The sequence below is a fragment of the Balaenoptera musculus genome, chromosome 1 (genome assembly GCF_009873245.2).
Source record: "Balaenoptera musculus isolate JJ_BM4_2016_0621 chromosome 1, mBalMus1.pri.v3, whole genome shotgun sequence".
Taxonomy (NCBI): Eukaryota; Metazoa; Chordata; class Mammalia; order Artiodactyla; family Balaenopteridae; genus Balaenoptera; species Balaenoptera musculus.
Genome location: NC_045785.1, coordinates 136,107,606 through 136,179,225, shown reverse-complemented (window position 1 = coordinate 136,179,225; position 71,620 = coordinate 136,107,606). Strand labels below are relative to the sequence as shown.

General features: G+C 46.6%; 2 protein-coding genes and 1 long non-coding RNA gene across 3 annotated transcripts; 1 reads left to right on the top strand and 2 right to left on the bottom strand.

Annotated features, from left to right (window-relative positions):
• Positions 1–26,397: 26,397 nt before the first annotated feature.
• IER5 (immediate early response 5) lies at positions 26,398–28,591 on the bottom strand. Its single transcript, XM_036827327.1, has one exon. The coding sequence runs from the start codon at positions 28,337–28,339 to the stop codon at positions 27,359–27,361; it is 981 nt and encodes a 326-aa protein (XP_036683222.1). The 5' UTR covers positions 28,340–28,591; the 3' UTR covers positions 26,398–27,358.
• Positions 28,592–36,596: 8,005 nt separating this feature from the next.
• LOC118885014 lies at positions 36,597–50,648 on the top strand. The gene is made up of 4 exons (XR_005017424.1): positions 36,597–36,677; positions 40,737–40,857; positions 48,180–48,236; positions 49,863–50,648. It is a non-coding gene; the product is annotated as an uncharacterized LOC118885014 (long non-coding RNA).
• Positions 50,649–57,778: 7,130 nt separating this feature from the next.
• LOC118885009 (major histocompatibility complex class I-related gene protein) lies at positions 57,779–70,197 on the bottom strand. Its single transcript, XM_036833270.1, is given in 3 exon segments — positions 57,779–58,393; positions 59,077–59,341; positions 70,057–70,197. Coding segments are annotated over 3 exon segments (648 nt in total). The 5' UTR covers positions 70,112–70,197; the 3' UTR covers positions 57,779–58,065.
• Positions 70,198–71,620: the final 1,423 nt, after the last annotated feature.

Here is a 71,620-nt window from a genome sequence, read left to right as displayed (position 1 = left end):
CCCTGGGAAGACAAACAGGTTTTTATTACCTCCACCTTAGGACAAAGCCCCAACCTCTCGCTGCTGTAGGAGGTTTCATTCCCAGGAAGAAAAAATCACCTCTAGTTGCAGTCTGCATGTGGCACCTCCCTGGCTAGACAGTGAGCTCCTGGAGGGGAAGGAACTGGCTCCCTCAGGTCCCCATTTCCTCCTGGTACTCAGCACCATTCCCATCTGAGCACATGGTCAAGGAAGGTTTGTTGAATTTTCATTCCTTTGTGATTTGTTTCTGCTTCTGAGCCAGGGGCTCCCTCCAGGTAAGCAGAGTTAAACGCACTCCACAGAATTCAACAGGAAAATGTCATGCACTCTGGGTCAAAGTTACGGGGGTTGGGAGCCAATAGTCCCTGCTGCTTCTTCCCCTCCTTCCCCGCTCTGCACCTGTCTCAGCCTATGATGCTGAGGGTCTCGGAGGTAGATTCCTAAGTCATGCCAAAGACAATGCATTAGGTCCTTTAACATAGAAAATTCAGTTTGCTGGCCACCAAATTACATCACCTTTAGCAAGAAATTAAGGCAATTCCAAGAGCTTTCTCCTCCCCTATGATCTCAAACTCTGGTCTATGGAGGGAATTCCCTGGCAGTCCAGTGATTAAGACTCCGTGCTTCCACTGCAAGGGGCACGGGTTCGATCCCAGGTCAGGGAACTAAGATCCCACATGCTGTGAGGCATGGACAAACAAACAAACAAACAAACAACTGGTCTATGGAGCACTGGAATGGAGCAAAAGACGCTAGGGCCTGCTACCTAACACACCCATGGGGACTTTGCCACTAAAACAAGCCAACTTACACGAACCCACCTTCCTCCCCATCTTTATCTTCTCTTCTGCTGGGTCACCTCTTAGACCCCTCTGGCCAGCCAGTACCAGGCAGCCACCGCAGAGCTGCTTCTCATCCCAACTAGCTACAGCGGTAGCACACGTGAACTCAGCCCCATGCCCTGCACAGCAGCTATGGCATTTCAGCAGAAGGGTGGCTCCCCGACCAGCCTCCTTTCCCCCATGTTACCCCTGGGCTGGCTGGGTCTCTTATTCATTGACAGCCTCTGACGTCCTCCCCCCTGGCCAGGTGAGCAGTCAGTCATCCAAGGTCTCCACTTGGAGAACAACTGATTTAGATTTCAGAGATTTGGGAGGCCTGGGGAGACTTTCCTAAATGAGATCCCCCCTGTTCCAACACAGACTCCCAGCTGCCTAGCAACTGTAGGAAGAGATCTGGGAAATCCGGAGCTTCCTCCACAGCCCCCTATGCTGTGATGAGCTTGGTGTGGCCGCATAGGAGGAAATGCGCTGCAGCTGATAATTATCAGGGGTGACAATCATAATCCCAGACCTGCTATTACTGTGTTTACTGAGGAGCAATTGCCACAGAAGCTCACACCACTGGCCTTTCCCAGGCCCTCACCCTTCCCGCCTAGTGCTGACTAAGGGAGTAGAAATAGCCTCAGGCTCTTCCCAGGAGTAGAAGCTATAGCCTGAGAGAGCCCCAGGGCGCTCTGACACCAGCCCTGCCCCTTATGCTGCTCCCCAAAGTTCTGAGTGGCCCCCAGAGAAGAAGGAGGAAAGTTGGAAGTGAGGCTCAGGGCACACCCCCTTGGCCTGGGTCGGGGCAGGGAACATCCATGGCCAAGAGAACCAGAGGTGATGTTTGGGATGCAGGGGCGCTGGTCTTGCTAAGGGGTTGCTGGGCTCTCTTTTTCTTTCCTGAAGCCAGTGGCCTGCTCTCTGCCCTCTTTTCTGAGTGGCCCGCTCAAGGCCAGGCTAAAGATGAGGAACAGTTGTAGAGTTGTAGAGTTGAGGATGTTAAGCCACACCCCCTACCCCCCACCCTTCTCCCTTCTGGTCTCCATGTGTCAACTTTGTCAACTGTGGTTGGGAAGAGTAAAAGAAAATTCCATCCCATGTCAGGAAGCCTTGTTCATGAGTTGCTGACTTAGGCTTCATGGGTGAAAAGAAAATACCCAGGCTTTCACCAAATTGTCTCTCTGAGAATGACATGTCATCCTTCCAGAAAGCTTTCCACTCTGCCTTCCTCCATGCCCTGGGTCCAAAATCCTGGCTCTAGCAATGACATCCTGATGTGGCCCACCTCTTTTCTTTGGTTTTTCTCCCTCCATGAGGCAAAGGCCAGAACCTCATGGCGCCCACCTGGGAATCCAGACCATGGGGACTAACTACTCAAAGTCATGGACTCATAGACTGTTAAATTTTGGCATGACAATAGATATAAGCTAATCCAATATCCCCATTTTACAGATGGGGAAACTGAGGCCCAGAGAGAGAAAGTGACTGACCCACAATCACACAGCTGGTTAATGGCAAAATTGAAACTGGAGCCCAAGCTTCCTGACAATTATTCTTTCCAGCATACCAAACTACCCCTTGATTCTGCTTGTACTTTGGGTTCAGATCACAGAAATAGAGATTTTTTTAAACCTAGCATTGTGTGATTTGATACTAAACACTCTGAACTTTTTCCAAAAAAAATTTTACAAAGGTCTTTCTTAGCCTTTCCTCAAGGCATTGTTTTCAGGTAAATGAAAGTTGACAATATTACTCTTATTGTCTAGGTTGGGAAACTGAGGCCAGAAAGAGTTACGCTAAGTTACAACAAAGATGTATCTAAAGTGGGAAGAAGGGTTCATGTTTCCTGACTCTTCATCCAGTGCTCCTTCCACTATACTCTCCGCCTCCATATATCAGGCATTGCCACCCAACTCACCAAACTTGCCAAACGCTACTATCACAGGTGCCCCTTCCAGAGACAGTCAGAACCGCCACAGTATTTTAATTCTGAGCTCACATGCTGCCTCACTCAAGTCACTGTCCCCCAAACGTCATCCTCGAGGAGAAGCCACCTCCCCTTGCTCCTTTCACGGCCCCTCTCCCAGCTTCCTCAGGCCCTCGGGGGAAGAGCGTGTCTCCTTCTCTCTTGGTTCCCACTCCCAGCGGGAGAGACGTCAGGGAGAAGTGCTTGCTCAGCATCCCTGCATGCCTCTGGGGTTGTTGTCAGTGGGTGGGGGCCTCCAGCACTTTCTGAGAGCTGTAGGGTGTTCACCAGGAAGCCTGGCTTGTGAGAGCAGTTGGCAGCTGCTGCCTTGGCCTCCCGGCTCTGGACAAGGGTTTCTCTGCTCGGACTATTGCAGACATTGTGATCACCACTGTGATCAGTGGTTCTCAAACTTCAGAATCGCTTGGGGGGGGGGGGCGATAAATTCAGATTGCTGAGCCCCATCCCGAGAGTTCCTTATTCAGCAGGTCTGTGGTGAGCCTGGGAATTTGCATTTCAAGTTCCCAAGCAAGGCCAATGCTGTCGGTCCACACTTTGAGAACCCCCGTGAAAAAGGCCACGACCCACACGATCTGATCAGCTACGAGGGTCTGGAGTATGGAGAGGACTGGAGAACACGGAAAGGAGGGTTGGGGCTGGGAAGGAGTTAGACTGAAGACCAGCTACCTACATTGGAAGTTTGCACATACAAGTGGTGTACACAGGTGTGACGATTTAGATGCTCATGCCAGGATTAGTGTAGCAGTTCCGGAATCGGGAGCCTAGGGGTGAAAGGCCCTGGCAGCTTAGTTGCCAGTTCTCTCTCTGTTACCACTCTCCCTCTCCTCTCCATTCTCAGTGGCTTCCCTCCAGAGGAAGTTCCCTGAGCTTTGGCTCCCTGGTGACTCATAGGCTGGGGGGGGGGTGAGGGGGGGTGGCGAAAGGGGGAGGGGGGAGGCAGAGGAAGCTGAGCCACTGGTCTCTCCGGGCACAGGCTGCGCGCAGTAAGCAGCTCAGAGGGCAGGACTCGCTGGCCAGCTGGGAGTGGGCTCCAAATGTCCGGGACAGGCAGGAGGCAGGGGCAGGGCAGCCCCAGTCACCCCTGTCTTCTGCTCGCAACTGGCCCTCCCCGTCCTGGGCTCCTCCAGGGGGCCCGGCCAGAGCCGCATGTGTGCCAGATTTCCGGAAGAGCGGGAATCCAGTCCCCTGGGAGGCGGTGGGGGGTGGCTCTGGGGGAAGGGGCCCCCTCTGTGGTGGGGTGACATCCAGACACTCACCCTGGCCCAGCCTCCCTCCCGCATGGTCCCTTAGGGCCAGGAGGCCTGGGAGGAGGGAGACAATCTCTCTGCACATCAGTGCGCATGGCTGCTCGCGGAGCACAAGAGCGCCAGGGAGGGTGGGAAGCAGAGGTCTTGTGGCTCAAAGAAGTAACGACTAAATGCCAAGAAGGCTGACCCAGCCCTCCCGAGTCATTTCCCAAAGAGCTTCCCAGTAGCCAATGGGCTTAATGTGCCCAGGACCTGCCTCACCTGTAGGCCAAAGGGGCATATAGTGTATAATTTAAGGGGAAGCCAAGCAGATTTCCTGTCTCCCAAACTGACTCCCATCACCTATGGTAGGGCCAGAAATGAGTTTTCATTGCTTTGGGACTCAAGCTCTTTTGGAGGGAAAACATGGGATGGGGGGCAGAGAGGAAGGATGAAAAACACCGGGATTCTTCTCTGCAGCAGAAGGACGTCATCCGGGAGAGGGCGAGGGGGTCGATAGGAAGGCAAATGGGGAACAGAAAGAGAACTTGAAAGTCACTACCCCGCACATGGGGCCTCCGCTTGTGCCAGAGGAGCATCTCAGACGCACCACCTCTGGCCCTGTGAGCAACACGCTGGGCCCCTCCCTGCCTCCACACCCTGGCCTCTTCCCACTTCGCACCTGTCAGGAATGTTGCAGGACTCCATTGACCAATGTTTACAGAATGCTCCAGAGAAGAATGATCCCGTTGCCAAATGCCTGAGTCATCCGGTCTCATCACCCTTTGCTCCCACTGGAGCAGGGATCACGCTTAGCCACATTTCTTCACAAAGAGGCCTTTTTACAAACACAGGCAGGAGGACAAGAAAGGGACCTGTAGTGAGTGCCTAATATATGCAGGGACTGAAGCAGACACTCTCGCATATGTTATCCAATATTACAAACATTGGGTGACATCACAACACCCATTTTTCAGCTGAGGCAACAGAAGCAGAGAGGTTAAGTGGTTTGACCCAAAGACAAAGTTAGTAAGTAGCAGAGCCAGGAGCGGAACCTGTCTTCACCTGGGTCCCCCAAGAGCAGAGCCTGATTATACGTGACTAGTATATTTGAGAACGTGATCCAAGGAGGCAGAAACAGGGCATGAGAGAGCACCAATACAGACCATACACTATGAAGCCGTCCATAAGGGTCAACTGGTTGACCAGTCCTATGGGACCATCTAAGGACACTTTGAAATGTATCTCAAAATCATCCACCAGTGTAGAGAACAGACTTATGGTTGCCAGGGGGGAAAGGGGGGAGGGATAAATTGGGAGACTGGGATTGATATATACACACTACTATACATAAACTAGATAACTAATAAGGACCTACTGTATACCATAGGGAACTCTACTCAGTGCTCTGTAATGACCTATATGGGAAAAGAATCTAAAAAAGAGTGAATATATATATATCTGTATAACTGATTCACTTTGCTGTACACCTGAAACTAACACAACATTGTAAATCAGCTATAGTCCAACAAAAATTGTTAAAAAAAAATCATCCACCAGAAGAAAGGGGGAACGCATTTATCCATTGGCTATGGTTCCCCATTGGCCAAGAGTTGTCCCACAGAGGATTAACTCCTCTGTATTTCTGAGCTGCATATGCACAAGGCTAGGAATTCTGCACAGAACTGGCCACAGCAGCAAAGGCTGGAATAAGGTCCCAGGCACTGAAGGCTTGAAGTGGTGCCTAAGGGCAGTGCTCTGGTCCACCGCACATCCCCCCACACCATCCTAGATACACTGAGTAACTTACACGCGATCTCCAGGGCACTCAGGGGAAGAGCCAAAATGGGAATCACAGTCCCTGACTCCCATCCATTCATTCAGCAAATATTTATCTCAGGCATACTGTGTGCTGGACACAGGGGCTTAACAGTGAACAAGGAAAGCAAGATCCTTGCTCTTAGGGAGCTTAAATTCTAGTGGGGGAAGGGAGGGGGCACAGGGGACACAGGCAATTAGCCACTGAACAAATACACAAGTGCTGATTGTATATCAGGCACTGTGCTGAGCACTGGGAAACCCCAGAAGAAATTGTTTTCTTGTCACTGAGACACAGGAGCAAAGCACCACAATCTCATATGGTAACTGCTGTGATTAGGCTTAGGGTTACGCACACCCTCTGGAGCACACAGAAGGGGCATCTTACTCCAGACTGAGGAGGGGTGGGGGGCATCAGGAAAGGCTCTCCGGAAAAAGATGAGATGCAAGTTCTTTGGAAGGCCAGGCATCTCTGGAGTTGGGGAAGGGAAGGGTGTGCTCCAGGGGGAGGGAACAGCATGGGCAAAGACAGAGAGGAATGAGAGGATGCCATGCTCTGCAAATAATTCAGTGTGACTAGACGGTGCTATATATGCAGGATAGTGTCAAAAGATGAGGCAGAAAAGATAGGCAGGGGGTGAACCACAAAGACCTGAGTACCTAATCCTGAAGCATTTGGATTTAATTCTGAAAGTGAAGGCAAACTTCTTTTAGTCCTCTAAGCCCAATTAGCTCTCGAACATCTCAGCCAAAAAGGGAGATAAAACCAGTCAACACAGAAATAGACCCCAGTGACCTTGGAGCACCTGAGGGTGGCTGATCTGCATTGCCTGGGTTACATGTCAACAACTCAGCTCTCAACACTTGAAGAGTGTTTGTGGCGTAAGTGCACCTTGAGTGCACCAGCCTCAAGGTCAGTTCCCCTGGGGCTGAAGAGTCCATCCTCTACCCCATCTCTTTCAGCTGCCAACTCAGCCTCTCCCCTCTTCAGCCTTGCCCATTGCAGGCAGAAATCCAAGGGCTGCCGTCCAGAGGTCTGTGACATTGAGGACTTTGAGCTCAGGCGTGGTGCCTCTGGCCCTCCTTTGGTTTGCATGAAATACTTACCAGGGCTTTCCAGCAGAACCCCACCACCAAAGGCTAAAACCAGAAAAGCAACCAGCATCTGGCTGCCTCCTTTGCAGAGGCCCATCACATCCATCATCTGGGCAGGAGAAGAGCTTCCTGAAGCCCACAACGGCATCCAGCAATCTCCCTGCAGAGTCCTTGTCAAACTGAGCCCCTGGTTTCCGTTCATTCTTCAAAGCAAAGAACACTGCGATGATCTGCATGCAGACAAGAGCAAAACTCCCAGCAGCAGCCTTCCTGTTCTCAAATTCAGAGCAGAATGAAATTCCATGCCAGCATCCTCCTACCCAGAGAGGTTCTGAGATGACCTAGGCCACAGTCGAGGGTCCACCTAGAGTTCAGAGGTGGTTGAACACCTTGAGCCTGCAGCCAGGACCTGGGGTCAGCTTCAGAGTCCTTCCGCTCACAGGGATGGAGTGAAGACCTCAAAAACAGCTCCTAACCGTAGCACTGGTATTTGGGATTTTTTTTTTCTCCCTTGACTTGTCCCTACCCCCGGCAAAATTCCCTGGTCCTAGATCCCATTCCTCCAAGTTCCTGGTCCGTGCTGGGTGGCCCTCCTGTGCTTGCCAGTCTGCTCCTTACAGCAGATGGTGATCCAGGGCGACATCATTCCCACAGAGGCAGCACTGGCATTTCAGTGAGAACTGAAGCTTGTGCTTCAAAGTAGACCAATATTCCAACAGAAGCTGCAGGCTAGTAGGAGTCGTGGTTAAGGGCATGAGGCTGCCCCTCTTCCCCCCGGAAAGGCCCTTGTAATCACACACCCAGGTGCTTCTGGAGCTGTAAGACATGACCCCCTAAAGGACATTCTGGGCATAAGATTCTGAGAGTATCCAGGGCAGTGGTGGAGGGAGGCTACTTAGGACACACACAAATGTAAACCAACAAAGCAGAGGTTTCCATCCGCAAGGATGCCAAGGACTCTAATTAAACTGACTCCCAGTTGCTCCCCTGAATAGAGAAGCAAATCAGAATCTTTGCGAGGGACGCTTCCCTTTCCCCAGACATCCACCATCCTGCAGTGATCCCCTCCACCGCCACCCCACCACTCTCCCTGGCTTACAGGTGCCCGGACTCTTCCTGAGGAGGCTGCCTAGGGAGAGGGAGGATGGGGTGCTGAGCACCGGCCAGGGAAGGAGTTCTTGGGGCTTAGCAGGACTCCTCTTGCCAAAGAAGGGAAAAGAAAGATGGACCCCAGAGCTGATTCCAAGCTGCCCAAGTGCTGGGATATCATCATCTTTCTCAGCAGCCATAGCAAGCCCCCACCTGCTCCATCCCCAGGCTCCTGGTAGGAGCCAACAAAACAGATGTCTTCATAAATCCAGGCCCTCTCACTGACACATCTCATCTTTTAAAAAGACCGAGAGAGATGAAAGTTCCCAGTCTCTTCTTGGATCTCAGTGACAGATTTTTCTGATTCACCTCATTACCTCCTCCTACGGGGGCCCATTCGTTTCCACCTCATTTTCCTCCCAGTTCTCATGCCTGTCCCCATCCCAGCATATCCTGACTGGGGGGCAGGGGGTGTTGTCTATCTTCACCCAGCTTTCACCCTTCCAGACATGGCCTCACTCCCTTGGCACTTCTCTCTGGATTAAGACGGGTTCTCTTTTCTGCCCCTCCCCTCCAGATCAAAAGCCCTGGAAATCTTTCAATCCAGCATCTCAGGAAGAAACAAATCACAAGGCAATGGTGTAAGAGGATGCTGTCCTCTGGGCTTTGATTAAGAAATAATGAGGGGGGCTTCCCTGGTGGCGCAGTGGTTGAGAATCTGCCTGCCAATGCAGGGGACACGGGTTCGAGCCCTGGTCTGGGAAGATCCCACATGCCACGGAGCAACTGGGCCCGTGAGCCACAACTACTGAGCCTGCGTGTCTGGAGCCTATGCTCCGCAACAAGAGAGGCCGTGATAGTGAGAGGCCTGCGCACCGCGATGAAGAGTGGCCCCCGCTTGCCGCAACTAGAGGAAGCCCTCGCACAGAAACGAAGACCCAACACAGCCAAAAATAAATTAATTAATTAAAAAAAAAAAAAAAAGAAGTAATGGGGGACAGGACCTCTCACTCTGGCCTGGAACCCTTCCTGCCTCAGTTTGCTCTGAGTGTTAGTGGCCTTTGCAAAGATCTTAAACCCCACCATTCACATCTCTGAATCTCCCACGGCATCTAGCAGAGCAGCAGCACAAAGTACACACTCAATAAATAATCGATGAATGGAATCCCTATAAAGTTCGAGTCATTCATTGAACGCTGCCTAGGATCATTAATATATTTCAAAATGGCAGGCTCTTGGAGTTAGAAGGGACCCATAGGGGTCATCCATTCACCCTCCACCCAGCACAGGAATATGTACTGCAGGATTTCTGACAGGTGGACATCTAGCCTAGACTCCTTGACCATCTCCATGACCATGAATACCTAAGGCAGCCCAGCCCCTGTCATAGTTGAGATCTCTAGTTATGAGAAAAATCTTTTCTACTATTTACTAGAAATCTCCCCTCCCCACTGCTGAGTCCCACACCCCTCCACACATGAACTGTTTGCAGAGCTTGTGTTTTCTGCAAGAGTGTAAGTTCCCGGAGGGAGTGCCCAGGGCAGATTGGCTTGCAGATTGGCTTGCTAATTGAAGGCGGTAGCGAACTCTCTCTAGAGCACTGGGTAAGTAAGACAGAAGAAAAGGAAGCCAAGACCCATGGCTCTGCCCATACATGTCCCAACTCCATATAGCCAGGCCGCCACCCTTCTTCATAGTTTCCTCCACCAAGGAGACAGCAACTTAAAACCAGAAGAAACACAAAAGGATCCTAGGTTGTTAGGCTCTGTTCCTGACCCTCAGCCCCATCCCAGGACATCGAAATGTTATTGATAACACTTTCCTCTCAGAAGGATATGCTTAACAGAGAGAGCAAGGATGGGCTTTCTCAGACTGAGAAAAACAAAACCTACTCTCTCTGCCTTCTGCTGAGTGTTCAGGACACTGTTAACTAATCCAGAAGATGGGAAGAAAACAGCAGGATAACTTTGGATTAGGTTTCAGACAAGCTCTTCCAAAACACAAATCAATTGTTTTCACTCTGAGGCTTTCAAAGAACAAGATGCCTGTAGAGCCAAAAAACTGGCTGGCAGTTTTCTAGGCATCTGGATGTTAAGTGAATGGAGATGCAAAGATGATACACTATGCAAATAATAGTCACATGACAAACCTCTTTTAGTTTATAACTGTTTCTGGACCACAGGCCTAAAATGGACCAAGGCTCTTCCTTACCTGCCTTCCTGGGGCCTGCAATTTGGGCCTTGGCCAGATAAAGAGAGGAGGGGATATTAGGGAGCAATACTGATGAATATTTATGCCCTGAAAGGCTGAGTTATAAAGTTAGTGGGTGAAAGGGACCAAGTAAGGGTAATAATAATGGTTGAGATGAGGTAGAGTTAAGTGGCAGACCTTTATAAACTATAAAGCCCCAGGTATAGTAAACGTGAAGTATTACAGACTATAAGAGCAGATTCACAGGTAGAAGGTCCTCAGAAAATGTTAGATACATTTTTCTCACCTGAGGCATAGTTCTACCCTGGGGCTTTTTATGGGACAAAAAGCAAAATAAAAGCTGACTTTGTTGGACAGAAAGAAACAAAAGAGATGGATACACAAAAAATGTAAGTGCTTAGAATCTGCAGCATACATTGAACTCTGCCCACCTCCCTTTAATATGTTCCCCAAAGCTTCTGATGGTCCCCTTCGGGTTCAGGCAGGCAGTCCCAGCTAGGGTTCTGGGAGATGGCAGCAGAACCTTGATTCTGGGATGACCTTGGGCTTGACTTTGCAGAGCTAAAAAGGAAAGGAGTTAAAACAATGCAAAGCCCTCCCACCGGATTCCACCTTCTTCTGTTGGCCACTTCCTTCCTTCCCTCCTTTTTCCTTCCCTTCCTGCAGGAGCTACTCTGCCCCACCTTCCTTCCTGGGGAGGAGGACCTGCCCTTTCCTCTTCTAGGGCTGGTGCCAAAAGGATGAACAATGCTATGTTGAGGGGGGCAGGGGCGTGGACGGGGTGAAGGGAGTCTAGAGGTGGGAAGAGGCAGTTGATGTATGACCTGAAGCAAAGAGTGACCAAGCCAGAGACGTTTACTCCTCAAGTTGCATTTCAAGGGTCTTTGGCCAGTTCCCAGAAGTTTCCTTTACTTAAGCTTACAGTCAAAGAGACGGGTAATTGTGGCGCAGCAGCAGAACTCCCACACTCCCACCAGAGCGTCACCCATGGTACCCAAGTAATGCGATTTCAGGTCGCAGAAAAAAGGGTGGTGTCAGCGAGATACAAAGGGGGCTCAATCTAGGTAGCCATCTGCAATCTCCCTTCTGCTGTCCACAGTCCTCTGAGAGAAAAAGGCAGAAAGGAAACTGGGAAAGAAGCAGAGATGTCAAGAGGGTTTCTGGAAGTCTTGAAAAGGCTGAAGACAGAAAGTAGGTTGTGTTAGGTAGAGGAGCCAGCGGACAACAGAAAAGGTAAGACAGAGCAGTCGCCCTCATAACAAAAGCATTGAGTTAGCAAAGGAGATGACAGAGTGCGGGAGGGGCAAGGTCAAATGGAGTCTTTTTTAAGGCAAAGCTCTGGAGTGAGGGCCAAACTTGAGCTGGCGAGCACAAAAGAGAAGGCACTCCAGGAGGCAGCTGTGAGGGGTGCGACGAGTGAGGGATGAAGACGAGAGTGGCAGGAAATCAAAGGGTCCGTCGAGTGAAGGGGGGCACCAAGGAAATTCTCCCGGGAGGGTCCCGCTTTGTCTGGCAAGGGCGGCGGCGGGGTCAGCACGTGCAGCCGGGAAGCGCCGGGGCCGGGATCCCCGCCGAGGAGCGCCGGGGAGGAGGCGCGACGCGCGAGGGGCGGGCCCCGCGCTACAGAAGGGGCGCATTGTCAAGTCCCAGGCTGCAGCAGATTGCCGCTGTCCTGCAATACCCTCGCACCCTGGCACCGCGCCACTGGCACCACCCGCGGGTTGGAAATAGCTGCGCCGTTCCCATGGCGACCAGGCAGCGACTCCCGCCCCCGCCGCCCGCCGCCCGCCCCAGGCCCTCCCCGCCCCGCCCTGCCCCGCCCGCTGCGCAGGTCCGCCGGCCAGTGCCAGGCAGACTCCCTCCCACCTGGGCGCGCCCCCCCCGTAACCTTGGCAACAGCGGGCCGCGGCGCACGGTGGGAGGGAACGGGGGAGGGAGAGGAGGGGAGGGAGAGGAAGGAGGCGGGCGCAGCTCCGAACGCCGCTCGGCCGGCCCCCTCCCTCCGGCCTGCGGCGCCGCGCGCTAGGCCCGGGCTCCCGCAGACGCCCGGCCAAGCCCAGGCCCGGCCAGCTCGCGGGCGGGGCCGCCGAGGGGCCCGGCCTCAGGCGCCACGGGAGGCGGCGCAGGAAATCTCCTCTCCCCGCCGCCTGCCCTCCCGGAAAGGCGGGAGCAGGGGAGGAAGCTCCGTGGCGGCTGAGCCTGCGGGAGCACCCGCGCCGACACGCGTTTTCTCCTCGGAGCCTCCTCCGGCCCCGCCTGACCTCCCGCCCCTCGAAATCCTCCCCGAATCTCCCCACCCTTCCTCCGGCGATGGTGGAGGCCTTGCGGAGGGTCTCCGGCCTGCGCAGCCCTCGTGGAAGGGGGGCCGGAAAAATAAAGCTCTCTCCCGCCCGACGGCGGGGGCCGGGAAGTGTGGGCCGAGGGGCACTGGGCTGGAGGGGGAATCGCCCTCGGCGCCGGGGTCGTGCGTTCCAGGGAGCCCTGCACTGCACCCTGTGAAAAGTCCTTGTAGCTCCTCGGTGGGATTGATGCCCCCACACCTCCCCTCCAGAGGAAGATTTCCACCCTGCGTTACCCTCGCGCTTTGGTTTGCTGGTGTGGTGTGCAGGGAGTGTTGCGGATCTCCAAAAGAGTGTCTCAGCTTCCAGGGTGATTGGGTCAGAACTGAGACTTTGACCGACCAAATGGGGGGAGGGAGGCGTGGAGGAAAGAAAGGGGCAGACCAGAGAGTTTCACTTCCACCATCCCTCTTCAGGGGCAGAGTCTACCCCTGACTTCTTGGAAGGTGAGTTCCTGCAGGGCAGAGCCCCTGGCACATAAAAGGTTCTGAACTAAATTAACGTTTATGAAGGGATATGATTAAAACCAGATATAGTAGTGCCTCCGTCATTCAGTTGTCCCGGGTGGGCAGGGCATCCCAAGGAAATACACTTAAGAAAGTGTTCAGGGTCCCTTGAAATTTGGCCCCAAATCAAAGGAACCTAATAAAATAATTAATACTCTGCATTTGTAAAGTCCTTTCCTCTAAGAATGTTACCTCATTCCAAACATATTTTTTACTTCAAGTTGGATAAAATTCCAAAGCGGAAGAAAGGATTCATATGGGGCAAATAAGTTTCCAGCTATCCATGGTCAGAGTGGAGGAGCATAAAAAGTTAGCTTCGCTGATTCTTAAAGCCCTGTGTTTTCTTTGAAGTGGTATAGTGGGGTTACCTTGGTATGATCAAAAGAGTTAGGGGATGTACAGTCAGAGGACCTAAGCATGAAACTTGCTGGGCCATTTAGGCCTAAATTTCCTCGTCTGAGAAATGATTAGTGTGACGATGAGATAATATGACGTATTCTTCGTAAGCCATAGGATATGCCACATAAATGCTTCAGTTACTGGGACTGGTATACAAGTCACAATTCATATACTGTAGCTGCAAAATACTTTCCCAAGACCTTACTGGGTATTTCTCCAGATATACTAGTAAGACACAGACAACCTCTTTCTAGTCACCTCTGAATCGGGGAAGAAATTCAGTTGTTTTTCCAGGGCCACTCCTATATCTTTGGCTCCGTTTGGCATCAAAACGCCCGATGACTCCCTTTTTACATCTTAGCCTATAAGATAGCTTCAACTACTACACACTCCAAGTGTAGGCACCAAAACCCCAGCCCAGAAGACAAAGGAGTTATAAAAGAATAAATGTTGACCCAGGACCAGAAAGACAATCTGTTGTCCAGAGAACAAGACAAGAGGGTGCATGGACTCAGAGAGGTGCCAGATGTGCAAGCTGGGGGGGAGGGGGATGGGGGCAGGACTGAAGGGCTCTATGTGCTGTTGAATCTCCTTTAATATTACTATGGACTGAATAGCGCTCCCAGCCCCTGCATTCATATGTTGAAGCCCTAACTCCCAATGTGCATCTGGAGATAGGGTCTTTAGGAGGTAATTCAAATTGAGTTCATAAGGATTGTAGCCTTATAAGAAGAAGGAAAAGAGAGATCTCCCCATCACCATCACCAGAGTGTGTATATAATGAGAAGGCAGCCGTCTGCAAGCCAGGAAGAGAGCCCTCACTGGAATCCAACCATGCTGGCACACTAATCTCAGACTTCCATCCTCCAAAACTATGAGAAAATAAATTTCTGTTGTTTAAGCCACCCAGTCGGTAGCATTTTGTTATGGCAGCATGAGCAGACTAAGACAAATATGTCTTTGCTTGGAGCTGAACACCCTTCCTACCACCTCTGCCACCTGGCATTTTGTTCAGCACTTCCACAGTTGTCTCATTTTTAATTCCTAACTGTGTGAGTTGGAATTGGCAGGATTTATTTTTAAATGAAAGAGCTAAAACTCAGAATGATTAAGTGACTTGCTGAAAGTCACACAGATTGTGAATGGGCTAAACCAACACTTGAGTCTCCCCAGACAACATCTAGTCAACTAACGCTAAGTACTTACCATGTGCTAGGTTCTGATCTGGATTATGGGACTAGAAAGATGAATGTGATTTAGAGATGGGAAGGGCACAGTCTGGTCAGGAAGAGAAACATGTAAACAAATCATTACAGCAAGGAAAAGTGTCTACAAGGATAATTGGCCCAGCAGGTTTTTGAGGAAAGCGTTGCAGGCAGAGGAATCCTGGGAAAACATGGCTTTTTGGGGAGCCACAAGTACAGCTTAGAGCAGAGTATAATGGAGGGAAGGAAGAGGCAGAGATGCTCCACAGGCCATTGAAGATACTGTTCCTCTTCTTCCTGCCCAAGTACTCTGATTGCCTCCCCAGGGCCCTGGCCAAAAGAGAGAACTGAACTTGAACAGAGATCAAGGCAGTCCTTAGGGACCTAATATCCCTAAGGAGATGCAGCAGTAAACTCTTCAATTAGGTTCACATTGAGATTCTATAGTAAATTATCTTTGTTTGATTGTTTGAGTTGGGGGGTGTCTCCTAAGGGTTAGTTTATTACAGCCCTAACCATTTGTAAATAAGTGATAATGTGCTTTAATTAAGAGAAGATATGAATTGCATAGCTATGCCTTTTTTTTTTTTTTTTTTTTTTATTTATTTATGGCTGTGTTGAGTCTCCGCCTCCGTGCGAGGGCTCCCTCCAGCTGTGGCAAGCGGGGGCCACTCCTCATCGCGGCGTGCGGACCTCTCTTGTTGCGGAGCACAGGCTCCAGACGCGCAGGCTCAGCAATTGTGGCTCACAGGCCCAGCCGCTCCGCGGCACGCGGGATCCTCCCAGACCAGGGCTCGAACCCGTGTCCCCTGCACTGGCAGGCAGACTCCCAACCACTGCGCCACCAGGGAAGCCCCATACCTATGCCTTTTACTAGCAAGTGTCAATGTTTATATAGAATGGCTGGTTTCCAGAGGCACAGAGTCTTACTTAAACTAATACAGGATCATCCCTCACAATAGAAATGCAGAAAAGGACCGTAGTTAATGAAGGGACTAACATCTGTCTGCTCTGTTTTGGGAGCATTAGTCCAAGTTCTTACCAGTTGGATATGAGGATTCACTTACCTTCTACTGTTTTCTTTACAAGTTGCATACTTGTGTTTATCACAAGTATGACTTGTGATATCTGACTTTCAGGGACTTATTAAATCGCAGCACTCAAAGGCCCTCTCTGGGGGAGAGACTGTAGGTTGGGGAAGAAATGAACCCAGAAGGGCTATATGCACTCCCAGCCCCTCTCCCAGAACTGGTTCCGCAGGTCTGCCCACCTCCCCAGGGTGCTCATTCTGCACACCAGGCCAACAGCCAATTTAAGGGCTGGTTCTGGGATTTCAACATCTCTCTGCCTGGGACGAAATGAAGACTATCACCTCTGCCTCACTGGAGATCTCATTAGAACTTGAACTCTGGTCTTTGTTCTTTCCCAGCGGGTTAAGTACAGTGGAGAAGGTGAGGGGAGAAGGGGGGTCGGCAAAACCACAACTCCCAGAGCATCAAGGGTCGGACGGGCCTCTGAGATCTGGATGTGAGTAAACAAGCAATTACCTACAAGACAGCCTGGTAACCAGAGAAGCGGCCGAAATGATTTGATTCTATTCACTCTGTGAGAGGATGTCTGCCTTCCCTCAAGCACCCGACCCCTCCCCAGCTTCTCAAGGCTAATTTCACCACCCTCTGCCTACTTTCCAAGTGATATTCCACCCTCAGTGGAAGCAAGGTCCCAGGGCTCAGGGCTCAGAGACAGAGGGCTCAGTTCTGGCTACATTCTTCTTGGTTTGGCCATTGTCAACATCACTGCTCTTTGTCTATATTGGGAAAAGGGGAAAGAATCAGAGGGTGCTGCTACCCTCCCTGCTCCAATACCCCTACAGCCTTCAAACCCTTTGGGGGAAGAGAATTTAGGAAGAAAGAGGTGACTCAGAATTTTCTTCTCAGAAACAGGAGTGGGAGCCCAGCTGGGCTGCAGGAAGTGTGGGGTCTGAGTGAAAGAAACCTCACATTCCTTTCTCTGTTTGGCTGTGAGCTTCCCCCTGCCTACTGCTGCTGGGCTAGTCCCCCTTTTTTTTTTTTTTTCCCACTTTCTCTGGTTCAGCTGATATCAATTCAGATCCTGGTACTGAAAGGCCTCTACATAGATAAGATTAAGGTCCCGCACTTACCTTCAAAGAATTTACAATCCTGTGGGGAAGGGAGAAGGAATGAATTTCAGGATGTTAAAAAAAAAACATGTACCTAAATAACAATACAAGGCAACGTATAATATGTGCCTAGGAGAAGGACCACTGCAGCTAATAGTCCCGTCATTTCTCACCTGAATTATTGAACGGCCCTGTAACTGGCCCTGCCTCACCCTGCCTCCAGGCTTTCCTCTTCTTCCACTCCCCATCTTGTCTCCACACTATAGCCTGGTGATGGAGCTAAACGCAAATCCGATTGGGTCCCACCCCTACTTAGAAGCCCTTCTTGTTGGCTCCCCCACGTCTTCCAAGATGAAACCAAAGCTCCTAACATGGCACCCTAGCCTTTTGTAGTCTGACCTCTTCTAATCCACGAAGCCATTCCCACTCCACACTCACGCTCCAACAGGAATGAAGCATTTGTGATGTGCAGATACTACCGTCTCTCTGGCCTCAGGGCCTTTGCACAGGCAGCTCTATCTGCCTGGAGTGCTTTTCCTCTTACTGGCCACTTGGCTAACTCCAATTTGCCTTTGGGGACTCAGCACAGAAATAACTTCCTCCTCCCAGGAACCTTTCCCTGATACTGAGTTAAGCACCCCTCATCAATATCCCCTTATCACCACAGTATGAAGTCTGAATTATAATGAGTTTTCCATCCCTCTCCCCTGTAAACATCAAGTTCCTTACTCATCTTTGTACCTAGAGCCCGGCACAGAGTAGACACTAAATGACAGTTGGATGAAAGGCTGCCCAGCAGGCAGAGGAGCTCATAGAGAATACGGGAAGTCATTAGAGGCTTTTGAGTCAGAGGCTGATAATACCCAAAAACTATATTGTAAGCTGAGTAATCCATTAGTTATTCAGTAATGCTGGGGGGAGGGAGGTTGAGGGAAAGGGGAGAACGACTGAAGTACTAAGGGCTGGAAGTCGAGAATGACGAAGGCTACAGTGGGGACTGGAAAGGGGATGGAAATGAGCTTCACGGTGGAGGTAGGGCTAGAAGCTTGAGCAAGACGTTTGGATGTGTTTAAGAGGGGGAGGCGGGATGAGGTGAGGCCAAGGTCTGCAGCCCTGGTGCCGGAGAAGGAACTCGAATAGAGGAAGCAGACCAGGAAGCAGACCAAAGTCATGAGAAGGCACTGGATGCAGGTAGCAGTGGGAAGAGGGCTTCGCGGGAATCTGATAGAGGAGATGACCTGTTTGTTTTTAGAAATAGCTTCAGCTAATTAGGACAGAAAGCAAACCGACTGGAGGACTTTTGAGCTCTGCGTTGCTTTTGTCTCTTGGTGGTCTAGGCATGGAAAGCCTAACAAGCTAGGGCCTTATCTTGTCCTTTTTTATTTATTTATTTATTTTGGCCATGCTGCGCAGCTTGTGGGATCTTAGTTCCCTAACCTGGGATTGAACCCTGGGCCCTCAGCAGTGATAGCACGGAGTCCTAACCACTGGACCGCCAGGGAATTACATTTTATTTTTTTCTTTTTGTCCTTTCAAAAATTGTGATGAAGGCTCAGGAATGGTGCTGCTCGGTAAATCTCTCCTCCAGCTTCAGCACAAAATGATCCCACACCAAGTAGAGCTATTTAATTCTTTTGCATTTCCCCCATGTTCCAGAGGACTTTGCTGGGGGATAATGCTGTTTCTCCATCTGGAGGGCACTATATCAAATACACAGCAGTTCTCAGTTCATTACCTTTTTTCTCCTTCTCACATTCTTCCTGTTTTCTGACTCTGAGTTTATTTTAGTCTTGTGTTTCTCTTGAAATCATCACAGACATCTGTCGCTCCTGCCTTCACCATCCGTCCACCCCTCTCTCCTCTCCCACTCCTACCCTCGTCTCCTTAACCTCTCATCAGTTGCTTTAAGAGACCTAAAACTGCTCAGCTTCCCTCCCTCTTCTCAGCATCCAGGGCCTCTTTGTTGGGCATGTTTCAACCTGTTCTCAGTCTCAGACTAATCCTCCATAACACGGAGAATGACAGATGAGGTCAGACTTGCTTGGGAGGGAAGGAAAGGCGAATTTCTTACCCAGGAAACCATGCTCATTCATAACTGGCTTTCCAAATGAGAACAGACTACGTGTGTGTGTGTGTGTGTGTGTGTGTGTGTGCGCGCGTGTTTTCTGCTGACAAAACCCCCAATCCTGCTTTCCTCAGAGCACATGCCTGCATTCTGATGTTTTAAACTCCAAAAATATAAAGAGGACGAAGCATTAGAAATATACATCTTTAGATTAGTAGCTGGCAGGTGCTAGGGTTTGGGGGAGCGATCCTTTATCCTCCGGGATCCTCTTGCACTTTGTTACCTTGCCATCTGGTAGGCTGGGGTTGAAGCTGCAAGAGTCTTCTTGGGCTGAGAGTGAGGAAGAAAATGCAGGCGACTGATACTAACAAGGTCCCTGGAGTGATTTATTAGCATCTCCAGTCTCCTTTTATTTGACAGGAGAAGGAAACGAAAGTTGTTTATTCCTTCTGATGAGACACTTACTTAGTGGTTTATATATTCAAACCCCATTCACTTCAACAGGCCCTTTCAGTTGACGCAACATCCTCTCTAGCTATCATCCTGGTGCTCTTCTGCCTCTTACGCCAAATTTCTTGGGGAGGAAGCTACAGCCGGAGCCTCCACATCCTTCTTTCCACTCCCTTTATGATCCAGTTTTCTCTCCCATCTTCTACCTGAACCTCTCTCAAAATTCACCAATGACCATGTCGAGTTCAATGTTCCTGTTTTCCGTAACTTTTATGTTGCCCATCTCCCTGTGTAGAAGCCTGATTCCCACCTTTCCACAAACTGTGATCCTGCTGACAGAGCCTTCTTCCTACTCCAGCCCCTAACTTCATGCTTCCCCTTCACTAGGTCCTTAGCGTCTGCCCTTCTCTCTTGCCTGCAGAGTTTCTTTATGCTGTCAGCTTTAAGGATCATCCCTAAACTCGGCCATGCTCCCCCTGGAGAGCAGCATATGAAAAGGTGCAGAAGTCTGCAGCCAGTCCCACGTGGCAGGAGGCAGTGTATGAGGAAAGGAATGGCCAGAGGGAGCCAGGCTTGAGTGGCCTCAAGGTGAGAAGCTCACACTAGACACCACCTCACCCCCTGCCACCACCACCCCCATCAGTGGAAATAACTGCTTTTTACTTAATGTGCATGCAGATCACCTGGGGATCTTGTTAAATGCAGATTCACTAGGTCTGGGGTGGGGCCTGAGATTTTGCATTTCTGGTAGACTCCCAAATGACCCATGCTGCTGGTCCAAGGACCATACTTTGAGGAGCAAGGGGCTAGATCAGACTTACCTATGGTCAGATTTTCTCGTGGGGGGGGGGGTCTGTGTTGTTTTTGCCTCTCATCTGGAATGTAACCCAACTTGAGGGCCAGGATCCTGTTGTTTGCATCTTTGTATTCCCTACACGAGTTCCTTCTGAGTTCCTTCTGGGTGTTCCTGTAAATACTTAATTGATGGAACCCAGGGCTGAGTTGTTTATATCTTCGGGCTTTGCTTTACAAACACTAACTTATCTTCAAATCACAATCGTGAGGCAAGTGGCTACTTTTTTTTTTTTTTTTTTACTACGGATAGAAACCAAGAAAGATGAATGACTCTCCAAGTAGTGAGTCACATTTTCAGATTCTGGCCTACAAGTCCCTGGCTCAGAGAGATCTCAGTCCAGGGTGAATTCCAACACTGCCTCTGCCTGGCTTCTCACCTGCCCAGGCAAGATGCCCCACTCACTCTCTGGACCTTGTTTCCTCTTTCCTGACTGATCCGTAGGAAACCCTCCCCTCTCTGTCTCCCCCCTCTCATAGAGGAGCTCAGGAGCCTTAAGGAGTGGCAAACTCCACGTTAGGAGGCCAGACACCTCATGCTGAGGTGACTAAAAGGTTGAGAAGCAGACAGCTGCGCCGGCCTACGCTCCCGAATCGTCCACACACTGCATCTTTACAGCTGCTCTCAGCAGTGCAGACTAGGAGCGCCTTTCAAAAGACATTTTGAAGAGGGAGTGAGTGACGTGTGGGGAGAAAACCACAGAAATCACAGAGTAATAACGACCTCAGCCTAGCGTCCCATGTAGTCTAAGTTCAGCTTCTGAAACTGAATCTTTGGGTTCAGGGATTTCTCCCATGGCCATAAAAATAAAAGCAACTCCAGTCTCTAAAGTAGGTCACGCAGTTAGAGAGAGAGAGAAGGCTCGTGCTGGTAAATGCAGATGTCAAGGTACTTTCACCCTTTTCCAAACCAAAAATAAAAACTTGGAAATTGTCTGAAGAAAACAGGAGGTTGTGGTGCAGCTTGAGAAAAGCCAGGGGGAAGAAAGTGGGAGGGGCGCTCCTGCCCTGGATTCCCTCAGCCCAAGGCCGACCTACTGCGGCAGAACGTGACTCCACGGCGATCCCCGCCCCGCCCCCCGGCCCATGACTGTTCCCACCCCACCGTCCCTCTTCACGATCTCCAGCTCACTTGCTGCCCATCACCTCTGTTGCATGATTCCAGTGGGTTATAACTACTCCCCACTCCCACTTCTGTTAACTGACTGTAAAAAGTTTCTATTGATCAATCAAAGCCTAGAGAGGAAAGACAAAGCAAAGAAGCACTTTGGGACTTCTCCATCACAGGAGGCCTGGGGATCCATTTTCTGTTCTAGAAAGCAGCACTGGGAGTTCCGGCAAAGGGAAGGGGGATCTGTGTGGCCCACATTTGGGCTCCCCTGACTTTGCCTCTCCTTTCCCCCATCTGGTCCAAGCCAAGCCGGTTTTCAGTGGCCGCTCCTGTCTCTAAGATGGATACTCCCATACCCACCCCCTGCTATTATGCTGGAATCTGGGGTCTGGTGAGGCACCGGGATTGGACCACCAGCAATCACAGCTGTGGCTTGATCCCTGGGGGGCAGAGTCTCTGGAGACTGCAAGTCTCAAGGTCAAGAAATCCAACTCTGCTCCTTCTTAGCTGGTGGTAGCATTCCCAATCACAGCTCTTCCCTGTGCCTCAGACCCTTCCCCAGGCAAACAATAAATGTGAGTGCCCTCGGAAGAGGATGGAGGGAGGGGAATCTCAGAAAGACCCAGCAGAGACAGAAAAACAAAACAACTACAGCACTGAAGAAAGTATCTATGCCACAAAGGGCAGGATGATGCTGTGATTGGCTAGAAGGAAAGAGCCATGCACTTGTGGATCAATTTGGAGAAAGACTCTTAATGGGTGGTGTCCCGGATTCAGGAAAGGCATCAAGTGTGGGGAGTAGCCTAAGGAAATCCTGCCCTCAGAGACAACTTCAGTGCTTTGAGCAGAGGGAACAGAATGGTTTTCTACCTCAGAGAAAGCAAGTTGCCAGCAGCTGCCCTGCCCCAAGACTTGAGAGATCAAATGAGTTGAAGAACAAGCAGGTGGGAGCACATAGCTTTGGCACAGCCCCGAGTTCTAGAAAAACTGAAAGGAGCCTTGCCTTGGCATCTAGGGGAATGACTGGGCTGGAGCAGCCTGACAGAAGCCCAGTCCTGAAAGCCCAGGGAGAAAGCCCAGCGAGAAAGCAGAGGCCTGGGATCAGGGCTGACTTGGTGCCTAGAAGGGGCGAAAAGGGGACGCTGCATCTCACCTTCATCCTGTTAAGTTAGGGATGCGGCTTATCACACAGAGACTTCGTGTGACCAGGTCCCAGAAAACTTGATTATATAAAATGAGTAGATCTACCAACAAATATCAACAGGCCTATTTTATGCCAGTCCCCTAAGAGAATTGCTGCTGGAGGTGCTCGGTGGTGATGACAGGGACCAGCCCTTCTTTCTGCAGCTCCCCAAAGCTGACAGCCAAGACTCCTTCTCACCTGCCGGGAAGCGGGAAGCATCCAGCATTGGAGACTGCTGCTGGTCAGCAGAGCGGGGAGCGGGAGAGGCGCTGTCAGGAATCCAGTCCCTGGAGGCTTCTCCCTCCCTGCTTGTAGAATTCCAAAGGTCTGAGATAAACCCCAGGATACAGTCCAGCAATATCCCAGTCAGGCTATATTCCTGCGGGAGACAGCAACAGCTCGACAGAGATTTTATTTTTAAAACCCTCATTCCCACTTGGGGCAGGGGGTGGTGGTAGGCACTGGGGAAAACTGTGCTTGGATCAGGAAGGGGGCATTCTGCTAGATGCGCGTATCCTTTTACACTTTTTGTTCTTACATATTCTCTTCTCTAGTGTACCCTCAAGAATTGTTACTGAAAAACTCCTAGGGCCATGAGTTAAGATCACAATGATTCCTAACATCAACTCTGCTTCTACTCTATTTTTCCTCCCAAGGCTTTCCACTGGGTAGAATTTTAAATTTGAACAATGGTTCAAAGGCTGAGAGACAAACTGCTCATTACTGGAAAGAGTGCCAGGAATCCTGGGAAGCAGACCTCACTCCCCACCAGAGTTCTGTACCTAATCGGAAAGGCTTCTTTCATAGTCACGGGAGGGTTAGATCAGTGTTTCTTTTCATTCTCGTCTTCTTTCAGGAACTGCTGGGATAAAAGCAAGCCTAGGAGAATAAAAAATTCACAAATAGGACAAGAATAAAATATTTAGGGCAAGAGATCAGAAGTTCTTTGGTTATTCAGTGAACTGAACTAACTCTACTTTAAAAAAGTATAAGGAAGTAAACGTCCATCAGACTGCATGTCACAGTGGGTATTAGCCTTTCGACCTCATCTCACAGGCTCTAAGCTGAGTTGTTATGCCTAGCAAGTTGAAGAGGCTCAGACTAATCCAGTGATAAAACAGAGTTTTGTCATCATGAAGTCTGTTCCCGATATTTACTCTATCTTTATTCTGAGATGCATTCTACCAAAGTTGTTAGATGGCCCGTTCCCTTCCACTTCTCATCCCAAAATCTAATCAGTGGTGAATGGTAGGAACGCAAGAGTTATTATTACTCCGTTAGGTGCCTTAAAGCAAAGCCAGTCACTCCGAAGGGGCAGTTCAAGCTTTCCAGCTTTCTATCATTAGTTCCTTTCCCCAACTACAATCAGTGGTTTCTGAGAAGGAAGACAGGCTTAAAGAGACACAGTTGAGAAGTACTGTACTAAAACTTATCACCTTTATTCACTATTGATGTGATCTTCCTGTAGTACTTGTCAAAAAGCACTTTAAACATCGGGAAAAAAATTTTTTCCCGGACCAGACCTAAGGTTAAATTGATCAAAAAACTCCCTCCCAGAGTTGTCAAGAAGTGGTTAGGTACTAAAACTATGGTTTCTAGTCACACTGAATCTGATAACCCCATCCTGGCACTGGGAAGGCTCTTTTCCAGGACCTATCAATAAACGGGCCTAAGAAACATTCTATACTCAAGCAATTCAGGCTAAAAATAACCCTGTGGGCTATTTTTTTCTCTACTCATCCACAGAAAGCATTTGTGTGTCAACAAGATCTTTGTTCCTTGAGTGTTTTCACTCCAGCTTACTCCTCCCTGAAAATAGAGTTGTTTGAGACAATCAGGAAAGTCACAGGGTTGGTGTGAGACAGAGAGAACAGCAAAACTATTCTAAGCTTTGTGGACTGCCAAGTGTCCAGAGAAAAACAAGAATAAAAGAACCCAGAATTCACAGATAGGATTAATTTAAAAACAGACTCTCCTTTCCCCTCCTTTCTTACAAATATACACAGTTCTTTGACCATAATAGATCTGAGTTATACACAGAACTTTTACGTTAACAACTAACAATTGCATGCTTACTATACTATGTATGAGGTACTTCTCTAAAAACTTTAGGGGCATTAACATTAATTTTCACAACCCTATGAGGTAGGCACAATTATCTCAATTTCATATCCGACAAAACTGAGGCACAGAGAGATGAAGTAAGTTGTCCAGGGTCCCTCAGCTAATAAGGGGCAGAGCCAAGATACGAACCCAGGAAGTCTGGCTCCAGATCCCAGCTCTAAGCATGACACATACTGCTTCTATAGTAAAAAAGATAATGATCTTTACTGATTTCCTACAAAGCTGTATTTCCCTAACTATCAAATATGTCCATTTACCTTCTCTAAATTAAGCAGACACATGGTCCCATGGTTCATCTTAATGTGAAAACAAGGATCAATGGGGATTTTCATCTCAACCAAAACACATCAACTCAAACACACCGAATGTTACCCTCTTTCAAATATAAAAATGCACTGAGACAGCTGTTCAAGCATAATAATTACTTTCTAGCAACAGAAAATGTTTGCAGAATTAAGGCCTTGGACAATTTCAGTTTAAGCAGCCAGCACTCAACGGATCTCTTGTGGCTGTAACAGAACTTACCTAATCTCTGAAAGAAAAACAAACTAATTTTAACAAGACCCTGATTAGGGAATGTTTAATTCTATGAAAATATTATTTATGGTGATGAAGCATAAAGTAGAAAGTTCCTTAGGCTTAACGAATCACTAATAAATTTGCAAAAATATCAAAACATGGGCCTACTTGGCTATGACAGAAGTTCATACTGTCAGGACTCTAGGGAGGGCAAAGCACCATTCATATGCTCCTTCTGCCCAAAGGAAATTACCCTTTCTTAAAGCTTTGTCTAATGTTTCCTCAATTTCTCCCATCTCATAAACACCCAATTTATTCATAAGATATTTTAGAACAATTCCATCTTTCAAAGTCCTATCAACCGTATTTTAAGACACCATTCTCTAATTGACTTGCTTCTGAAATAGATTATTGAATACCTTTCAAATATTGAACATTTTGCCTTAGACGAAAAGCTCTTAAATGCAGTAATTGTATTAAAAAAAAAAATCAATCGATGACTTGGCTGTCATCATCAAAGTGTTTACCATGGCCCAAACACTGATGTCACCATTTGGGTGACAAAAGCAAATCAGGAGGTTTTGCTAAATAAATTTGTCTAGCCCTCCTTGGCCTCTGTCCTCATCTAGTTTGACACAAGCTATTTCCTTTCACTGATGCATTTACTTTCTACAGATATAATTTAAAAAATAATTTTTTTTTAAAGCACTGAAAATTCCATCCTGACATCCACTGGAATGCAGAGGTAGGCCTGATCAGCTGGGCATGTCAATCTCATCAGGCTTCCTTCGTATGTCAGGTTTTGTTCAGTAACAAAGTTGAAAGATGACCCACGTTACCTAACAGAAAACTAAAAATTTTAGTGAAAAACACTTCCGTGGATGGGAAGGGCTTCAGAAGTTGGCACTTAAGTTATTTAATATTAGACACTGTAAGACTGGGCTGTAAAAAATCAAATCGCCTAGACTTTAGAAAAGGCAATTGCAGTGGCAGGTTTCAAGAAACTGGCATAGCACTGATATTAGTATCTAAGAGCACTCCTCTTGATGTGCAGGAGAAAGCTTAAATGTGTCTCTCTGGATACTTAGTGAAGCCAGCAAACAATGTCCCCAGTCTGTGAACAACTGATATGAAGAACCACACCTTCAATTTTCCACGCGGACCATACTTCCCCTCCTCCCACTTTCCTCCCTCCCAACCCAGACAGGTGATTACAGACAAGGAGGCGGTGAAGTTGCTTCAAAATATTTAATACGTGTCAGACACGTAAAGTTACATTTTTATACAAAAATCAAAACAACGAAGGAGAAAATACTGTACAAAAACCTTGTCAGCTCCCCCAACCTTTATACAACAAAGACTGGAGTCACTATCTACAAACCCATAAGGTCTTTCCACTTAGGGCTTCTGTCTGTAAACTTTGTTTCCTTAAACGGTTTTTAAAAGCACTGTGTAGTAGGTCTGATCTAGAGCTTTTAAAAAATAAATCTTTTATCTATAAACTCCGTACTTCCCAGCTTGAACTCCGCCGTGAAGTTCATCAAGCTTCTTCCCTGTCGGGAAGACAAGGACCGCTAACGTTCCCCTTTCCCAGAGCGATCACAGAGTATAAACGTTTCTTCAGGGAGAGAGAAAGGTGGGGAGGGAGAGAAATCACACAAGCCCCTAGTCCGGACGAAATGCCTCTAGTGTGAGGAAATCCTGCGAGGAAGCGCCGCTCCTGGCCCCGGTGCGGTCCTAGCTTTCACGTGAGGGGTCTGTGTGAAGTCCCTTCCTCCCCCGCCAGCCAACGGGGAACTCCCCGGCCCCGGCCTTCCCCGCCGCTTCCTTCTCGGCGCTGCCGGCGGCGGAAAGTCCCTGTCTGCCCCCAACCTCCCAAGCCCAGGGGAAGGGGGGATGCACTCCAGAGACACAAAGTAGTCCTAATTCAACGACACAAACTGACACACACAGACACAAAAGTCCACGATCGTGCTCTTCCGATAAGCCTCACACTCCCCAGTCTCAAGAGGAGACCCGAGAGGCTCCGCACAGCCGGCCGCCAAGCCCGAGGGCAGTCGGTGCCGCCCGGCGGCACCCGGTCTCCTCACGCTCGGCGCCGACGGCCTCTGGGGCGTCCTCGCAGCCGGAGAGGCCCAGCCCTCACGTCGGGACGCCCGCTGCTCAACCTCTTCCCGCTCGGGGATCCGAGAGCTCAGAAGGCCACGATGGCAGTGCTCCAAGGGTTGATGTCTCTCAGCACCGGCTTATCGCAGCAGATCTGCCCGGGCTCGGCGGCTTCCGGACCGCTCTTCTCTCCCTCCGCTTCCTCCCGGCCGCCCCCGGGGCTTTTCCGTAAAAGTCCCGAGAAGCTGGAACCGAAGATGCTAATGAGGTTGGCCACGTTACCGGTCTCCATCTCCTCCTCCTCCTCCGCGGCCGCCCCCGCCGCCGCCCCGCCCGGCTGCTCTTCTGAGTTCCGGCGGGGTTTCTTGAGCGGGGTCGAGCCGGGAGCCGGGCAGTCCGCGGGGCCGCCGCCCACCCCCTCCGCGCCGCGCTTCCTGGGGCAGACGGGGGGCGGCACGGGGGGCTCGGGCCCGGCGGGGCGCGGCGCGCGGCAGCCGTCCACGCGGGGAGATGCGCTCATCTTGTCCTCGTCCCCCGGGGGGCAGCCGCAGGGGCGGCGCGCTGCCCCAGGTCCCTGGGGGAAGACGTCTGAGCCTCCGGCGGGAACCCCGGCTCCTCCGACCGCCGTCTCTCGCGGTCCCTCCACGCGGCGCCAGGCAGCTTCCGCCGCCTCCGCCTCTCCGCCCTGAAGGGTGTCCCCGGCGCCCGTCACCGTGGCCGGAGGCTCCGCGTCACCCTCCCGTGGCACTTCTGGGACGGCAGGGAGCTCCATCTGGGGCTCGGGCTCCGGCCAGGCGGCACAGGCGGCCGGCGGAGGTGGCTCCCCCCAGCCCGCGGGTGGCCCGGCCACCGACTCCCCAGCCTGCTGCGGCAGCGCCGGAGCCCCCGGGTGACCGGCCAAGTAGAGGCCGGGGCACGGGTCGCTCAGGTAGACCTGGCGGGCGCTGCGGAGCACCAACGAGACCAGGAGGTTCTTGTGCAGCTTGATGCCGCCGCGCTGGACCCGCGAGTTGTAGATCTTGCCCAGGGAGATGCTGACGATGCGGTGAGCCTCCAGTTTGAACTCCATCCTGCCTCACCTTCCCAGGGCTGGCGCGGAGGTGACAGAGTGAGCCCCAACCCACGTTCCGAAGCTCAGACGGGAACGATAGGCGTCAACGAGTCCGCCCCGGCGGTGGACTCTGGATCTCTGAAGACTCCGAATAGAAACGGCTCCGGCGACGCACTCGGTAGCTCTTGCGCCCTCCCCACCTCAGCTCCGCAGCCAGGTTGGGGTCGGGTCGCTAACTGAGGGCAGTCTGGCCTCCGGGCGCCTTATAAAGGCCTCCCGACAGCCAATAGCGAAGGGCCGCCAACCGTTCCGGGGCCGATCGGCGCGCCCTCGTGCGCCTCGTGCGGCCAATCGGAGACCGAGGAGGGGCGCCAGGGCCATTCGAACGTTGGTCCCGCGGAGCAGGCTCTTAAAGGGGGCGACGCGCGCGACCGCTGACCGGCGGGTCGCGGCCAGTGCTCCGAGCGGCGGGGGACCGGATGGCCACGGTGTTGTTTGTACTTAAACTTGCTGGCCTGTGCGCTACTTGCCGCAACCAAAGCGAACTAAACCATTCGAACTTTCATCCGACTATGGTGGTGGACTTTGCTCTGCAATAAAGTCCTGATCCTTCTCTGATCAACACTCCTCCCTCCCCCGCCACCGTTTGCAAGGCGTCACACACCCGTAAGCTCCGGGGCAACCCGACAGAAATGGAGATGATGGCAAAACGTGGCACAGGATACCCTTGGATAACAAATAGTGTTACTACAAGATATTTAGCAGATATTAATTTTGGATAAATCCCTTGCCTTCTAGAGTCACATACACTCGTTAGCACCTGTCAATTTTAACACCGAAGAAAGAAAAAGGGAGTTCTAAAAGTTCCAAAGTTTCTGACTGCTTATGAAGGCTTTGTGTCTATGTACAAAGTTTTTGGTTCTCCACTAAAGCTAGCATCTATCACTTTGTTCTCCAGATTCTAAAACCAACACAGTTGTCAGATCAGTTACAATGAAAGGTGGTACACGTTCTCCACAGTGATTTTTCTTCAACAGGACTGACCAGTCCATCCTTGGAAAAATCTAACAAGTTCTAAAAATACAAATAGAGAAGTCCTGTATTCCCATCATGATGTCATAATTTTATTTTGTGTCAAGGTAAAAATACAGGGGAAGAGTGTTCCAGAATTTTCTGGTCAATCAACGACTTAGTCTATTTACTGAGCCTTACAGCACAGGGTTGTCCAGGGTCCTAGACTGGGTTCCTGGAGAGTCAGTTTGAGTTAGTCCAACCTAAGCTCCACCACAAACCTGCCTGATGACTCTGGTAAATAACCTTAGGATGCTTTAATTTATCCAACTCTAAAAAGGAGAAATCACATACACATCTGCTGTATTATGCAGCATCTTCTGATGAATGACAACTCTCAGCAACAATCTGAGTTATAAAACTAAGCACAGTTTTCTTGGAGTCCACGTGGAACACTGGCCTGATCTTGTATCAGGGTTTGGCCAAGTAGTGTATTTAGTTAGGAAAAATATTAGTGAAAGGTGGGCTTGATTATGGCTAATTCATAATCAGGAGGCCCCCAAAGGATGTGATGGCTCAGTAATTATCTATTCCCCCAACTTAATGACGATAACAGACACCAGTTCATGGGACCCAGTATTTCTCCCCTCTAGGAATTTTCAGCTCGAGTAAAGAAGGAGATAAAATAACAACACAAGTAATTACAAAAGCAAGCCATGTGTTTTGAGTAATAACATGAGAAATTTTTTCTTCTGTTTTCTCTTTCTTTGAGAGCTGGCCATCACTATAAAACACTAAGAGCTCAGGCTCTGAAGACAAGCTTCCTGAGTTGGAATCCCAGCTCTACTTTTTACTTGCTGTGTGACCTTTGGAAAATTACTTCACTTCTCTGAATTGGAAAATTACTTCACTTGTCTTGGACTTTTTTATCTTAAAATAGAGATGATAATAATAGTGTCTACCTCTTAGAGCTTTTGTGAGGAGAAAACAAGGTAACACATTCAAAGCTCCTAGAACAGCCTGACATATAATAAACTAGCAATGGACGCCAGCTATTAGAACACATCACTCCTCACATGACTTGGGGTGGAAAAAGAGGCTGGGGAAGGCAGGAACATAGATGGGAGAAAGAAGTTGTATTTGAGGTGGGCGTTGAAAAACCCTGAGGTGGGCTCCACAAGTTCCAACCAGCAGGAGCAACAGAGTCCATCGTAGGGAACACCTCATTTGGCAGAGATGCCAGGCACCTATAGTAAGTGGAAAAGACTGGGAATAGAAGCTGGGGTTACATGGTAGTGGGTTGTGGATGCCTCAGTGAGGAGATGGGGCTTCCTACAGGGAGCTACTAAAAGTTGTTGAGTAAGAGAACCTCAGAATGTATTCTAGAACGGTCAGTACACTTAATTACCACTTAATTATAAAGGGGACCACTTAATTATAAAGCTCTTGCGGGAGTTTAGGCAAAGAGTAATAAAGGTCTGAACCAGGTGGAGGTAGCAAGAATGAAAAAGCCGAGAGACAAAAGGAACTTTAGTGATGATATGGGATGCCTTCACCCACCCAAACAGGTCACTGATAGAGCAAGCCTCGGGGGAAGACTTCCAGACCCACCTGAGCTGGGCATTGCTCCATCCTCCATGGTGGAAGCAGGCTCCTTCATCACTGTCTCCATTACTTTCTCCTGTCATGCCCAGGGCCCCTCCCAAACTGTGCTCTCATCAAAGGCAGGAGCCCATCTCATATTTGTAGCCAGGAGATAGTGAAAATATTTAACAACTGTAGGATACAGGCACTGACCATCAGGACAGAGTCCTGGAGGCCTTTACAGTGCTGGGGGTTATGGGCAGGCTCCTACAGGAGGGGCTGCGTGGCCTGGAAGGGGGGCACTCAAGAGATTCTGCCAACTGGCATGGAAGCATTTCAAGGTTTTAACACTTGGGATGGCCATACCAGGTGCATACTGAGTGGTTATGCACTTGAACTAATGAATCCCTAGTAATGATATTGTCTACCAGGCACTGAGCTAATCACATATAGGCATTATGTATCATCCTTATAAAGTTCTGAAAGTCCATGTCATTATCTCCATCTACAGGTGACGAAACTAGGACTCTGAAAGGTTAAGTAATTTACAGCTGTAGGTGGAGAGGGTGGGCTTCAACTCCGAACCTATTTAACTCTAAAGCTCGAGTGTGGGGTTCTGGGGCTAGATTGCCTTGTTCCACTTTTTACCTGTTGTGTGACCTTTGGAAAGTTATTTCACATCTAGGTGAAATAAGAAAATTATGGGGCTTCCCTGGTGGCGCAGTGGTTAAGAATCTGCCTGCCAATGCAGGGGACACGGGTTTGAGCCCTGGTCCGGGAAGATCCCACATGCCACGGAGCAACTAAGCCTGTGTGCCACAACTACTGAGCCTGCACTCTAGAACCCGTGAGCCACAACTACTGAGCCCATGTGCTGCAAGTACTGAAGCCCGCATGCCTAGAGCCTGTGTTCCGCAACAAGAGAAGCCATCACAATGAGAAGCCCGCACCCGCAACAAAGAGTAGCCCCCACTTGCTGCAACTAGAGAAAGCCTGCGTGCAGCAGCAAAGACTCAACGCAGCCAAAAATAAATTTAAAAGAAAAGGAAAAAAATCTGTGTTTTAGGGGAAAAAAAAAAAGAAAATTATGTTTTGTAACACGGGCAAGTTATTTAATCTTTCTGTGCCTCAGTCACCTATTGTGTAAAATGGGAATCATAAGAATACCTACAGTGTTTAGTACCGTTCCTAGTGCCATTAAAACATTTATTTATCGTGATTGTTATTATTATACCAGTGCCTAGCTCAGTACTAAGCACATAGTAGGTGTGCTGTTAGCATTTGTTGAATTTTGAATGCTTTTTCTACTATACCAAGTAATAGATGGTCAATAGATGTTTGCTGACTTGAAACTGAGCCTGATTGCTCTTATTATCAGGAGTTCCTCTAATCCTGAGAACAAAACAGAACCTTGAGAACTCATCTCTGGAGGACCTAGGCTCTCATGATCAGCAAGCTTCACCTCCACCTATCGGAAAAAAAAGAGAAAGTATAGAACGTACTCTTCTAAGCTTTAGAAAGCAGAGTTAGAATTTGCCGTCATCAATCTTTAGGATTCTCTCAGTTAAAAAAAAGTTGGTAGCACGATGAGACACACTGGGGGTATCAGAAGGACAGAGGAAGCAACTGCTCTGGAAGAAGTGGCCAGAGGATGTCCATCAAGTCTGTCCTGCCCTTCCACGCCCCATCTTCTCCCCTGGGGCACGAGCAGATTAGCGCGCTGAGTGCTGGCCACGGCTGTCCCCACTCAGGCACTGTCTAGGCTCTGGCCTGAGGATTCCTTTTAACACAGGGCCTGTCTGCCCACTGCTGTTGACTTTCTCGTTTGCATGACGAATTGAAGACTAAGTATTACTATCAGATGATTACAGAGCTTATATTGCCTTAAGTGGAGTCTAGTCTGTGTAAGAACAATGCAAACCCACTATGGATCATGCACACAATAGCTCTGTGAGAAGTAACCGTGGGTGAGAAGTGGGTGAGTGAAATAACGTTCTGTCCTACCTTTCAATGTTAGGACATTTGGAAATTCATTTTGGTCAAAGTTGCTTATGTAAGTGAGTAATCATTTGCATGGCATCCTGAGTTCTTCAGGAGGAAAGCTCCACAGAAATATATTATAAGCACTTTTATGTAAATAATAGCCCTCTTGCTCTTCTGAGAACAGGCAAATTCACCTTTCAACTTTTTCTCTCTCGCTCTTCTGGCATATTTTACATCTTTTTTTTTCTCTTGGCGGCTTGACAACTATAGAATTTCTTTATCGTCAAAGAGCATTTGGGGCTTCCCTGGTGGCGCAGTGGTTAAGAATCCACCTACCAGTGCAGGGGACACGGGTTCGAGCCCTGGTCTGGGAAGATCCCACATGCCACATCCCGTGAGCAGCTAAGCCCGCGAGCCACACCTCCTGAGCCCACGTGCCATAACTACTGAAGCCCATGCGCCTAGAGCCCGTGCTCCACAACAAGAGAAGCCACTACGATGAGAAGCCCACACAGAAGCCCCTGCTCACCGCAACTAGAGAAAGCCCGTGTGCAGCAACGAAGTCACCCAAAGCAGCCAAAAATTAAAAAAATTAAATTAAATTTAAAAAAAATAGCGTTCAACTAGGGGTGGGCACCAAAACCTGCCTGTCTTTTTTTTTCTCCTCCCCGTTTCCCTTCCAAAACTGTTACAGCCCCACCCTCTGTCTTGTCCTAAATTTTGTATGTTGGTTCAGAGAAACTTAGGATGTTTTTATGATCATCTTTGTCATACCTCATCTCCTTTAATACTCCAAAGAAAAACAAATTCCCTCAATAAGTAGAGCATTCAAACTCATTAAAATGAGCATGGTACCCTCTCAAATCACAGAATGAAAAAACACCACTACAGAAGACCCTAGACCTGCACTGTTCAATACTGTAGCCCCTAGGCCAATGTGGCTAGTGCAACTGATGAACTGAATTTTACATTTTATTCCATTCAAATCTAAAAACTGAAACAACATAAAATCCTTTTACTGAAACCCAACTTGTGTCATATTTTTGAGGTTTGCATGGTTAGCATCCAAACTGATGCTGTAGTTGTAAAACACATAGCAGATTTCAAAGACTTAGTATCAAAAAGAGAATGTAAAATATCTCATTAATGTTTTTAAGAATGGTTACATGTTGAAATGATAACATTTTGAATATATTGGGTTAAATAAAATTATTAAAATTAATTTAACCCGTTTCTTTTTACATATGTGGCTCTAATTATATTTCTATTGGACAACACTGCCCTAGGGATAATAAAGGGATAGGGAGGTGTGGACATATAAATATGTATGAGCATATTGTGAGCAATTAACAAATGTCCTTGATTGGTGAAGAGGGAGAGCAAAGGAAAGACAAAGTGAAAAGGAAGTGAAACATGAAACACTTAGATGGTTGTAGAGGTGAGGAGAAAATCAAAGAAAAATGTAAAAAACAGAGCTAATTGGCCAGAAGAAAGTTCTTTCTAGAACTGAGAAGTAGCCACAAAGTTAGAGAAGCCCAATTCTACGTATCTGAATGTGATAACACATAAATTATCACAATATTATTTTAAAATCCAAAATACAAACATGCACACAAATTTCAGAGAGAAAGCCTACTCACTTGGACAGCCTCATTCTCAGGCGTTTTTAGGGTGCATTGAATCTTTTCAATTCTGAAGTCCACCTGGAATTGCAGGACCATTTGTTTTCAATGGGCCATTTTCCTGCACAAAAACCTTCAGTGGTTCCCCATGACCTTTATGGCAAAAATCCAACCCTCTGGCCTGGTCTTCAGAGTACTACATACATTGTTAAAAACAAACAGCCTGGAATGGAATGGGGGAACAGAGCCTGGCTTCTTACCAGCTGTGCATGGGCAGATTTGCAGGTGGTCCTTGTCTTGTAAAATTGGGCAGTTGGACTAAATCAGTGGTCCTCAGAAGATGGCTGCATATTAGAATCATCTGGGGAGCCTTAAATATCGAGTCTCCCAGACCTCACCCCAGATGACTCAAAATCAGAATCTCTGGGGTGAGACCCAGGCAGTGGATGTTTTAAAGCTCTGTAGGTGATTACAGTGTGCAGCCACGTTTCAGAACCAGTGGCCTAGCTGATTGTTTTAGGATCATTTCAGGTCCAGAATTCTATGATTCAATGAATCTAGGCAAGTCTTTCCAACCTTTCTACTACCCTGAGCAACATAAATGCCCCACCTCTTCCTCAGCTGGACAGGTCTAATCAAAAGTATATGTCTCATCTGCTGCTTCCTCAACAGAATGCACTCTCCCCTCCTGCCCAAACGCTGCACCACCATTTCCTCCAGGAAGCCTTCCATGCCCAATGGTATTTACAATGTGTTCACTTGGGCACACACACTCTCATAACCTAACATTCATTTGTTACTTAAAACCACAATACCACTTGTTATCTTATGATACCCTTATGTTTTTGTTTTGTATTTTATTTACTCACAGGTTATTTAACTTTGATGTGGACGTATTTATTTCCCAATAACAATATAAAGTGCTGAGAGGTGCTCCATTACACTTTTTTGCATCCTGTTTCCACTACACCCAGAACCCTGAGTATCGCTATGTACATATCAAGGGATCAATAACTATTTGATAAACCAATTAATGGGTTCCCAAAATTTGAGGCTAACATATTTGAACACAGCCAACTAGAAGGGGGAAAAAAGAGTACTTGACAAATTATTCTAGTGGCAACAACCAAACTATCACCACAAATGCATTTTATCTTACCCTGGCTCATAATTATTCATGACACTAAGCTCTACCATTTCCCTATAAAAGCCATTTTTCACATAAAATAAGGGGTGTTTTTTTTTGATAGACGGTTTGCTTTTGTTGCCATGCTATTTACAAATATGTGATACTATTACTAAGAGAGTAGTTGCTTGCCTACTCTTTTCTAATTAAACATTACTGGTTATGATGTACTGAAAACCCTACTGGCTATCAGCACCTCATTTAGGGGCAAGCTATATCTCTTTCAGCCAATAAGAAAGTCTTGCCTCATCTCCTCACTCCCCTTCTAATTGCTGTAGCTAATGGAACAAATTCTAATTCATCAGTCAAGTCCATTTTAGATCAACACAACTGATCTAAATTTCAACATGAATGCTCATTCAGTTAGAAAACCCCAAATCACTAACCCATCTCATGCTCATTTTGACTAAGCAAATTCTGAGTAAGTATTTATACAGACACCTCCTCCAGTGTAAAAGGAAGTTTCAGATCTGCTGTCTAACCAGGAGCTAGTGTGTGGATTAGCAGATTTATGTTTATAAGGCAGTCTGAGCTCTTTTGAGGGAAAACGATTGTAAAATAGGCAGCACTCTCATATCCATCCCCTGAACCATTATCACTTATAAATTTCTCTGAGTTCAGATCCTTTCTTACTGAGATAATTCCTTTTGGCATTCCCGGAAAATACCAAAAAGATCATTGTGAAAAAAACAAGTGTTCTTTAAAAGTCAAGTAAGTCTAGACATCATTCTTAGGAGAATTGGTCAAGGAAGAAAAAACAGTTACAAAATGTTTTTGTGGCATTGCCCTTTTAAGAAGTGTAACATTTTGGTTCCCAGTCTTTTCGTCCCCTTTCCTAGTAGGCTGATGCAATGCTTAGGAAGTTTCAGAGTCACGTGGGGGACCCTGCCTGAGGTCAGAGTCCTGAGGAGCCCTTTCTCAGTGTGGGTCATTTTCTGTTTGATTTTGAATTTGTCCACGCTGTGATGGAGTAAGTGCGTGTCGCCGTGGGTGTTCTGATTAGTGTGCCTGGGTAGAATTGTTTTCCAGTGTGTCAGTGGGTGCTGGCCGGGGTGGGGGGATCTGCTTAGTCATTTTGGCCGCAGTGGTTTGAATAAATGCTGTGGTCCCACTGGATGGCAGCGCCCCTGATGTCTCTTTTGTTGTGATGGGATTTATGTTTGTTTGGGGTTTTTTTGCTTGTTTGTTTGGGGTTTTTTTGTTTGTTTGTTTTGAGGCTTGTAAATGATTTTAAAACTACTTTGGTTCTTGGGCCAATATTATGTTTATGTGTTTCCAGTTGGCTAGAAGAATTAGTTTTTTTTTTAAACATTAGTTTGTGTGCTTTTGCTTGAGGCGGAAAGGAAGCCAGTTATCCCACCCCCACCCCCACCCCCACCCCCACCACGGCCCTACCCGCACCCACCCCTCCCCCGCTTTGGGAGAGTAAAATAGAATGAAGGAAGGGGTATGGCTTTGTTCTTTTTTTTTTTTCCTTCCCTGAGATCTAACTAGACTGGATGGGTTTGACAAACAATTAACAATCCTTCCCACTCAGCTGCTGTTACCCAAAATAGCATCTCCTTGGCTGCCAGGGTAGATGGGAGCCTTCAGGGGAGGAAGACACAAAGGTGCCCTCTTTAGGAAGCCTGAATCTCTGTGAGATCTTGAAGGCAGAGGGGGAAACCCAGGGGATTAAATTAGCAGGCAGCCCAGGCTCCACCTGGAAGGGAAATAGATAATAGGCTTTAAAGACAGGAAACAGCTTGTGCTCCAAAATAATAATTTTCGAAAGCAACACATGATGGATGCTGGGAAGGTTTTCTCCCCACCGCACACCCCCAGTTCATAATTTTGAAACAAAATCTCCGTTTAAGATGCGACTCAGTGAGTCAAGTCTTCTGGTATTCCTGTAATTCTGCTCCCACCTCGCCCCCGTGTTGGGAAAGACCGTTCCAGCCAGGTTTTTTCTAAACCTGACTCTCAGTTACAGAAATTGCTCAACAGCAGGTCTGGAGAGATCTGATTAGGGCTGGTGTTGCTATTTTTTTCTTTTTTCTTCTCTGCCTTGTCCTCTTTCTTTTTTCTCTTTTCCTTTTTCTGCTCTCTCAGCCTGCCATTTTTACCTCTTCCTCTTGCTTTTTTTCTGAAAGACGGCATCTCACACTCCCACATGTCAATTTGTTCTGCCAGCCAGGGCTCTCTGGGGTCCTGAAACGTCTCCTGTCATGAGAAGCGATGTGGATAGGAAGAGAAAGCACACGATACACTAAACAAAGGGAACAGACCAGCGACCTGACTTCGAGAAGTTCGGGAGCCTGAAGGTAAAGGAGGCAGAGAAACAGAAGGACCAAATATGTCCCCAAAGGATTAAAAGATTATACATATCAAATTGGATTCTAGGTTTTGCTGTTTTTAAATTTCCTTGAAAATATACCCAAAGGGAATTAAAGCAGCTATCAAAAACAGAAACCTGTTCCATGAATTAACTCACAATGAGCCTCAGCCACTAGAAACCATGGGCTTGGTTCCTTTTGCATTGAGTACATGCTTCCACTCTAACAATAACATTCTGGCTCATGGTCTGATCATACAACCATGTCCCTCTGGACTGGGACTTCCCTGAGGGCAGCAGATAGGTGTACATCCTTAGTGCCTAGCACAGCACTTGGTCCAAAGGAGACAACAGAATGTTGGAAGTGTTGGGGTGAGTGGATAGATGGATGGATGGATGGGAGAATATATAGTAGAGGAAGACACTTAGAATACTCATAAATTATCTCTTTTTCTCCTGATATTTTAGAAAAGGGAATATACAATTGGCAAACTCTTCTAACAGATAAACAAAATAGAGAAGTGATATGATTCACTTTGATGTTCCAACAAGAGTTGTTCCTAATATATCCTCTTCAGCACCTAGCACTGTACATGGCATGCACAGGGTTACACTCAGCACATGTTTGTTGAATTAATGATTTAGAAAGGAGAAAAACAGTTATCCGTCCTTGAGGGAAAGTTTTCCCAGAAAGAGAATGGAGGAGCGGTATATAGCGCCACAAATGTGAAGTGTTTTATGACATTATCTTTCCCAACTTTGACTTTGTGAAACATTTTAAAGAAGAAAAATACCTCATGAAGAGAATGGATATTTTGGAGACCAGAGAAGGGCTTTCAGAGTAAAGAGGGTAATGGGTGTGTGTATGTGCTGTACTATTTCCAAAGGACCCTCCCACAAAGCCGTCTGTGGCTGACTCAAATGTTAGACGTTAGGATCCAGAGATGCTTTCATTCTTTTTGTTTTGGCAAGGACTCTGCATGGTAGAGGGATGTTAATTAGAGAGCAAGGTTGGTGGCAGAATAGCAGTCAGAATACTTGCAGCCCCGAGAGCATGACTTCTGCCCTGACCCAAATTGGGGTTGGAGAAAGGCTGTGTGAATCCATGAAGGACTGCTATGATGCTAAACAAGTACATGATTATGCTGATATATAACCAATATTTGGTAAAACAACAAGGTAACGCAACCTGGGATTTATCACTCATCTAGCTTTAGGTCATTCATTTTCAATTCCTCTCCCACTCCCCAAGTCCTGCAAAAAACAACAAAAAGCATAGGAGGGCTGAGATTTACATAGGCCAGGGGCTTTACCAAGCTCTGAACACAGAATATGCCTGGGAGGTTTTAGAACGGGCAGTTAATTGGTTGGCTCCGGAAAGTGTTAACCCTGAGCAAAGCTGTGTTACTACCTCATTAGCACATTAATTCTACTGACTATTCTCTGCAGTCCTGTATCACTTAATATCCTCGGCATTTCTGGAGGTGGTTTTACAATATCAAGTTGTATTGACCAGAATTTCAAACTAAGACTATTGGCTCGAAAGCCCTCGTTTATGAACACTGTAGATTAACAAAAGATAAGGGAGTAAGTATGTGCCTGAAATACTGAGCCTGGTTCTTTCTCTGCTCAGAAAACCTGTGGTTGGCCTGAGCATCATCATGGTTCCTGGCGTCTCCTGTGAGCACACAGTGAGCGGTGAGCAGCGTTCCAACCCACCAGCTGTGCGGGAAATGGCCTCTGGGACCAGTGATGGATTTGACGTCCCCGCCCCCATATCCACACACCCACCACCACTCTCCCTATGGAACAGAGTGGGCACACTTAAGATATCACATTCGCCCCAGAGTCTTCTCCAGTCCTTCAAGTTGAAGTTCATTCCCACATGGATTTTTTCATGTCACTTATTTTTGCATGTATTTTCTAGAATTTTCCACATACATGTCTTTCTTTCTACTTGATTATAAAATGGTTCAAGATAGGGACCTTTTTTCAACCTCTGTCTCTCCAGTAGAAACCAGCCTACTGTCTTGTATCTAATAGGCACCCCACAAACATTTGTTGCTTTGAATTTTTGAGAGAGAGCAGGGGATAGTAGAGAGAACACTGGATGAGGAATTAGATTCTCCCGGGGTTCTGCCACTAGCCAGTCAGGTGACCCTGAGCAAGCTGTGGGACTTCACGGTTCACAAGATCCTAATCTGTGAAATGATGAGGTTCATCTAAGGTCCCTTCGAGATCCAACACACTAGAAAAAGAGGAACGAAAAAGACTTTGCGTAGCCCAATTTTATTTGCCACGTTAGTGGCAGTGGAGAAATATTTTAAGGAAAAAGGAGTTGAGATGTTTCCTAAATGTTTCCAGGGTTTATTAAAATCTCTGCAGTTTGGGCTCTAAACCAACAAAATATAAGAGGACAGAAACAGCCATCACAACATTCTAGTTAACTCTTAAAAAAAAACTATTTGATGTCATTTATCCAATGAAGATGCTCTGTCCACTTGTACTGGGCCCCAGACTGGGCCCTGGGAACACCTGGATGAGTTTGGCCCCATCCAGACCCAACATCACAGAATACACTTTCTTTGTTGAAATCTCCTTCCTTGGCTTCTGGGATGTCACCGTGTAGCATTCTGAGCTGATCAAAAAAGTCATTAGGGATAAAGTGAACAGAGGATGTGTTTAATGTATTCTTTTTATTTGTTCATTCAACAGCTATTTTTTGAACACTACTATGTGCCAGCTACTGTCCTGGGTGCTAGAGATACCTCAGTGAACAACACAGACACGTGCGGTGCCCTAGCACGCTTCGGGGTCAGATGCTGCTTCATTAAGGGTTGGATGATAGCTGGAGCTCTTCCACTCACTCCCATCTTTCTGTATCTTATCCTCTTCTGCAACTAGTAGAAGAAAAAGTAGCTTAAGCCTCTTTCTCTGACACCATGAGCCTTGGTCCTCAGTGCTCCCCTTGTCCCCCCCCCCCCCCCCCCCCCCCCCGCCCTTCATCACAGAATTACCTTTGCCCTCTTGGATCCCACCTTTGTCCTTGCACGTAGTCCTGTTGTAGGACTGATCACGATGAATTTCTATTGTATTCTTACCTGTCTGTCTCCCCTACAAGGAGGTGAGCTGCATCACACCTAACCACACATGTGGATCAATTCCATGAGGAACGGCCCCTAAGGAACTATGCAGTTAACTGAAGTTCAGTCATTAGGTTGACCAGTACAGTCATAACGGAAAGCATTAGTCACACCCCTTAGGTCACTAAGAGCCCCAGAAAACAGGTGATGTACCAGACTCAAGGTACAGCTGTGAACAAGTAGAAAACGGCCGCTGCAAGGGAACCAGCTTGATAACCCGACAATCCGAATGGCTGAAGTATAATCAATCTTAAGAGGTAGCCCCCCTGCCTCTGCAAAAAGAGGCTTAACATCCAAATCATCTTGAGCTGCTCACCACCAAGTGATGAGCATTTCTGGCCACATAGGTCGATGATGCTTACCTTACGTTATGTGGGGACACCTTCAAATTGTAAAAGACGGTAGCAGGATCCCGGCACCAAATACCTTACGCTTTTTCTTCTACAGGGTTTTAAAACAGTGGAAATGCTCCCAACACTTCCCAAACAAATTATTTTAATATTACAATATGAAATTACCAAACTCTAATAAGACAGCCTTTTCAGATTATTCCATTGTTAACAGGTCCCCTTAAATATCTTAGTTTACAATCTGATTGCAAATGAAATGGGATTTTTCTAAAAAGGAGTTTGGGGGTAGCTGTGATAACAGGCACAGATCACTTTAACAAGCTAGAACTATCAGACTGTTCTATTATTTGGCCAATCTTTACGTGGAACTAGTCTCATATAAGCCAGATAATTACAAGTATCATAAAAGAAATGAGTTGCTGCATTGTCCTTCAGTTAAAAGAAATATTTTATTTGTAAATAATTAGAGATTTCACAGGAAAGTGCAAAGATAGTACAGAGAGGTCCCAGGTACCCTTCACCAAGTTTCTTCCATGGTTACAGTTTACATAATTATGGTACAATATCAAAACCAAGAAACTGACACTGATACAGTATGTGCCTATAGTTCTATGCAATTTTTTTTTAGTCCCCTAATATATATATAGATATACTTTTAAATTTTATTTTATTTATTTACTTTTTATACAGCAGGTTCTTATTAGTTACCTATTTTATACATATTAGTGTATACATGTCAATCCCAATCTCCCAAGTCATCACACCACCATCCCCACCCCGCTGCTGCTTCCCCCCTTGGTGTCCATACGTTAGTTCTCTACATCTGTGTCTCTATTTCTGCCCTGCAAACCGGTTCATCTGTACCATTTTTCTAAATTCCACATATACACGTTAATATACGGTATTTGTTTTTCTCTTTCTGACTTCACTCTGTATGACAGTCTCTAGGTCCATCCATGTCTCTACAAATGACCCAATTTTGTTCCTTTTTATGGCTGAGTAATATTCCACTGTATATATGTACCACATCTTCTTTAACCATTTGGCTGTCAGTGGGCATTTAGGTTGCTTCCATGACCCGGCTATTGTAAATAGTGCTGCAATGAACATTGGGGTGCATGTGTCTTTTTGAATTATGGTTTTCTCTGGGTATATGCCCAGGAGTGGGATTGCTGGGTCATATGGTAATTCTATTTTTAGTTTTTTAAGGACCCTCCATACTGTTCTCCATAGTGGCTGTATCAATTTACATTCCCACCAACAGTTCCCTTTTCTCCACACCCTCTCCAGCATTTGTTGTTTGTAGATTTTCTGATGATACCCATTCTAACCGGTGTGAGGTGATACCTTATTGTAGTTTTGATTTGCATTTCTCTAATAATTAGTGCTGTTGAGCAGATTTTCATGTGCCTCTTGGCCATCTGTATGTCTTCTTTGGAGAAATGCCTATTTAGGTCTTCTGTCCATTTTTTGATTGGGTTGTTTGTTTTTTTAATATTGAGCTGCATGAGTTCTGTGTCATTTTATCACATGTGTAGATTTGTGTGACCACCACTGCAATCAGGATACAGGTCTACCATCTCTCACATGCTACCCCTTTATAATCACACCCAGCCTTTTCTCCGCAACCATCCCTAACCTTGGCACTACTAATCTGTTTTCCATCTCTCAAAATTTTGTCGTTTTGAGAGTGTTATAGAAATGGAATTATGTAGTATGTGACCTTTTGAAATTGGCTTTTTTCAACCAGCATAATGCCCTTGAGATTCATCCAAATTGTTGCATGTGTAAAGAGTTTATTCTCTTTTATTGCTGAGTAATATTCCATAGCATGGGTGTACCATTGTTTTATGGAGGGACATTTTGGTTGTTTTCCATTTCTAGCTATTACAAATAAAGCTGCAATGAGCAATGTGTACAGATTTTTATGTAGACATAAATTGTCATTTCTCTGGAGTAAATTATCAGGAGTATAATTTCTGGATAACCATATACTTAGTTTTTAAAGAAATGGCCAAACTATTTTCCAGAATGCTTTTAGCATTCTGTGTTCCTGCAAACAATGGATGAGTGATCTAGTTTCTCTGCATCCTTGCCAGCATTTGGTGTTGTCACTACTTTTTATTTTAGCTGTTCTTATAGGTATGTAGTGATATCTGTGGTCTTAATTTGCATTTCCCTAATGACTAGTGACGTTATGTTATAAAGATATGAAGTTTGTAATTAGTTTTAGATTTTCCTTTGGCAAATCATTTTACTCTCTCCAAGCCTCAATTTTCTCATCTGTAAAATGAGAGAATTTAACTATATAACCCCTAAATGACCTCCCAGTTCAAAAATTCTGTGTATCACTGGATCTACCTTGGGTGAGTTTGTTTGCAAGGTGAGGAGCTTTTTTAATTTTCCCTTTGTGCCTCAGCTATTGCCATCTGCCAACAATTGCCAAAGAATGAATCTTATCCATGGGCTTTACTGACATTTCCATGAAATGTGTGACAGCTCCCTATGTGTTTCATTTGACCCTATTCAGCATTTAAGTCACATCATCAAAGCCTGAGCAAAAAGATCCAGCCTTTCACAATTTATAAGGGACTTTATTAGTTTCTGATACATTGTAAAGTTGTTTTTATTCATTTGTTCCGGAGGTTCACTATGGAACGTAGTTTAGGGTAGATGATACTTTATAATTTCCATCAAGCATCGACTGAGTGCCTACTGTGTGCAGATAGGGTGATGTACTGGAAAGAGCACAGCTGTATATGGAGAAGGACTTGGGTTTGAATCATGCCTCTGCCATTTATGAACCGTGACCGTGTCAAGAAATAGAACTTATCTGAACTTCAGCGAAATGGGAATGCCTGCTGCTGAAGTTATGAGGAATTAGAGATAATATATGCGAAGTGCCCAGTTCATAGTAAGCACTCCATAAATGGTAGCTATGATTATGCAGGACATGGGGAGTAGTCCCTGGAGAAAACCTAGAGGAAGAGACACCGCACATGGCACGCCCTGCGCCATGTGTTTTCATACACTCACATCTCCTTTAACTCACACGTCAGCACTGGGAAAACAGGTACTTACCTGCTTTTATAAAATAGAGGCTAAGAAGTTAAATAACTTAAGATCACCCTGATACCAAGCGAAGGAGATAGAATTCAAATTGTGTCCCTAAGCGGTGTCCAGTCTAGCCAGACAGATAAGCTGTGTGGAAACAGATAAATTCCAGCACAGAGTAGCCAGTGTCCATTGTGGGGCAGAGCCAAAGAGCACTGAGGGGTTGAGAGAGGGAGTTAATTCTGAGGACTGGACAGCTGGGGAAGGCAAAAGGAAACGAGAGGATTAGAGCTTACTCTGTCTCACTGGACATCCCTGAGTTCCTAGATGTCACCATCACAACTGCCTGTTGGCCCTGGAAGCCCAGCCCAGCTGCTGCGGGGAGGGGGGCAGCCCTGGTTTTTCCCAGTCCTCCCCTTTCTCCCTCCTCCCCTTCGTTAATGCAATATTCATATGCAGGCTTCCCTGTCTCCATTAGACTCTAAAGTTTTATCCAACTTGTGTTGTTCAGCATTATCACACAAGGTCACTGTCAGAATTGTATTTCCTCTATTAACATGAAGCCCAGGGTCTATTTTACAGAAATACATTCCAGATTACCTTCCCTAGAATCATTCTGTGTTATGTGAGCTTGACTTGCTTACAAGCACAGGTCTGGGCCATCTCTGCACTTGCTAATTTTCAGAACGTCATTGGGCACTATTGCCTGTATAGTCTGGCTCGTGGTAGGTATTACAGAAATTCATTTAGTCAATATGCACATGTATTGAGTGCCTGCTGTGTGCCAGGCACAGGAGTCTCAGGCCTCATGGAACATACATTCTATGAATGGCTGGTTAACTAATGAAAGACATAAGAATTTAACTTGAATATCACTGTCTGTGGCAGATTATTAGTGAGAAACTGGAGTAAATAAACCCTGTGGCTTTAATGAAAGTATAGTGTCTACAGTGCCACACAGAGAAACGACTAATTCGTGCGGCAGAGGCCAATCCTTGAAAATGTCATCATTGGGCCTATAAACATGTCATCTTGTAGACCGATCGCAGGTCTATGAAGCTGGGCAATTTACAAATCTTTGAAATTTGATCGCAGTTTCAGTTGCAAAGGCCTAAATTGGGTTAGAGCAGCTTGCCTTTCGTCCTCAACCCTCCTTGATCCTCAGGGATCAATGACTAATTCAGTTTTTTTAAAGTCAGGGGGCAGGCAGCCCAAGTTCTCAGCCTCTGAGGGTTACATCTGGTCTGGCAACTTCCTGTGGTACATCATACAGGGCCCATGTAGCTGTAGCTGTTATGTAATACTCAGAGTATATGCGTTGGGATCTTTTAAGTACATCAAGGGGTTGTATTTCAGTAGATGATGGGACTCCAAATGTTTTACTTTTTATTATTCCAGATTTTCCTGGAATTGTCACCTTTTAGAGTTTGTGTCTTTTCCGGTGTTCCCAGAATTCTCTATTTAGGCTACTGTCGTGTTGCTTTAAAAAAATAGAGAGCTTTTACTCAGTTCAGCTAACAAATTCACCTTAGAATCCACACTGATTCTTCAAAAAGGGAAAAAAGCAAAGACTGCTTTAGCTTGGGGTTAAATGTCTCATTTTTCCCTTGGTTTCACTTCCTTTTCCATTCTAGTGGCTTCCCATTTCGTTCTGGAGCCTCCTGTTCCCTGAATTTCTTTTCCATTTAAGAAGCTATTTTCTCAGAAAACAAATATCGTATATTAATGCATATATGTGGAATCTAGAAAAATGGTACAGATGAATCGGTTTGCAAGGCAGAAATAAAGACACAGTTGTAGAGAACTAACGTGTGGATACCAAGGGGGGAAAGCAGCGGGGGTGGGGTGATGGTAGTGGGATGAATTGGGAGATTGGGATTGACATATATACACTAATATGTATAAAATAGATAACTAATAAGAACCTGCTGTATAAAAAAATAAAATTAAATTAAAAAAAAAAAAAGAAAGAAGCTATTTTCTCAGAAGTTGTTTTTCTCCTTAGTTGTTGCCACTCTCTGGCCCCTGTTTTGCTTCTTCGCAGGTCTGGCTGCCGCCACGGCACTTGCCTCAGCCCCGGCCTCGGCTTGCCAGGGCTCCAGGCCAACCCAGCCTTCCAGCTGCCCCTCAGCTGTTCACTCCAACTGTCCAGCTCCAACCGACTCAGAACCTTCTGGTCCCAAACATTCTCTCACACCCAACCCACACCAAGGAACAAATGCAGAAGCTTCTGCTGGGTTCAACTAACACTGAATGGGAGGAAGGGGGAAAGGAGAACAAATACATGATCAATTCTCCTTAGAACAAGCACTTTCCTATACTTCATAGGTCATGGGTAAGAACTGATAGAATTTGTATTTCAAGAACTTTCTCTCTCTCTCTCTTTTTTGGCTGTGCCACGTGGCTTGTGGGATCTTATTTCCCCGACCAGGGATCAAACCCAGGCCTTCTGCAGTGGAAGTACCGAGTCCTAACCACTGGACCGCCAGAGAATTCCTAAGAACTTTCATTAGCTAAATACCCAAGTGATGATAGAAAAGAAAATTCAGATTATGTAACAGCTCTACTGGCCTTAAGAATAAAAAGATATATGTTAAGTATCAGATATTTGGGCCCCCAAAATGGCTGAGAACTCATTTCTCAGTGCCTCTTCTCAAAACCTTCCAGAAAAAGGTGCCTCATGTAAGAACCTCTGAAATCTGTCCTTGTCCCTAACATGTGTGTCGGGGAGGAGGAGTGTGGTTAGAATGTTTGGGATCCCTAAGCTCACAGACAAGGCAATAACAAGATAAAGTATTAAGTAAAGAATGTTAATGCTGATGAAACCTTTAAAGAATTCAGATGAATCCTTGGAGTGTTCATCCTGGGCCCCTTGAATGTCATACAATCCTGAGTGGGATATTTCCCCTCTATGACTTCAGCTGTAACATGACACTGTTCTTTTGCACCAGTACATGAGGACTAGCTAATTAAAATACTGTACTGGTTCATTCAAGAAGTATTTACTGAGTTCCTACTACATACCAGGCCTTGTGCAAACAGACTGTCTAATATGACATAGAAATTTAAAAATAGATCGCCATAAATAAATTCGATGATAGGATTATGTAAAACCTTTCAGATAATTTTAGCTGTTTGTATCCACACACAGGGCTTCTAATTCTACCATTTTGAATGACTTGACCTGTATTTTTCCATCATTACCCCTCTCTTCCAAACTGATTCATTCATCTTAGTCTACAGCCAATTTCCATCCATTTTCTAAGGGTAGGACCAGAGCTGCCATGTAAAGTTGTGCTCTGTACAAGGACACCCCACCAAGGGGGCAGACAGGGTAGAAATCCACTCTATGTTCTGCTGGCTCAGCCCTGCGACCCGGCCTTAGTCAGTGTTCACCCAGAGGAAGGGAACAATTTTCTAATTTGCACAAATGTCCCTTATGGGTTAGCTGTGGTCCTAACCCACAGAAATAGAATAAATGGGCAGAGTTTAGTGTTGTAATCAAACAAGATTTACAACAAAGGTACATTTAATGGCAGATATGGTATCTATCTAGCTACATGGTTAAGTCACTCATGTATGTGGCGGTATTTGGTGTTCTTTTCACTCAGCCAAGCCAACTATGGGGAAGCAAGAGAGAAGGAGAAGGACGCCTCAGTGAAAGCTTGGTGAGTTCCTCTGGAGTCACAGTTTGGGTTTCTTCCTCAGCAGGGGGTGCCCACGGTCTAAGTGTTTCCAGAAATCTTATGTCCAGGGGTCTGAAAGCATATTTAACCTACTGAAAGACACAAGCATCCCCCCTCTGGCAGAATGTGACCTTATTAAGAGAATCAAAGACAGCAGGCATCAGAAGCCTCAGGCTCTAGAGGAGAAGCTGTTGGGCAAGTAGATCAATGAGCAACTGCCTTCACCATCAGGGATAAAAGTTGGAGGTCAAGAACACCTTTCCTTGTCCTGCAGAGGTTGGGAGATGAGCCTTATAAATGGAGGAAAACCAAGTGCCCTGGTCCGGGAAGATCCCACATGCTGCGGAGCAACTAAGCCTGATTTAAAGAAAGAATTGCTGTCTCCCAAATTCCCCCAGAACCATAGAAAATTCTGCCAGATTCATTTGACCTAACTCTTCTCATGGAGAGTTAAGGTAAGGTGGACTGATTACTAGTCAATCTCACTATAGGGAGAATTCATTTAATTAGTTTGATTTCCTAAGTGCTAGCTGATTCACTGGAGCAAAAGGAGCTTTTGCTGGATTGAGGGGAGCCTGCAGAGGTTTGGTACCGGTGTGCTATGGGTTGAATTGTGTACACCCCCGATTCAAGTCCTAACCCCAGTACATAAGAATGTGACCTTATTTGGAAATAGAGTAGTTGCAGATGTAGTTAGTTAAGATGAGGTCCTACTGGAGTAGCATGGACCCCTAATCCAGTATGACTGGTGTCCTTATAAAAAGGGAAATTGGACACAGAGACACACACACAGGAGAACACCATCTGAAGACTGGAGTTATACAGCCACGAACCAAGGAACTACCAGAAGCTAGGAGAGAAGCCTGGGACAGATACTTCCCTAGAGCTTCAGAGGGAGCACAGCTCTGCCAACACCTTGATTTTGGACTTCTGGTCTCCAGAACAGTGAGATGAAAACTTTTTGTTGTTCTAGAAGCCACCCAGTTTGCAGTACGTTGTTACAGCAGCCCTAGGACACTAATACAATGTGGAATGGGGAGCAGATGGTGGGTCATGGCACTTGTGATGGGTTCTATCTTTCCAAAAATGGCCACAAAAATACCTCCCACCCACATGTTCTTCTCACAACATGACTTTGACAGTCTTCCCATTGAGTGTTGGGATCTCTATACCCGCCCCTTGAACCTGAACAGGATTTTGTGATTTCTTTGACTACTTAGAGTAGGGCAAAGGTGACATTATGTGACTTCCAAGGCTAGGTCAGAGGAATGCTATGCACTTCTGCCCTGATCTCTTGGGATACTTGCTCTGGGGGAAGCTAGCTGCCATGTAAGCGGTCTTGCTGCCCTGAGGCCACCATGCTGTGAGGAAGCCCAATCTAACCCACACAAAGAGACCACATGGAGAGCCCCCAAGTCTCCACAGAGAGAGAGAGATGCCTGACCACCCCCCCACCCCCAGCTCCTCCAGTACTGCACTGTTTTAATTCCAGCCACTATTTGACTTGAAACCCCAAGCCAGAACTGCCTAACCAAGCCCTACCCAAATCCCCAACCCACAGAAACTACGAAAGGTAATAAAGCGATTGTTGTTGTTTTAAACCACCAGGGTTTGAGATTTGTTACACAGCCTGCAGGGTTTGGGACAAACAGAAGATAAAAGGACTTTGGAGAGAGGGAGCCCAGAGTGAAAGGGAGATGTAGAGATGTTACAGTGAGATCAAAGGCTAAAAGATGGCAAATGTCCAAAGGAAGAGAGGTGGTGAAGACATTTCAGGAAGGGCAGTGGAGACTTTTCCTCTGAGAAGGGCAGTGCAGTCAAGTGGAAAACACCTGGGCTGGGACACAAGCGACCCTGAACCCCTCCAGCGCTGCTGCCCACTCTCCTTGGAGAATGTTCCGTGAATGAATAGTGTGTGAAAGAACAGCTAACCCTGGAAAGGGGGAGCTAAAGAGCAAGAATTGTCCCACACCGCCACGCCACCCCGTGCACCAGTTGTGGGACCACCACACACAGCTCTGCCTGTGATTAGTTGTTCTCACGTAGACTCTGCTGCTGGAAGATGTACTGACCAGCTGAGACAAATATCTGACCCACTTGGCAATCGTGTTTCTCACAGTAAATGAATACGTTGGCACTCCAGTTTATGCACCTGTGGGGATGCTTGACCTGCACATGTTAAGGCAAAGACCCCAGACACGGGCAATCAAAATAAGGTGTGGCCTCTCAGAGGGACCCTGCCAGAAAATGATCAACTGGCTTCCCTAGTGAACGACTATTCCTCATGGCCACAACTGTGAGAACAATCTCCTCTTAGGTCAAAAGTAGACAGAAGGGCTTCCCTGGTGGCGCAGTAGTTAAGAATCCGCCTGCCAATGCAGGGGACACGGGTTCGAGCCCTGGTCCGGGAAGATCCCACATGCCGCAGAGCAACTAAGCCTGTGCACCACAACTACTGAGCCCACGTGCCACAACTACTGAAGCCCGCGCGCCTAGAGCCCGTGCTCCACAACAAGAGAATCCACCGCAATGAGAAGCCCGTGCATCGCAAAGAAGAGTAGCTGCTGTTCGCAGCAACAAAGACCCAACGCAGCCAAAAATAAATAAATAAATGTATTAAAAAAAAAAAAAAGTAGACAGAAGAGGAAAAACCAAGTACGTGTTCCTCAGAAATAAGGAACGGCCCAGAAGAACTTGAAAATAGTGGAAGAGGCAGAGAAGGCCAGCCCTCCGACGGGACAGCTCACCCCTACAACAGAGGAGCCTGGTCCAGGAAAACTTTGCCTGACTTTCACCCCGCTCTTCAAACTGCTTTTCTTCCCTCCCTGTTACACTGCCACTTAAATATACTATATTTTGGTCTGTATGTGCTTAAAAAGAAAATAGACAATAGAGTTAAAAATATATATATGATGAAGAAGAGAGTTGAACAGATTTCTCATCCAGTGTTCTTAATCCAAATATTAAGTAAAGACAATCCAAAGTCAAAACATGATTGTGGTGATAGCACAGTCCTTTGTTTTTAATGTTTAGATTACGTTATCAAATATTTCATAGTTTCCAATTACCAAGCATCTGTAATCAACAAACACGAGTTAATGAAGCAATAAGTGTAAAATTATTATTATTATTATTTATTTATTTATTTTTTAACATCTTTATTGGAGTATAATTGCTTTACAATGGTGTGTTAGTTCCTGCTTTATAACAAAGTGAATCAGTTATACATATACATATGTTCCCATATCTCTTCCCTCTTGCGTCTCCCTCCCTCCCACCCTCCCTCTCCCACCCCTCTAGGTGGTCACAAAGCACCAAGCTGATCTCCCTGTGCTATGCGGCTGCTTCCCACTAGCTATCTATTTTACATTTGGTAGTGTATACATGCCCATGCCACTCTCTCACTTTGTCCCAGCTTATCCTTCTCCCTCCCCATATCCTCAAGTCCATTCTCTAGTAGGTCTGTGTCTTTATTCCCGTCTTGTCCCTAGGTTCTTCATGACCTTTTTTTTTTTTTTTTCCCTTAGATTCCATATATATGTGTTAGAATACGGTATTTGTTTTTCTCTTTCTGACTTACTTCACTCTGTATGACAGACTCTAGGTCCATCCACCTCACTACAAATAACTCAATTTCAAGTCTAAAGTTATTAAGAAATAATGTAATCTTGAGCCCCTTGTAAAATGAAGGTGCAAAATTTTAGGTATTATTGAAAAATCATCCCTTCATATTATATTTATATGATAACTCTCTTTATATTATAAAATCCCCAAGGGAGAAACAGAGATGCTGCTTTTGCACTACAGAAGGTCTCATCACCACATCCTTGCCCTTGCCTCTGCCTCCTCCTCTTTATCCATGTGGACATTTTTATTACATGTTAAGTGTAGGGCAAGGCCCTGGGAGCACAAAAAGGCTTTGACCGTTCACGTCTTTGATGAGAGTACCAGGCAGTTGGAGAAGACATTTATATAGATACAGCATCTGAATCACCGTAAGTGTCCATCCAAAAACATTTTAAGTCCTAACTATTCTAATTGTAAGAAGAAACCATTCCAGAAATAAAGCTGCTCTCTGCACAGTGCAACACTGCTTAAAAGATGGTATGGCAATTGCCCATGGCAACCCTAAAAGCAAAATAAACAAACACGATTGTGCTCTTATGCAACTCAGCGGGCGCCAGTAAAGAGACACGGGGTGGGAACTTCAACCATGGAAGGAGGTGGGGACAGCGGAGCAAGGGATTGCCCTAGCACGCTGAGAATGTCTGCACCTGTGGCTGTGATGATTAAAGCCAGAGGGCAAATGCATTGGTCAAGGGAAAGCAAAGGTCAAGTCTGACATACATGTTCAAAGTCAGTTGTCAAAGTTGGGGCCACTGAAGCGAGTATCAGAGCTGACGTGTGCGGTCAGAGTCAGTGAAGTGGGACAGATGAATGTATAACTGATGGTCAACCCAGGGACCAGTGGCTACACACGGCAGGACAAGAGGTAAATGATGGTGAGGATTTTGGGGGGTTGGGAAGAGTAAGGAGGATCAAGGGGATGCTAATTCTCACGGTGGGACTTTTATTTATTCCCAGGGCAGATGTATGGAGAAAAAGCACATGTATAAAGGTGAGTCGGGCCCATCTACAATAAGCCAGCAGAGGAAGGACAGAAATTAGAACTGGGCGCTCTTCTGAGACACACTATCATTTTTACATTAAAACATAGCAATTGGGTTCAAGTCTCTGTATTTCTCCTAAAGGTGATAATGTCCGATACTTATTTTTCTTACTTTCTTACAAAAGACAGAATGAGATCACCTCCACAGATCTGACCAGGTATATTTCCAAGATGCCAAGCTACCAGGCAGAGCTGCCTGGCAAAAGAACAGGGCACTTTTTGCTTTCTCTCAGGCCAGGGAAGGTGTAAAATGATCACACCAGTGCACAGGCCATCGTAGAGACTGGCTGACTGCTCTCATGGGGTGGTCCAACCTGTCTGTAGGGTCACAGTCATGGCACCCACCGCTCTTGCCTAGTCAACACTCTCATGAAAGAAGAGAGAGGCCTTTTTTGACGTAGCGAGGTGATGTGCACTGGTGGAATTCAAGTGGAGGCTAGATGCTCAAGGCAAAGGCATTGGAGAAGACATTTCCGGCCCTGGATTGAAGTTTTCTCCCAGCCCTGAGATTCTCTAATCTACCCGCAAACCACTGTTGACAAATGGGACCTAAGGAAGTGTTGTGCCATGAGAGCATTCACATTTAGAGGAAATGTAATGAAGGAGTCCATCAAAAGAGCCTGATAGCTGACAGTCTTTTTGGAGCCAAAGAACAAATAACATTTTGTAGCTCCTATCTGTCTGCCATAAATAATTAATCCTATAATGTCCATGTCTGTTGTGGGTGTGGTCAAGAGCTTTGAGCGCTGGACTTGAGTCCATATGGGACAGAGGAGACCATGGTTCCTAGAGGAAAGACAGCTGGAAAATAGCCATCTTCCATCAGTGATCTGGTGTAGGAAGGTAGACAACTCCATTTTGCTCTGAAAGGAAAAGTTTTTAGTCAGATATGTGCATTTTTCCTTATAGCTCAAAAATAAATTATGCAATGCTCAGCAAAGACTGAGAAGCTGGCATTGACATTTTTAGCCTACTTGGTCAAGATTCTCTTAGTACTTGACAAACTTTAACTCAAATTCACAAACTCCGCAAGATAAAAAGCAGGAACTCACGGTGTGTATCATTCTTGAGAGAGGTGTGTCACTGTATAAAAAGAAAAAAAAATTTTTTTTTTGCTTCAGTAGCTATCACTTGCTGGATTGGGATTAGTGCTATACTTTCTAAAGAAAACATAATGGCCCGTTAACTCTGAATTAATTTTCTAGTAGAGGGTTGATTTTACTTTGAACTAGTAACATGCTTTGCATGGTATCCCCTGAATCGAGGTTTAAGTCTGTGGCTATGAAACAAAGCCAAATTCCTGGCCCACACTGGCTTCAACCCCATTATCCAGGACTCATCAGTATTATGCTGTGATCAACTTGAGCACCTAGTGAGGCCAGAAGTGGGGAATGACCTTACAAGACTAGACTGTAAGCTCTCTAACAGGGATCATGTCTGTCTTTTGCTTTGCTATATCCCAGCATTTAATACAGTGCTTAGAACATAGTAGGCATTTAACACATGTTTACTGAATGAATGAAGATTTTTCCCCAAGGTACTAAGAGCCTATATCTCTCCCATTTCTCCTTCCCCTTTTTCTTACCCTGAATTCCATTTTCCAAAGGTATCTCTTCCACGTTTCATGGGTTGAAAGATGAATTTAGAAGAAAAGTGACTTCCATATGATTGAAGCAGAATAATGTTTGTCAAAACGGGAAAACTGGGCTTCCCTGGTGGCGCAGTGGTTGAGAATCCGCCCGCCAATGCAGGGGACACGGGTTCGTGCCCCGGTCCGGGAAGATCCCACATGCCGCGGAGCAACTAGGCCCGTGAGCCACAACTACTGAGCCTGCACGTCTGGAGCCTGTGCTCCGCAACGGGAGAGGCCGCGACAGTGAGAGGCCCGCGCACCACGATGAAGAGTGGCCCCCGCTCGCCGCAACTGCAGAAAGCCCTCGCACAGAAACGAAGACCCAACACAGCCAAAAATAAATTAAAAAAAACAAAAAACAAAAAAAAACGGGAAAACTTAACTGAAGTTTTGAAACAAAGGACAAAATTCCCTCAAAAGTCTATAGTAATTAATAATAACAATATCACTTGGAAAAAGACAAACCGATGTCACTGTATCTTCTCTGACCCAACTTCTAGGAGGACTGTCCACCTGGACAGGAATTGTACTACTTTGTCGATGTCAGGCACCACCTGTGAAACAGACCACTCTCCTTACAAGTATCATCCGTGGTGTGTGTTCCCTATATGGTGAGAGAGGTGTTCTAGGTCCTGTGATTGCAAAGTGAGGCCCAACGCATTTCTAAATGGAGCTTAGAGTGGTAGGTGCAGAAAATAAAACTCAATGGAGGGGACTTCCCTTGTGGCGCAGTGGATAAGACACCGCGCTCCCAATGCAGGGGGCTGGGGTTCGACCCCTGGTCAGGGAACTAGATCCCACGTGCATGCCGCAAGTTAAGAGTTCTAATGCCACAGCTGAGGAGCCTGCCTGCCGCAACTAAGACCCGGTGCAACCAAATAAATAAATAAATATTAAAAAAAAAAAAAACTCAATGGAGCTGTGGAGAGACAGTCTGTCAACTCCTAGGATCCTTCCACAGGCCTCTCACCTCAGGGCCTCTTTTGCCAGGCTACGACACCAACTCCAGAGAGGGCAATGGCGAGGACAATGAGCCCAACAGCTTTCATCGCCAGAAGCATAGTTTCCGATTCTAAAAGCAAGCAAATGAGGAAGAATCCACAAGTGCTCCTCCTCTTCTATGTTAATGTTTGGGAACTTTTGTCCCTGCAATCATCAGGAAGCCCAACACTATTCTTTGTACTGTCACTTCTTACTTCACAGCTCTGTGGAGAATAGTCTAAAACAGAGGAACAGCAGTTCCCAAAGTATAGTCTGAATGCCCCAAGGGTCCTCAAGACCCAATCAAGGTGTCCATGAGATCTAAGTCATGATTTCCCCCCCTTTTTTTTAAATCTCCATCTCTCACATGGGCACGGTGGAGTTTTCTAGAGGCCACATGATATGAGATGACATCATCACTCTGATAGCAAATGGAATATGTGCTTGTGTTTTCTAGTGTTTAATTTTTTTTTAATTTTTAGTTTGTAATACAGTAAATAGAAACAGATATAACCTAAATAAACAAAAGCTCTTTGGGTTACTCAATAATTTTTTTAAGAGTATAAAGGAGGCTTGAGACCGAAAAGTGAGAGAACCTCTGATTTAACAGACCCGTTCTAAAGCACGCAGTGATCCATGCTTCCCGCTCCCCCCCTTGCCTCAGTCTCACTCCCCAGACAGCCACAACCCCATCTTTACCCTGGGAACCCTGAAGAACCACGTGGACACCGCCGTGCTCCACATGACAGGAGTAAAGGTCGCTGCTCTGAGGATCCAGCTCAACTGACACCCATGTCTGATAGGTCCCATCCCCACTGGGAAGGATGTCTCCATAATCCATTTCTTGGACAATTTCTTCCCCATTTTTTCATCCAGATCATGGAAATTTCTGGGGGGTAAAAGCCGTGAGCTCTGCAGTAAAGAGTTGCAATCCCTGGAAATTTTCTTTGTGATTTACTCTGACCAGTGGGGGCTCTAGGAAGAATAAGTTCAAGTTAAACAGAGGTATCTTTTTTTTTTTTAATAAATTTATTTTATTTATTTATTTATTTTTTTAGCTGTGTTGGGTCTTCGTTTCTGTGCGAGGGCTCTCTCTAGTTGTGGCAAGCGGGGGCCACTCTTCATCGCGGTGCGTGGGCCTCTCACTATCGCAGCCTCTCTTGTTGCGGAGCACAGGCTCCAGACGCGCAGGCTCAGTAATTGTGGCTCACGGGCCCAGTTGCTCCGTGGCACGTGGGATCTTCCCAGACCAGGGCTCGAACCCGTGTCCCCTGCATTAGCAGGCAGATTCCCAACCACTGCGCCACCAGGGAAGCCCCTAAACAGAAGTATCTTATGTACTGAGTACACAATATTAAAACTCAGCAACTGCATTTCCCAATTAATTTTCTTCTTTGCAGGAAACATGTAAAATCAAGAATGACCCAGAACCCTGGTTCGCCAACAACAACAAATTCTTTGTGCTAAAGCCAGTTTGAGTAGTTTTCTGTTACCTGCAACCATTAAAATTAAGATGGTTGGGGCTTATCTGGTGGTGCAGTGGTTAAGAATCCACCTGCCAATACAGGGGACACAGGTTCAAGCCCTGATCCAGGAAGATCCCACATGCCGTGGAGCAACTAAGCCCGTGCACCATAACTACTGAGCCTGTGCTCTAGAGCCCATGAGCCACAACTACTGAGCCCACATGCCACAACTACTGAAGCCCGTGTGCCTAGAGCCCGTGCTCCACAACAAAGAGTAGTCCCTGGTCCCACAACTAGAGAAAGCCCGCGAGCAGCAACTAAGACCCAATGCAGCCAAAATTAAACAAATAAATAAATAAATATACTTTAAAAAATTAAGATGGTTATTCAGCTAGTGAGTGGGACAACTGAAACAAACTCCAGTCACCTGCCTCCAAAACTGATGCACTTGGACAGAGAGTCCATATTCATACCTGTGGCCCAGATGCCTCCCTGAGGGGCCGCCGTAGCTCTGGAAAGCTCCACTATTAAAAATCACTCCTGCGGGAAAAGGTACATTTTGTCTGGGAGTTTCCCACAGCATGATGCAGACGTAATTCATTTTGAATAATGAAATCGTACATGAAAAGTCCTGTGTTAACTAAAAGTTGACCAACTGAATCATATCTTTGATGTATAAGAGGAGTTTTACTGAAAGGAATATTATCCTAACTCCTTTAGTAAAGCAAAGACCCTGTTTGTCTTCTTGGTAATTTCAGATTTTCACTCATCCTGGTGTTGTGTGAGCCCTTGGTTACTACACAACTTGAAGAATTGCATCCCCTCCCAAAGTATTTCCCAACTTATCATTGACAGGAGATGGAAGGATTTGTCTCACTGGATCCCCCCCAAAAGGAAGTGTCCCTGGAGGTACTCCACTCTGTCAAGACAAGAACTGTGGAATGTTGTCAAAATGCTGATAAAAAGTAACCAGGGAAAGTTTTCATGGAGAGTTACAGAACATGATAGTAACAAAATGGATTTCAGAATAGGGTCGCTGTAACTTAGATGAGAGGAAGTTACCTATAAAACCATGGGTTCTGAGGATATGAGGACAAGGTGTTCTCCCTCCTCTTTACCTGTCCTTTGTAAGGTACCTTTCCCATACTCCAGAAATCTCTTTAACCAGGCAATACATTCTTCTTCCAGACAATTCTTTTGATATTGTAGCTCATGCCGACCGGCCTCCCATGCCCACTTGGTGATGTGAACCACATTATCCATAGCCATCCAGGAGAGGGTATCTTTATTGAAGATAATGAAATCCTGTCCGTCATATGCATATTGGAGAAACCCTGTGGTGTTTCCATCCTCCAGTAACTCACAGCCAATCATTCTCTGGTAAGTGTGGAGGCCCTGGAATGCACATGCAGGCAGGAAGGGAGGGGTTGACAAGGGGATGCGGAGGTGGGTGCCCAGGTGACGTGACAGGGGGCATGACTGGAAACATCTTCTACCCCAGAATACATCACTGCACAGGCCTGCCATGGCATCACTGAGTCGCCAGGAAGTTCCTGTGATGTAAGCCCATTTATCTACAGATATCTGTGGAGTACCTACTGCATACAAAAGGAGTATGATAATTCCCACCTTGGGAGTTATCCTATATTGGGAACAACTAACTGATAAAGTTTTTAGTGCAATGGAGAAGGGAGAGATATGCGGGAGCCAGAAATATCCCCGGGAAAGTTAATATATTTAGTAAGTCATTGCGCATAAGCAAGCACCTCACTAAGCCTGGCCACTAGGAAATGAGACGCGTGCTGGCCAAATTTAGGAGGAGAAAGGAGAAGATACAGGTCAGCAGCCTAAATGCGAATGGGATAGGGATATGGGGGTAAAGGGCTCCTGGGGGAGAAACAGGCAATTTGAAAGATGCACAGGACAGAGGGCAGGCACTGAACCCCGTCAACCAGGTCGTCCAAGCTTTGCCAAAAGAATGCAACTCAGCAACTGCTCACATTCACTGTCAGCCCAGGGACCTCTACCGGGTTGGGGGTTAGAGACGGAAAGCATTCATCTCTGCTGCCTTCACCACCTGAGTGATTGTAGTGACGCTGCTGCCGCTTCAATTCCAGCTTGGACGTCTGCCGCCAGCCCCGCAGCAGCTGCGCGTACCTCTCCCAGTGATCAGACGCCAGGTTCTCCGCCATCCACGGGGCCTGTGGCTCCTTCTACCGAGAGACACTGTCATACGTGGTGATGGGATGAGAATCCACATACCCAACTGAAATAAATTCAGGGATCCCATAGCCGGGATCTGAGACACCCAGGTGAAAATATCTCAGAGAGTGAGTCCCTGGGAGAGAGGCAAAGAAGGCAGATATTTAGAGTCACGGCTGATCGAGATCCATAAACTGCTGGATTCCATTTAATCCCCATGTTAGTCCTCCATGTTCAGTTGCACCCATTCTTCCTGGGACCCAGCTGATACTTCCTCTTATGGAATCACAGAACCCCAGGAACTGGGACCCGGAAAGGACTTTAGAGCTTTCACCAAGACTTGGAGCCTGGTTTTTCAGGTTTGGAAACCTTAGGATGAACTTTTACAGGTAACTCAACTTGTAAGTGAAGTAGAGTGTTCTGGTCTGTGAGAGAAGGGCCCAGGACCACTCACTGGGCCCCTGGAGGGGAGAGCTGTCCGAGGGACTCCGAGGGTTTGAAAACCCTGATAACCCAACCCTCATGTTTCACCAACAGAGGCTCCAGGTGGATAAGTGAGGGGCCCCATCTCACTGCTGTGCTTGCACATGTGTACACACACACACACACACACCAGGCCAGTCTGCTTGACTGACCCACAGTGAGAACCCACATAAGGACTCAGGCCTCCTGAGGAAAATTTTTAAAAAGCATAATGCTTTTCCTATTATACCAACCCAACTCCATCAACAATTTTCCTATTCCTTCTCTACTTTTTCTTCTGCCCAAACATCACTATAAGATCTGTAATGATCACTAAGCGTCAAAAGTAGGCTAAAATGAAATGTTTGACTTTGCCGCTTCTGCACTGAACTTCTCTCAGCTCAACAAAGAAGCTCCTAGGCTGATAGAGACAGACAGGGCAGTTTTTTTGTGTTTTTTTTGTTTTTTGTTTTGGCTGTGTTGGGTCTTCGTTTCTGTGCGAGGGCTTTCTCCAGTTGCGGCAAGTGGGGGCCACTCTTCATCGCGGTGCGTGGGCCTCTCACTATCGTGGCCTCTCTTGTTGCAGAGCACAGGCTCCAGACGTGCAGGCTCAGTAGTTGTGGCTCACGGGCCTAGTCGCTCCGCGGCATGTGGGATCTTCCCAGACCAGGGCTCGAACCCGTGTCCCCTGCATCGGCAGGCAGATTCTCAACCACCGCGCCACCAGGGAAGCCCAACAGGGCAGTTTTGAGGTAGTGGGATGGGTGTTGTGATGGGGTCAGTGCGGGGCATGGGCCCTCAGGGAAGACTTTCCAGAGAAGGTATGTCTTAGGGGAGATCCTGGGACAGGTAGGAGGTGAGCAGGCAACAAGGCTGGGAAGGGACGTAGGAGAGAGGACAGTGGGAGTAGAGTAGAAACCATGTGTGCAGACAGGGATAGGAGAGCGCGGCCCGCTGTGGGAACCAATGGCCTAGGACGCTGGAGCACAGTGAGCGTCACAGAGGAGAGGAGAGATGACGCCCAAGAGGTAAGCAGAGCCAAGGCTGAGAAGGCCAAGGGCCCCCATGCCCTGCCGAAGAGCTGGAGGGGAGAAGGCATGCAACATGGTGGCTTTCTTCCCCTGCTCTGCTCGCTGTTGTCTGGAAATGCCCACTTCTGAGCCTTTTATCTTGTTACTTTCTGCCATCCTGACCCATCTACATCCTCCCCAGTCATCAAAACCCATCTCCAAAGACACTCCCAGGACCAGCACTGACATTTGCCTGGCTGAGTCAAGAGGACAAAGGAGGCCCACATTCCAGAGACCCAAATATTTTAAAGGAATAAATCAAGCTAACAAACTGTTAAATATGTTCTATCCTCCTACCTCGACAAATATTCCTTCATATGACCTCAAAGGCCAAGTTCAAATTTAAAAATCTCAGACTTTGTGGTGGCGCTGAGAAAGTGGGCCTCCGGCCCTTGGCCTGAGAGCCCGGTCTCCTTCTCTACCTACCCCAGCTCTACCTAGCCCTGCTAAGGGCTTTGTGCCCACGTGTAGACACCCCTGCTGTCTCATTCAGTCTCCGTACATAAACACTGCCTCTTTGCCACCTCTTGGGCTCGCAGAGGCCTCACCAGCAGCATAGCTCATCCTTAGGAGGATGGACCAAAGGAAGAGGCCTGTGTAAACCCAAGCAGCCCCAAGTCATCTGGGCAACGAACTACAGGTTCCAGATACCTGTGGTGTGGCGCTGACATGGGGCGAGCACCTCCCCTTGGCCTCATGGACCCCTCGCTCTGTGGAGAAGGATGTGGAGAAGGGAGGGCCAGAGCGGGGCCCTCTAAAGTGTGGGGCAGTATCCACGCTTCTCTTTACTGTGTCTAAGAGCTGGACTAGACACCACTTCCCCCACTTTCTTCCAGGTAGCCCATCCCATTGCTGTTGTCCCCTTTGTGAGCTCCCTGAGCACTCGGATCTTCGGACATAAGCTTTGTCACTGTGGAGAGCCTCAGACGGCGGTCAGGTCCCCATTCCCCAGCCTGAATGCCACTTAACAATGTTTACTCCTTCCTCTTCATTGTAAATATATATTTAAGGAAAAAAATCAAATTAAAAGAAAACCAGTTCACGAAATGGTTGGATCAGCTTCTGTGCATGCAAGTCTGTCTGTAATTTTCTTTTTTCTAAAACTGCTTCTGAAAGAATTCATAACGTGCAGACTGTCTTTTAGAACTGATCACCCCAAGGCCAGGGAACTCTTACCTCAATTATGAGGGGACACAGGATTCCCTGAGACCGAACCAGGCCTGCTGGGCCCCTTCTGACTGATTGCACCAGTTCTGTTAAAGCAATGCAAATCCCCCTTTCTCCCTGCTCCTCTAGCTGGGGTTGGGCCAGCTTGCAGGGTTCAGAGCAGGCACGCCTGCCCTGTGGGCCCTCCCTGGAGGTTGAATCCTGCATGTCAGCTGCGGTGCTGGATAAGATGGAGGCTGGTCTCCCCCAGGCCTGGGCAGAGCATAAGGGCCCCAGTGCCCCTCTGCACTGCTTTGACCTTTTATTTCCCACCCCTTTCCCTTCCTCTGTGGGTGGGGAGGCAACACAGTGGAAACCTCTGAGGTTGGACATAAGATCATCATAGAAGTCTTGGTTCTTATGAAGACAAGAGCCAGGGTAAAGCAGAAGCACAAATTCTATCCCCAGAACAACAGCTGCCACATGCTGCCTTCTATTCTCTTTGTCTTTGTTCACCTCCTACCCTCTTCTCAATCTTAAGGTACTTAAGAACTGGGACGGGACTTCCCTGGTGGTCCAGTGGTTAAGAATCCGCCTTCCAATGCAGGGGACACAGGTTCCATCCCTGGTTGGGGAACTAAGATCCCACATGCCGCAGGGCAACTAAGCCCGTGTACCGCAACTACTGAGCCCGCACACCACAACTAGAGAGAAGCCCGTGCGCCGCAACAAAAGATCCCGCCCTGCATGCCACAACTAAGACCCGATGCAGCCAAAAGTAAATAAATAATAAATTAATAAATAAATACAAAAAAAAAAAAAGCTTAAAAAAAAAAAAAGAACTGGGACTTACTTTCTTCCCTCTGTATTTCCTACAAGGCCTAGCATAGGAAGCCTGGCCCATGGTAGGTGCTTCGTAAATATTTGTCAATTAAATTGTTGGCAAAACACTTTATTTCTCTGCTTCAAAACAATTAAGTATGCTGGAATGGGTATGAATCTATTTCACTTGAACTTATACTTAATTAAAAAAAATTATTTTGGCCTCGCCACATGGCTTGTGGGATCTTAGTTCCCCGACCAGGCATCCAACCTGGGGCCCCAGCAGTGAGAGCACCAAGTCCTAACCACTGGACCACCAGGGAATTCCCAGGAACTTATACTTTAAAAAATACTTTTCATAAAAGGAGCAAAGCTGAAATCTAATTTACATCCAGCCTGGAGTCTGCAAAAGCTGTAATATGGTTGAATCTGCAACCGATTTTGCAAACGGTTCTATTTCTCCACCTCTAGAAAGGTTTTGCAGATATGCAACTGTTTTAAGATGGAGGCTAAAGGAAGAGCAAGTCAGGAACATTAGTTCTCACACTTTTTTAGTCTCCATCTGAGTATTCAACAAACATGTGAGTACCGCCTCTGTGCCAGGCGCTGTTCCAGGCCCTGAGCACACCACAGACAAAACAGATAAAAATGTCTGCCCTTCTGGAGCCTACATCCTAACGGGAGGAGAGGAGGAAGGCAGACAGTATAAAATAAATACATATAACATGTTGTTTAAAAAGTGCAATGGATCTAGAGACTGTCATACAGAGTGAAGTAAGTCCGAAAGAGAAATACAAATATTGTATATTAATGCATATACATGGAACCTAGAAAAATAGCACAGATGAACCGGTTTGCAGGACAGAAATAGAGACACAGATGTAGAGAACAAACGTATGGACCCCAAGGGGGGAAAGCGGCAGGGGGGTGGTGGTGGTGGTGGGATGAATTGGGAGATTGGGATTGACATGTATACACTAATATGTATAAAATGGATAACTAATAAGAACCTGCTGTATAAAAAAATTAAATTAAATTAAATTTTTTAAAAAAAGTGCAATGGAGAAAAATTCGCAAAGAGGGCTAAGCAGTATAATTCTAAACATCAATACTTAGGGAAGACTGCTCCGAGAAGGAGACTTCTGAACAAGTACCTGCAGGGAGAGAAGGAGCCAGGCAGACATGTGGGGACCACAGTGCAGGCAGGGGGGCCTGTACAAAGGCCCTGAGGAGAGGTCAAGCTGACACATTCCAGCAGCAATAAGGCCTGCGGCTGGAGCTGAGGGGATGAGAGGCAAAGAAATAGCTAGGAATGGCTTCCACAGTTACTGATAGCAAAAAACCTCATAGAAATCAAATTCCAGGCAAAGAATGGGCGAGAGCAAGGAAGAAGGGATTTAAGAAGAGGCTGTGTTATTGACATATAGAACTTCCCTTGGAATCTGGGTTTCCTTTTATCTACATGCCTAGTAGATGCCAACAAGCAAAAAAAAAAAAGTATTACCAACTTGGGGCATTACTGCTCAATGGGAGGATTTCTTCTAAATGAGTATCACTGACATTATCTCCATACATAATATTTACAATTCATGTAACTTCGCTTTCTTATAAAAATGTAACTTCATAAAGATTTGCATTATCCAGAGTTTATAAGAGGTAAATAGAGAGGCACATGGTCTGTTGCCAATACTGTCCAAGGACAGTGTAACGCCCTTTTCTCCAACCTCAATCTCAGCCTTATTCCTGGTTTTGGAGCAGTTTCTCTCCACTAGCCAGCGCTGACTTCAAAGGCTGCTCTGCCCCAAAAGGCTGGCCTCCATCCGCCAGTCATCTGCCCGTCCAGCCTCATGCAGCCGTGGCATGGCTCTGCTCCAGAACATCACAGCCCTCTCCCCTTCGTTTGCCATGGATACAATTACCCACCTGGTGCGTCCACAGGTATGAGTCACACTTGCTTCTCAGTTGGGCTTCCAAAATGCTACCTCAGCTGTGATGGGAAGTTGGTTGACAGATGTTGAGTCACAGAAAAAATAGGGGAAAGTCCGTGGTACCCTTTCTCTCATGTCGCATTAGACCTTGTCATAAGTTATATCCTATGGATATGTTGCCTGGATGATTAGATTTCTACAAGAACTGTGAAGGTTGAATCATTTGAAAAGAGCTGTACTTGACTATTTTTGATCTACCAAAATGGCAGTTTCATATGATTCAATCTAACCTTCTGATCCTTTCTTCTTGCTGCAATAATTATGAAATTAGGTTTCTCTCTCCCTTTCCATGAACATCAATCCACTTATTGAACTGAAATCTACAATTTTGAATTTGGTCTTCTGTCCAGGCCAGTCAAGTTGCTTCTCAAAGAGCATTTGCTGCTCTGTCCCAGTAGCCTGTGATAGACATTGCTTAAAGTCCTGAACAACACAACCTAACAGCAATTAGACCAAATGCAGTGGTGACTTTACATCCTATATTATGTTCCCTTTAACCTGTAGATTAACTAGTTGGGCCGTTTTGACAAAAGGCTGTGAAAATCACTAGATTATAAAATAATTGATAAAGTGTTTTCAGGTATTCCTCCATGGGGGCAAACACGTGGCAGCAAGCAGTAAGTGCCACAAAAGAGGTACCAATGGGGTGTTCCAGCGGCTAGGAGAGAGATCCTGCTCTCACACAAAGGGATCCACAAGGAGGAGGTAGAAAACCTGCTATGAAGTTAGGCCTTCCGCGAGCCATGGAGGGCAGCAAAATCTGAATCATAACCCTCAGAACCGCACTTATTTCTTGAGCACGTGCCGCCATGTGTTAGTTACCATGCTAAGCCTCTGATAAGCATGAGTTACATTTATTCCTCACTGCAACCTTTTGAGTCTTAAAGGTCTTAAAATTCCCATTTCACAGGTAGAAAATGGGTGCAGAGAGTTGAAGAAAATTGCCCAAGATCATCCTTAGAATCCATAAGTGGAGGACCCAGGAATTACACTCTGACCTCTCAGGCTAGAAGCCCCTTTGCCTTAGACTGCCCAGCTGATCCGAAGCAGAGGCACTTCCCCATCCCAGGCTCTGTTTCAGGCTCCTCGCCCGGATCACCATTGCTCTCTCCCGCCCCCTTGTGTCAAGGATGACTCACTGTCCTGGATTTCCCAGTCCCTGGGGACCCGGGCTCCAGACCTTCCTACAATTGGCTGTGGGTCCCAATTGGATATCCAGTTCAACAAAGTCCCAATTATTTGTTGGCCCTCCCAAGTAGCCCGATGCCTTAATGCAGTCAAAATGATTATGATTCCTGGGAACTACTCTCTGGAATTTCAGGCATCGTGGGAATGAGGGGGAGAAGTGGAGGGCGATATTTTTAGTTAAGAGGGCCTTTGGACACTTCTCAAACTATGCAGTGATGTAGGTAGTTCTATACGCATCAAGAACTGCCAGTCCCTCTCCTAGCAACTCCTCTCACTACCGGAAGTCATTGAGGGCCCAGAAGTGCTGAATGCGACAGTTTGACTCTTTAGCTACTTTTTTGAGGCTACCCTTTGGAGGTTACCAATGTCTCTTCTAAGTTTTATCCTTTTCTGAACTTCCAGTAGGCACAGTCCTAGCTGCTAGGGATACGGCAATGAACACATCAAATCCCAGCCCTCTGAGCTCCTTTCTAGAAGGAAGAGCAGCAGTAGGTGAAGATATAATACAGGATCAGCTGCTGATAAGAGTTGTGAAGAGAAATAAAGCAGGGAAAGGAAATACACACACACACACAAATAATAATAAAGAAAAAAAGATAATGGAAAGAAAAAAAAGTTTAAAAAGAGAAAAACAAATTTAAAAAAGAAAAAGAAAAAAAAGCAAGGAAAGGAGGTAGAGTGTGAAGAGGGCTGACCTTTTAGGTAGAGGGACCAGGAAAGGCCTTCTGAGCAGGTGGCATCTGAGCAGAGATGTGAATGAAGTGAGGAAGTGAGTCATAGGAGAAGAACCTTTCAGATGGAACAACAAGCCGGAGTCCTTAAGGAAGTTGCCTGTTCCATGTATTTGAGGAATAGCAAGGAGATCACTGTGGGCCATGTAGAGCTTTGGAGAATGAAAGAATGTGCCCCGGTGGGGTTTTTTTTCCCCAGTATTCTCTGTATACAATGATGACCATATGTTCTCCTATTTCCCAGAAGAATTACATTTTTATGAATTTTATTCTTTTTAAATGATTCATTGAAGTTGTAACAAAATGTGATTTGGTACTTATACTCTTGAAGGGTTTTCCATAATAAATATAAACTTGGCTGTCAGAAAGAATGTCCTTTGTCATCTGTCTCAATTTGGGTTTCATAAAGCAAGTGTTTAAAGAGCCACTTGCTTGATCTTCAACCTAGGCCCCTTCCTTCAAGTCCTTGGCAATCCTCTGGAGTAACAGGATGACTGAGGTCAATGCGTTTTAGTGAGAATAGACAAATATTGCAACTAGTCAGAAGAAAATCTACAAATTAGTTGAATTTCTCAGATTTAGATAGATTCAATGTCAACCAAGAAGAAGGCCTTAAGGGAGTAAAACAGTATCTTGGAGAAATTTCTACTGCATGTGCCTTGGCAACAGCTCCATGGAAACAGATTGAAGTCTAATAATGTCTATAGCAAATGCCCATATTTTCTCATGTTAACTCTTTGAACTCAAGGTCATTTCTAAGCAGATAATTTGCAAATCTGTCTTTTAACACTAGCCCAGTTGACAGTTCAGGGGACTTATCCATCATTACTCCTTGTCTGTGAAGGACTTCATCATTCATGAAGCAGATTGATATAGCAGATTGAAATATCCATAGAGTTATGAGTAATATCAAGAGACTGACCTTGGCTTTTTCAGGATGAAACACACAAGCCACATATGCCTCTGCAAGAGCGATCCCATGCATGCCCCCGCCCTGATTACACCCACCTGCGTCACCAGCTCACAGTCTCCCACAGGCTGAAATGAAGAACAGGAGGAGCTGTAAAGCATGAAACATCTTTCTTTTTCATACAAATTCTGCAACTAGAATAAACCACAGTTGTGAATTTAGTCATTATTGCTGACCAAGTTCTCTGTGGCACACGGTCAGATCACTTCAGTTTCTTAGGGACATCACCTTGGAACCTAAATTCCAGGAGGCATTTATTAAGTGCCTATTGGTCACTAGGAAGTACGAGGAAAATAAAGAAGAGAAAAATGAGAAGATCTCTCTCCCTGCCTTTAAGGAGAGCCTTGCAGGAAAGATTTTGGTAAATAGAAAGTTATAAAACTGTGAGCAGGAGCTATGGAAGTACAAAGGAAAGCACAGTCTACTGCAGGCCATGGAGTCAATGAAATCAACACACTGGAAGTGATGCTGGAGTGATCTTGTCATTGAGCTGTGACCCCCGAACACTCTGGTTTCTCCTCCCTGCGTTTCCATGTCTAGAAGCTCCTACTCAGGGTTAACATTAGGCCCAAATGTCAAGTAGACCAAGACCTTTTTCATAACCCCATTTCCCTTCCCTGTCAGCACCCCTCAATGCTCAGAACACTCAGTCAGGATCCTGGCAGGTAACAAACTTCATCCTAGATGAGTCACATGAAGAAACTTTAATGAAGGGACTTCACGCAGGGATATGAGTAAAGTTACAGGACCAGATGAGGGATGATAGGGCACCCATAAGCTAGCAACTATAGGAAGCCATTACTACCCTTAGGGCTGTAGAGATTGGAGAAGCAAATAGTGCTCCTGAGGCCTAATGGGAGCTAGAACCATGAAGAAAGGGCTGTTCAAAACTATATTGTAGAAAACTATATTGCAGGGGGACACAGCTACCACCAGAGACATTAAACAAAGAGGGGAAAGAGGAAGAAGGAAATACCCCAACCTCTGTTTCCTCTGTGACTGCTCTCCTTTCAGCATAGCCCATTGGGTGAACCCGAACAGAAATCAGCCTGCAAGAGAGACTGGGTGATGCCATCTGTAGCAGTCAGCCTCCCAGGGCACAAGACAGGCCAGAGAAGGATGGAGTGGAAGGAGTCAAAAGGAGAATAGCCAGCACAAAGCGACCTTCCCTGCCCTTTATATATGACTGGTTCTATTTCTCATTCCACCTATAATCGAAGTGCCAAGCGTCCACATCCAGAGGCGTGGTGATATTGCGGGAAAGCCCTGGACTGTAGGCTAGAAGACCCGCATGTACTTCAGACTCTGCTCGTTATGTGAGCTGAGTCCACCTCTCTAGGCCTGGGTCTCCTCATCTGGAAATGAGGATATTTTCTTAGCCTGCCACAAGGGTCAGTTAGACCATCACGTGAAAGATTATGTTTAGGGGATATTGTGGTCATATTATTGGGGAGTTCTTTGAGGATTAAATACAGGTAATATATAGGCTTTTTACATTCTAGAAATATCACTCCTTTCCTCTTTTTATCCTCTGTCTCTTACCCTCACCCTCAGTCTTTCCCATTTCTGACTTGAATGGTAGGACTTTTTCTGGATTAAGTTTCTATAGAAGCAGGACCTTGTCTGTCTTGTTCATGGTCATGTCCCCCAAAAGTGCTGTCACACCAACAGCACTTTGGTCATCAACCAACATTTGTATAATTAACACACAGATGATTTGAAAGAGCCCCTTCCTATCATGCTCATGAATCACTGCCTATGGTGGTGGCCCAGACTGAGATGGAGACATTGCCCGGCAACCACCTGGGAGTGCTGGCCCCTAGCTGGGAAAGCAGTTGCTTAGGGCAGAGAAGCCTGGTGCTTCCAGCCCACAGGTCTTTTTGTGTATTGGGGGCAATAGAAAGCAACTGCTTCCCTAGTAACATAGGTTCCCTAAACAATGAAAAACTCCTTCTACTCAGTTGATATCTCTCACACCTAGTAAACAAGTCCAGAACCATGGTTTTATCTTTCTGGGATCTTGTGTTACAGGTTGGGCTTGTGGTGAAGAGGAAAAACAAGTAAACCTGAACAATGGATCTGCTCTACTGTTCAATGGCCCTGAAACTCTGACCACATCCTCATGAGACCCACCAAGCTAGTAGAGAGGAAAAACAAAAGTAAAAGAAAAGACATGAGCAGAAAAGAAAGGGAGCAAATGCTCAGAAGGGAAGTAGGAAGTGAGGAAGTTACCCAGAGGGTCTTTCCAGAATGGCTTCCAACCCCTCAGAAGGCAGGTGACATCAAAATCCTACACACATGAACTGGAAAACTGTACAGCTAGACCAACCCTCTGACAAGTCCTGGGTTTAATAAACACAATTTCCTGCCCCTGGCTTCTTAATCATTTCACCAGAAGTTTTAGGAAGACAAGCTCTTTCCCTGAGGCTGCCTCGGCTGAGGAGTTCAGAGCAAAGAGAACTTGGGGTACTCACGAGCGTCACTGTGCATCACTGCTAATACAGTGATGAGGGGCAACAGGAGCACCATCGGCCCCTCTAAAATCCTTCTCTTCCCGATTCTTTTAACCAAAACACCGACAGGTCCCTGCTGATCTTTCAAGAACCTGTACTCTACTGGCTCTTGAGTGATTCAGCAACTGAGTGACACTCAGGGTCCCCTCCCAGTAAAATCAGGGGAAATAGTTAGTGTCATCAGTTGCTAGGTAGAATAGAGAGAGAGAAAGAAAACAAAAGCACTGCCTGCCTTCCGCATTGGCCTTTAACCCTTTGTTGGTCTCAGACACTGCTTGCCCTTTTTGCTGTTCCTGTCTTGACCCCGTTCCCAACTTTCGAATATTTATGGAACACAATTATGGGAAAGACACAGGGAACACAAAGATTAATCATATCTGGTCCCCCAGGAGGCTCAAAAGAAAAAGAAGTCTTTGCTTATTCCCTGGAGCTTAGATTTCTCCCAAGGTCCATGAGGAAGATTCACACAAAGTTCCCAGGACTTGCTCTGGCTTCCTATAATGCTTCAGTCCTTATGTCTGATATAATATGTATCATGTAGACTGTCCTGACATTTTTAGCTTAGGCCTATCTTCCCTGCTGCTCTAGCACCCAGCCCAATAGCTCAAAAAATGCTCATTGAATAAAGGAGAATAAAGGAGAGGTAGAAAAAAGCCTAAAAGAAGATTCTGAGGGGCAGCTGGCCTGGCTTGGCTGATTAGCAAACCTCAGCACCAAGCCACGAGAGCATGAGTTGGGAAACAGAAGCTAAAGCTTGTTCAGGGAGTTGGAGGACAGGCCCAGACAAGAAAGAGGAAGTAGAGGTGAGTGGGAGAGATGAGTGGAGGCAAGGCCACTAGGCAGGCTGGCTTGAGCTCCGGCTCAGGGACCCGGGTTCGCATCCCGGCTACTGGACCTTGCGCAGAATCCCAAATTGTGCTGAGGCTCAGTTTCCTCAACTTTAAAAGCAAATCCTGGCATATATTTCACAAGGCTTGTAGAATTAGATGAGGCTCTGTTTACAATGTACCAGATAGGTAGGAGAACATACTGGTTTCCTTCTGCAGCAGGCTGAATAATGCCCCCTTCCTCACCCCAAAGATATCCACATCCTAATCTCCAGAACGTGTGAATATCGTACCTTACGTGGCAAAAGGGACTTAGCAGATAAGATTAAATTAAAAATCGTGAGATGGGGAGATTATCCAGGCTTATCTGGTGGGTCCAATCACAAGGATCTTATAAGAGGGAGGCAAACAGTCTCTAGAACTGGAAACAGAAGGAAAAGATTCTCCCCTAGAGCCTCCAGAAGGAATGCAACCCTGCCATCACTTTATTTATTTATTTATTTATTTATTTATTTATTTTAACACCTTTATTGGAGTATAATTGCTTTACAATGGTGTGTTAGTTTCTGCTTTATAACAAATTGAATCAGCTATACGTATACATATATCCCCATATCCCCTCCCTCTTGCGTCTCCCTCCCACCCTGCCTATCCCACCTCTCTAGGTGGTCACAAAGCACCGAGCTGATCTCCCTGTG

Excerpts from the sequence above, each read along its gene's own strand:
- IER5 (XM_036827327.1), bottom strand. The coding sequence starts at position 28,339 with ATGGAGTTCAAACTGGAGGCTCACCGCATCGTCAGCATCTCCCTGGGC.